The sequence below is a fragment of the Sorghum bicolor genome, chromosome 7 (genome assembly GCF_000003195.3).
Source record: "Sorghum bicolor cultivar BTx623 chromosome 7, Sorghum_bicolor_NCBIv3, whole genome shotgun sequence".
Classification (NCBI taxonomy): domain Eukaryota; kingdom Viridiplantae; phylum Streptophyta; class Magnoliopsida; order Poales; family Poaceae; genus Sorghum; species Sorghum bicolor.
Genome location: NC_012876.2, coordinates 31,982,370 through 32,054,458, shown reverse-complemented (window position 1 = coordinate 32,054,458; position 72,089 = coordinate 31,982,370). Strand labels below are relative to the sequence as shown.

Sequence of the window (72,089 nt, the reverse complement as noted above, 5' to 3'; positions counted from 1 at the left end):
CATCTTGCATCTCATTTAGGTACGCTAGATGAACCACGTGAAGGACATGATGGTGGACCTATCGGGATGATGGAAGGACTACACAAGTGTTGTGAACTTGAATGCCGTCAAGATGGCGCAAGCTAACTTAACTGACTTGTGTCGGATTCCAGGCAAGCCTCGGAGCATTCTAAGTCTCCTACCCTCTCATTTTATAAAAGCGCAAGAGTTTAACTTTATATGATGCATTAGATGATAGGAGTTGAATGAAACCGTTGGTGCATATTTCCTACCTTGTCCACTATATGAAACTACCTGAACCCTTACTAGTATAAGGAAGACGTTCTATGCTTAGCTATGCTTAGCTCGGTAGAAGCCAGGTGATTTCCTGTCACCTGCGAGAGATAGGTGGATACCTGATCACGGTTGGCTATATTTGCTATCGTGGAAATAACCATGTGCTAATAATGAATTTGAGACCGGACGGGATGACGATAGTGAAACAACAAGGCATGGAGGTCTTGGGTGTGAATCTATCCCCGTCTGTGTCGTTTAAGGACCGATACGCTGTACGTCCTCGTGTCATGTTGAACGCATGCCTAACACTTAGTTGGCCGGATAAGTCGTTCTGACCGCGAAGCCTACGAGTGCATCTCCGGCCGGATACCCCGTTCGGTTTAAGTGCGCACCCCGGTTGGTAGCAAGGATGTGCGGGGAGTCAATGGCGTAAGACCGAGGAGTCAGGTTAGAGTCCTGACCCTGGCAGATTGGCGGTCCCTAGGGGTGCGGGGCTGTACGGACCCGAGAATTGGTCCGGAGTTGTGCTAAAGGTGATCCGAGCTGCCCTCACGTTATATGCTTGGGTGAGTGCTAGGAATACCCCTCCAGCTGGATAGGAATCGATTCGAATCGCCGTCTCTCCCAGATAGTGAGAACTTGACTCAAGCAGCGGCAACGTAGAATTCACTAAATAAACTTAATGGTTATGATGATGATGATGGCTACATGATAAACCAGATATGGTTATTAATGTGATGCTTATTAATCAAGTGGTTGCTATAGAATAGGTGCAAATCTAGCTATGGTAGCTTTATTGAACTTGATGCTAAAATATTGACTAAAAGGTTGAAAGTAAGGACTCATGATAGTAATGCTCTTTTTGGCAAAGTTATGCTATCCAACCAACTCCACTAAAAAGCCTTGCATATCCTTGAGAGTCTTTTATTTCTCTCCTGTCGGGTAAGTCTAGCTGATTACATTCGAGTACTCAGGGTTTATCCCACCATGTTGCAGGTGAAGTCTTCAGTCTGCTAAAGATGGTGGCTAACTGCCGGTGGGCTCAGTGATTCTATATAGTGTTCTCATCTACATGCTTTTGTCGGAGGATGTCACTTATGCTAGCAATGTATTTATAACTTATGTTATTGTTAGTCCCCTCAAGTGAATCTGGGCCGTCGGATCAAACCGACATTGATTGAATGGTTATCCTTTATCCTTTAGGTCGGTGGAGCATAATCCGCGAGGTTGAACGTGATTGGCCACTGTAGCAGGGCGGGCGCCCTGCCCCGAGCCCGCTCGGCCTCCCGTTCGTTCTCGTGGCTTCTGAAGTCTTCTAGATGATAGAAAATTGCACGGCACGTTAATATCTCTATGTAAACCCGACATGTGGGCCTTTCCTTCATATTTCCTGATAACCCCCTGTAGAAATAGACAAACACCAAAACTCATGGAATTCTGTCAGATAAAACCCTAAGTCTGGGTGTTGGTTGCATTTGGATCCTTTTCTTTGTTTATTTGCTGATTATATTTGGTACTTAAGGACCGTCAACAACTCCCCCAAGCTTACCTCTTGCTCGTCCCTGAGCAAGGATAGACTCAAGAGTTTCTACAGTGGTTTTATGCCTTAAAGGTACACATGCGTTTAAACAAGATCTCATCTCTAGGTTAGGGTAAATTGTTAAGATTTAAAACTTACTCATATTACCTTTCACCATGGAGCTTGCAACCGTCACTTGTGTCTTGAGCAGTTAAAAGATAGAACGGTTAAGTCAAGCACCATGTCCCTTGTTCTTTGATCAACTATAGCTCTGGAGTTTTTGCAGATTTCCAAATAAAACTCAGAGATTCCTTGTATGACTCTCTCTAGTCTCTCTTTTGTGGTATTTCTGGATCCTTACCAAGGCAGTGATGATATATGCCTTCTCTCAAAGTATGTGGTATTTGTGGTATGAGACATAATGATATTGCCTTCTCTCTCACCCTACTCTAACAAGGTTTTGATATCTAGAGCTCATAGGTGGGAGACAGCTAATACATACTTACAAGACATTTATTGCATAGTCAAACCATAGATCTAGAGAAACAAGTCAATAAGTCAAATCAAGATGTGCATGTGTGACGAATGAATGGTGTATGGTGGTAACAATGGTGGAAGTCTAATTCTACTTTTGCTCTTTTGAGGGGATACATACCTTTCTTGCACTTTGAAGATTTTTGAGAAGAATGAGATGCTCTATATTATTTTTTTCTTTCCTCTCAGGTGGGTATCTTGTACCCCTAATTCTACTGTCGGACACTTGTCTATTTTTACCTCTCGTCTCACTTTTTCTTTTCTTCGAGGTTCCGGGCACTTGCCCCTTTTTATTTCCTCGTATTTTTCTTCTTTTTCTTTTTTTTAGAGCACTCACCCTCCTGGAATAATGTAGCAAGTGGTAGTAACCAAAATATCTCGAGCATTTATTTCACAGGGAAAACAGGAATGGGATAATGTTTTTGGCTATTCTCTCCCAAATAGGAGTAGAATAGTTTTGGGTGAATCTGGAGATGGAAATGAGTGGATGTATGTGGATGCGTACTTCCGGAGTAGAAGCAGCATGTATGAGTGAACGTGCGAGTGAATCTTGATTTTAACCGCATGACAAGTTCCTAAGGGTCTACACAGCTTGACCATACTCAATGCTCATAAGCAGTAAAAAGTAAATGTATGGTTCATAGTCTAATAAGCATGTATGTATGGCTGTGGTAGGAATTTAAACTCTCATCATACAGGAACTCATCATGCAACATTTTAAAGATTTTCAAAGATAAAATTCTCTAGAATTCTAGCATCTCTAAGAACAGATAAATAGCAGCTCAACCTTCCCATATCATATCCATTAACGACTTAGACTTTAGATCAAGTACTCTTTCCACAAGTTCAAGTTTAGAGCAAATCTTAATTCATAACAGTCATGCCTAAACTTGAGAGAGATTTCAATTTTGAGAACTAGTCATGGTAGAGCAACTATTCATCATTTCCATGTGAGAGCTTATCATGAGGGTTCATAGCAAACTTTATTTATTTATTTAGCAAACTAAGCAAAGATATATATAAGCACAAAAATCTTTATTTGGGTTTTTATGATTATGCATCTTTTTATTATTTGAGTAAAGTATAAACGCGAGTAAAAACACTTAGCTGGATAAATGGGGGTGCTCTCCCCCAAGCTGGATTTTGACGTAATTTCTTTTGATGTAGCTAGCAGGTGGCGGAGGTGTATTTGAATGTCGGTAGTACCCTGACAGCGATTAGGATGTCCTCCGTCTGCTAGTCTTCTTTGATCCTTAAATTCTGTGGAGCTCAAATAGATAACAAACCTTTGTGGAACTGGTTAAGTGTTAGCATAAAATCTCTTAGCCTTTATCATATTGAGATTCCTCCTAATAAATTTTATTTATTTAGCAGGATCATGCAATTATTTCATGAGTGTAGTATTTAAAACATTTGTCAGATCAGATCGCTCAACCTAATGGAAGATAATCTATCTATATTTATGTTTTTTATATATCTTCCAAAGATTGAGTGTGCAACATTTTAGCTCATATGATTAGGAGTGTGGGATCACAAAGGTGGAAGGACTAAACATGTTGAATTAGTTGGGTTTGTTAATTTGGAGTTATAAATTATACCTCTTTGTCTCTTTATTTATGTGAACGCTAGAACCAAGGAGAAGCTTATAAAAGTGATAGTCAAGTACCTTAAGATATTACCTTATTTGAAGAGTGATGGTACAGTATCACCTTGTGGAAGCTTTCCTTTCTTAGCGGTTGTGCATCGTGTTTCTGGCACCCTCCATGGATCATCTCTTATGAGCTACGTCTTCCTTGTGTAAATTGTTAAACTTGATGTGTCTCTCTCTTTGTCTCCAATGTGAGTTTATCTCAGGACTTCCCAGGTCGATATTGAAAGTTTTTCTGTAGGGGTTAGTCCAACAAAATATCCAATATCTACTATAGCATACTATCGGCTCAAAAATCAACCTAGACACCATGTCTAATTTGATTTAGGAGGGCATTTTAATCTAAGCATATGCTTAATTTAAAATCCCTTGGAAGTAAGATCATCATTCCTAAACTAAGCACCATGCTTATTTAAGAGATAAATGAAACTACTCCTAAACCTAGACATATACTAAAGCAAATAAAGGTAGCATGAGAGCATTTATAGAGAGCTACTCAAGTGGAGATGAAGTAGTGTGATTAGCATTTAACAAATTGAGCATGTCTCAAAGGTAGGGACAATCAGCATAGCAACATGGCAAAGGATGTAAAGTACTCCCCAAAGCTTGAATTTTGCAAAATTCAAGTTTGGATGAATTTAATTCAATGTTGTATGATGATTGGTTGGACATACCTTGTGCTTGTCATTCATCCAATCTTCTTGCTCCAATCTTGGAAAAGTTAGTGACAAGAATACCCGAAGGAATATTTTCACAATTATCCTTATATGCTCAATACACAAGGTAATGTTGCAAAGAATTAAAAGCTCATGTTACGATCTGATCAGTGCTTATTTTAGGACACTAAGCTTGTCCTTGGGAAACCATCAATTTATGTCGGCGAAGTGGTTTCCCTTCCAACGCTGACCTATATCAAGATCAACTCAACGAGATCTGCAATATTTATTATAGACATATGCATCGACAACCGCCCTTTTAAAGTTTTTATAAATAGAAAGGAAGAGGGGGTTGGAGATCTCAAATGTGGTGATGTTGGAGAGACCAATAGATTGGGAAGATGTTGCATATGAGCATGGAGTAAATGAGGTGGCTATGAAATAAATTCTATGCTCATTAATGTTGTCTTCGTCTCCAATCTGAATGTTCGGAGTTTCTCCTGGATTGGTCTCACCTATGTCCTCTTCTATAGTTGGATGAATCCCATTTTCAAAGGGAGTCAAGAACTCTCCATTTGAAATTGAGCCAAAGTTAGAATCCATTAAGGCTTCTTCCTTGTCCATCCATTCTACACATTCTAGCCATTTGGAACTTGTGATCAGGAAAGGGGAGCTGATAGAATTTTCTATATGGCTTAGCTCTCCTTCACTTGATATGTCATCCTCGACTTCTTCATAAAGGAACCAGGACATTCTCTAAGAGAAACATTATTGCAAGGATTTGAATTATCCCTGCTTGAAGGTCTCTTTTGGAACCAGAAGTCTAAACCATCAGTATCTGAAAGATTTAAGGTCGGAATTCCTTCCTCCCTTGGAGAAGTTTGGGGTATTGATGGTTTAGGATCGATAGCTAAAGTTTGGAATTGAAGTGGTTGTGATCTGGCTATCGAAACTTCTTCTTCTTGTCTAGGAACTGGTTCTTTCTCTTTCTCAGGGATATAAAAGCTAGGAGACTTTCCGCTCATTAAATCAATCAAATTCCAAGCTTCACTAGCGGATAGGTGGTGGAAAGATCCTCCGGAGGCTGTATTCAATGTTTGCTTATTTTCCATACTAAGGCCCTCAAAAAAGTGAATTAGAAGAACTTCTTGTGGAATAGAAAGCTTTGGGCCAGTGAGAGTAAGGTTAATAAAGCGGTCCCATGATTTGCCAAGAGATTCTTCTTCCAGTTGTCTAAGAAATAATCTCACACCGAAGTTCCGCCACTTTAGAGATTGGAAAATATTTTAAAAGAAAACTATTATGTAACTCCTTCCAATCTCCATGAACACTCCCTACTTTGAGTTTATAACAATGTCTAGCTTTTCCTATTAAAGAGAACGAAAAGAGCTTTCATTTAAGGGTCTCATCGGACATGCCTTCTATGTGAAGGAGGTCACAGACTCTATAAAACTCTCTTAGGTGTGTGTATGGGTTTTCCTCACCTTCTCCTAAGAAAGGTTGTTTTTGAACAAATTGTATGTATTCGAGGTCTATCTCAAAACTAGATGCTATGATAGGCTTTGAAGATTTTGGTGGTTTGAGATGTGTGCCCGTAGGTCTATGAAATTCATAGATAGACATGTTTGCATTCATGATAGACCAGAAATCAAGGATTAGATAAGAAGAAAGAATAGCAGAGATGAGGCAAAGGATAAAAGGAAAATATATATTTTCTATTATTTTTTTATAAAATGATTAAGCTAGTTCGTAGTCAACTCAGCAACCGTCTCCCCGGCAACGGCGCCAAAAATGCTTGTTGACACTTGCTAACACCACTTGAATACTAGGTTGTCATCTCCAGCATGGCACTAGAGTGTACTATGGTATTTATACGCACACAGATAAATCCGCAAGCGCACGGATACCGTTGTAGCTTTTACCCGGCTAAAGGTTTTATCGTATCCACAGGGAAACGGGTGAACCAACTACGCTCTAACTTAACCAAGATAGATAGATAATTGTAAATAGGAAAGATGGTAGAATTGAATAAGAACAATATTAAAGATAAGATAACAATGGGTAATAATAGGGGAATAGAGAATTGAGCAATCTAGTATACGGGCGATGGTAGGAGAATAGAGAGGATAACTATGGTTTCTCTACTTCAAAGGCGTATGTCTATGTCTGGGACGAACCACATGATAAGAATACACCACAAAGGATGTTTATCCATAGGCCGATAAACCCTACCCGTCCTGCTAACAGGAGGTGGACTACAGGGGACCAACGTAACTGTCACCTACGCGGCCTACCACACGATCCAGCTAGACAGGGAATATCCACAAGTAATCTAGGTCTAAGCACCACGCTTACACCTATACTACAAATCTCACCTATAGCGTCCTATAGATTAAAGTACTCAAAAGAGTTATGAACCAGAACATACATGATTAGTAATTGCATAATGAATTAGAAGTAGATTACTAGAGTCATCCCATGAGCAAGCTTGATTAGAGCTTGATCATGGCGAAGTACAACCGGAGGAAGAACCGACAGGCCGGCCTCTCCTCCAATCCTCCCTCGCTCTCCATCTCGCTACTATCTAGATCTACTCTAGTTTAGAGATGAGAGGAGAGCTCTCATCTCCAAACCCTAGCTTTTGCTCTGTCTATGAATAATGAATAATGATCAAGGGTGCCTCCTCCAGGGGCCAGGGGGTCTGCTTATATAGTCCCCTCAAGTGAATCTAGGCCATCGGATCAAACCGACATTGATTGAACGGTTATCCTTGATCCTTTAGGTCGGTGGAGCATAATCCGTGAGGTTGAATGTGATTGGCCACTGTAGCAGGGCGGGCGCCCAAGGGGGGAGGGCGGGCGCCCTGCCCCGAGCCCGCTCGACCTCCCGTTTGTTCTCGTGGCTTCTGGAGTCCTCTAGATGATAGAAAATTGCGCGGCACGTTAATATCTCTATGTAAACCCGACATGTGGGCCTTTCCTTCATATTTCCTGATAACCCCCTGCAGAAATAGACAAACACCAAAACTCATAGAATTCTGTCAGATAAAACCCTAAGTCTGGGTGTTGGTTGCATTTGGATCCTTTTCTTTGTTTATTTGTTGATTATATTTGGTATTTAAGGACCGTCAACAGTGGTGTTGGCGCCCGAGCCCAAGAGGGGTCGGGCGAGGCAGAACTTGCGCCCGAGGCCAAGGGGTCGAGCGAGCCGTGGCTTGCGCCGGAGGCTAAGGGGTCGGGCGAGCCGTGGCTTGCGCCCGAGGCCAAGGGGTCGGGCGAGCCGTGGCTTGCGCCCGAGGCCAAGGGGTCGGGCGAGCCGGGGCCCGCGCCCTGAGCCCTGGTGATCGCGGATGGTTTGCCTTGTCTTTTGTGATTTTTATTATTCTGATTTGGGTATCCTTTTTATGGTACCCAACAATTATCTTTCCATTAGGTTGAGCGATCTGATCTGACAAATGTTTTAAATACTACACTCATGATCTTATTATCCATCAAATTTGTCTTGCTCACTATGCTTAAGGTTAGAGAAGAACAAATACACTTTTGGTTCTGTTGGTGTTTTCCACCAACAGGGCCCATGCACTTGATCTCTGCCTTGTCTCTATGAGAAGGTACACTTTGAGCAAAACATGGAGGAGTTTTACAACTCCTAGACTTCACCAATTGAAGGACCTGGATCTACGAGCACAAACACACTGAGCAGGATGCTGCCAACGCGACACTTTGAACTGCTGGGCAAACGAAGAATATGGGTGACACCGTATCAAGAGGTGCAGACGTCAAGGTCCACACCTGAATCAAATGACGCATCTAAAGAATGAACACGGTGAGAAGTCTTGTTCAGAAGACTTAAAACATTGAACCCTCGCGGAAAGGTAAAATTGGTAGTTATACATATTTATCCTTTCTGCATTCCCTTTTTCCTTAAATTATTTAATTTCCTTAAATAGCTTGTTAGTTAATCATGCTATCTTGAAAAGAAAATAAAAATGTTAAAAATTGTAAGCCCCATGTGAGTATGCTCGTGGTATAAAACCCATAAGTACATTCACTGTGGTGGCATAAAAATAAAATAAATATATTCATGTCCTATAGAAATGAAAATATAAAAATAAATTTATGATCCTACCAAAGAGAGTAATATCTATTAGAGGAAGCTCAACATGATAAAGGCAAAGAGATTTTATGCTAACACTTAACCAGTTCCACAAAGCTTTGTTGTCTATTTGAGCTCCACAAAATTCAAGGATCAAAAAAGACTAGCAGACAGAGGACATCCTAATCGCTGTCAGGGTGCTGCCAACATTCAAATACACCTCCGCCACCTGCTAGCTACATCAAAAGAAATTATGTCAAAATCCAGCTTGGGGAGAGCACCCCCATTTATCCAGCTAAGTGTTTATATTCGCGTTTATACTTTACTCAAACAATAAAAAAATACATAATCATAAAAACCCAAATAAAGATTTTGTGCTTATATCTTTGCTTAGTTTGCTAAATAAATAAATAAAATGTCTATGTCAAATTGAACTCCAATGATAAACTCTTACATGGATATGATGAATAGTTGCTCTGCCAAGTACCTAGTTTTTAAAAGTGAGCTCTCTCTCAAGTTTAGGCATAACTGTTATAATTTAAAGCTTGCTCTAAACCTAAACTTGTGGTAAGAGTATCTGATCAAAAGTCTAAGTTGTTAACGGATATGATATGGGAAGGTTGAGCGGCTGTTTATCTGTTCCTATAGATACTGGATTCTGGAGAATTTTATCTTTGAAAATCTTTAAAATGTTGCATGATGAGTTCCTATATGATGAGAGTTTAAAATCCTACCACAGCCATATATACATGCTTATTAGACTATGAACCATACATTTACTTTTTACTACTTATGAGCATTGAGTGTGGTCAAGCTGTGTAGACCCTTAGGAGCTTGTCATGCGGTTAAAATCAAGATTCACTTGCACGTTCACTCATACATGCTGCTTCTACTCCGGAAGTACGCATCCACATACATCCACTCATTTCCATCTCCAGGTTCACCCAAAATTATTCTACTCGTATCCGAGAGAGAATAGCCAAAAACATTATCCCATTCCTGTTTTCCCTGGGAAATAAATGCTCGAGATATTTTGGTTACTACCACTTGCTACATTATTCCAGGAGGGTGAGTGCTCTAAAAAAAGAAAAAAAGAGGAAAAATACGAGGAAATAAAAAGGGGCAAGTGCCTGGAACCTCGAAGAAAAGAAAAAAAGTGAGACGAGAGGTAAAAATGGACAAGTGTCCGACAATAGAATTAGGGGTACAAGATACCCACCTGAGAGAAAAGAAAAAGAAAATATAGAGCATCTCATTCTCCTCAAAAGCTTCAAAGTGCAAGAAAGGTCTGTATCCTCTCAAAAGAGCAAAAGTAGAATTAGACTTTCACCATTGTTTTTACCATTATCACCATCATCACCCTACACCATTTATTCGCCACACATGCACATCTTGATTTGACTTATTGACTTGTTCTTTTGGATCCATGGTTTGACTATGCAATAAATGACTTGTAAGTATGTATACTTTGTCTCCCACCTATGAGCTCCAGATATCAAGCCTAGGATGAGAGAGAAGGCAATGTCACTATGCCTCATACCACAAATACCACATACTTTGAGAGAAGGCATATACCATCACTGCCTTGGTAAGGATCCAGAAATACCACAAAAGAGAGAATTGAGAGAGTCATACAAGGAATCTCTGAGTTTTATTTTGAAAATCTACAAAAACTCCAGAGCTATAGTTGATCAAAGAACAAGAGACATGGTGCTTGACTTGACCATTCTATCTTTTAACTGCTCAAGACATAAGTGACGGTTGCAAGCCCCATGGTGAAAGGTAAAATGAGTAAGTTTAAAATCTTAACAGTTTACCCTAACCCAGAGATGAGATCTTATTTGAATGCATGTGTACCTTTAAGGCATGAAACCATTGCAGAAACTCTTGAGTCCATCCTTGCTCAGGGACGAGCAAGAGGTAAGCTTGGGGGAGTTTGTTGACGGTCCTTAAGTATCAAATTTAATCATCAAATAAATAAAGAAAAGGATCCAAATGCAAACAACACCCAGACTTAGGGTTTTATCTGACAGAATTCCACAAGTTTTGGTGTTTGTCTATTTCTACAGGGGGTTATCAGGAAATATGGAGGAAAGGCCCACATTCATTTGGAGGGGCTATATAAGCAGACCCCCTGGCCCCTAGAGGAGGCAACCCCCTTGATCCTTATTCATTATTCATAGACAGAGCAAAAGCTAGGGTTTGGAGATGAGAGCTCTCCTCTCATCTCTAAACTAGAGTAGATCTAGATAGTAGCGAGATGGAGAGCGAGGGAGGATTGGAGGAGAGGCCGGCCTGTCGATTCTTCCTCAGGTTGTACTTCGCCATGATCAAGCTCTAATCAAGCTTGCTCATGGGATGACTCTGGTAATCTACTTCTATTCCATTATGCAATTACTATCCATGTATGTTCTGGTTCAGAACTCTTTTGAGTACTTTAAATCTATAGGACCCTATAGGTTAGAGTTGTAGTATAGGTGTAAGCGTGGTGCTTAGACCTAGATTACTTGTGTATATCTCCTGTTTAGCCGGATCGTGTGGTAGGCCGCGTAGGTGACAGCTATGTTGGTCCACTGTAGTCCACCTCCCGTTAGCAGGACTGGTAGGGTTTATCAGCCTATGGATAAGCATCCTTTGTGGTGTAATCTTATCACGCGGTTCGTCCTAGATATAGACATACCCCTTTGAAGTAGAGAAACCATAGTTATCCTCTCTATTCTCCTACCATCGCCCATATATTAGATTGCTCTACTCTCTATTCCCATATTATCACCCATTGTTATCTTACCTTTAATATTTTTCTTATTCAATTCTACCATCTTTCCTATTTACACCTACCTATCTATCTAGGTTAAGTTAGAGCGTAGATCAGTTCTCTCGTTTCCCTGTGGATACGATAAAACCTTTAACCGGATAAAAGCTACAACGGTATCCGTGCGCTTGCGGATTTATCTGTGTGCGTATAAATACCATAGTACACTCTAGTGCCATGCTAGGGATGACAACCTAGTATTCAAGTGGTATTAGCAAGTGTCAACAGTAAACACCAACAATCACCCTATAGGATAACCCTTATCTTTAATGTTCCAAGTTCTTGCTATTACGACTCTGATCATTTATTGTATTTAAAGGATACATGTGGCTATGCAAAAATATAAGAGAAGAAAAGGGAGTAAAAGATGGACAAGTGTCCCAATAATTAAAACAATGGGTACTAGATGCCCGACTCTCTATTAAAAAGAGAGAGAGAGATAGTCCATGTCTTTCCTGAAAAGTTTCAACAGAGAGCTATTCCCAAAGAAATAGAAATTAGCCACAAATACCATAAATACACCTATCCACCATATTCCATACACATGCACATCTTGGTTTGATTGTATGCCTCGATTCTCTATGGATCCATTAGTTGACTTTACAATACATGCATTGCAAGTATGCTTATCCTTGTTATTAGCACTCCTATAAGCTCTACCGTATACCTTTAGCTGTAAGAGGTATAACATCATTAATGCCTCAAGAGAGAACCATAAATACCACATACATTGAGAGATTTGAGGGTGTCATACAACTAAGCTCTGAGTTTTATTCTGAAAACTTATAAAAAAACTCTGGACTAACGGTTCTCCAAAGAATTTGAAACATAGTGCTTGACCTGATTGTTCTGCCTTCTGATTGCTCAAGATGCATGCAAAAGCTGTAAAGCCCCATGGTTAAAGGTAAAACAGGTAAGTTTGAAAATTAGAGCAGTTATTAACTAATTCGGAGGAAAATCTTTGTTTGGGAGCATGTGTACTTGGAAGAAATGAAAACATTATAGCAACTCTTGTCATATACTGCTTAGGCTCGGTTTGCTAAGGGACTGGCAAAAGCTAAGCTTAGGGGAATTGTTGATGGTCGATTATGTCAACTTTTATTATAACTTTAAACCTGAAGGAGAACATGAATACACACTAGTATAGGGTTTAAACTAATAATTTCCATGAGTTTTATATATTCTGTATTTTCTATAGTGAATTTCAGGAAAGCTGAAAAAGACAGACTCTAGTGCAAAATAAACAATAAACGTATTCGCCATGGGAAATGTCGCAAGAAGACTCAAGAAGGATTAAGAAACCACCCGAAGCAATAGGGGGCCTAGCGGCTGCCAAGTGGGGCTGGCCGGCCCCACCCTAGCGCCGATCGACGCCCCCCTTTAGGGTTTCAGCCCCCTCTTCTAGAAGCTTCCTCCACCGCCTTTGAGGAGTCATCTGGGCCCTTGGTTAAGTCGGTTTGATCCTACGACGCACGCGCATCCCACCAGACTATAAATACATGGGTAGACCCGCCTGGAGAGAGCCACTTCCTTATTCATCAAGGCCTCAAGCCATCAAGCATCAAGCGCCTTCAAGTTCATCAAGAGCCTTCTAGTTTATAGTTCTAGTTAGTTAGATCAGAAGTAGAGGAGATCTAGTTTTTCATCGGGATCTGGAGCCCCTGGCGTCGGTCTGGAGTGCAAGGGTTCGTTAATAGATCTAGTTCTTACTTTATAATATTCAATTGTATATTAGGGAGACTTTAATCTTAATAGATTCATATATTCTTAATTGCATTAGTCATTGTATACTTTGATTATATGTCTAGGATAGTTGGCTTGATCTTATTGAATTCATGTAATTGCTCATATATAGCGTTTACCTAATCGATCATTGGGTAGATGATAGACAATATGTAGACGTGGTGTCTAGATATCTTGTTTGTCTATGAGTACACCCTGATGTGCCGGGCCGTGTAGTAGTCCGCGTAGGTGATAGCTGCGTTGGTTCCTCTGTAGTCCACCCCCGTACATAGGGCAAGCATGGGCGTGGTCGTGAAGGAGGTGACCCTTGTGTCTTAAAACCCTCATTAGTTGATGCCTCTTTACATGTAATTATGATATAGGGTTGACTTAACGATGATTTCTAGATGTAATTGCACTAATTAGAGTTATTCATTGGTGTAGTTATAGAATTACCTTAGATTCAACTCCCTAGTTTATCCATTAGCTAACTGTTATTATGACTAGTAGATACTTTGATGATTATTTTTAATTATGATACTTGATGATTATGCTATCATTATTATTTATCTATATTTATCTTGTGACCTCTGTTATGAGTAGATTATACGACTTGGGTAATATCATTTATTCATCCTATATAGTTTCTTATCAATATAATAGATTATGGTTTAACACTTAGCCTTCCCAGTGGTATAAATATAAATCGACAACCTGGATACTTCCCTAGGTAAAATGCTACAACGGTATAATTATCTATCCACTTGCAGAACCCATTTAGTTTATAATTATATTCATATATTTTATTCTCTTTTAGTTGCAGTAGAACATATGAATCTATATTAAATTCCTAGCAATGTAATTAGGGATGACAACCTACTTCGTGCTTAGGAATGCTAGAGTGGTTTGTTGCTATTTGACAAGTTAATGATATACCATGCATTTCTGGTGTTGTTGCTAGGGGTAGGGTTAATCTCTATTTTTAGTGATGACGGTAGTAAATGTCAACAGGGCAATTGGTCAAAACCCATCTGTCTAGATACTATTGAAGGACAGTAGAACTCATAAGAAGTTAGGGGTTTTTCTCTGCCATGCCTGATCTCAGTAGGTAGAAGACTTGGCCTTACCAGATGACTCAAGATTTTGAATTCCTCAGCATAGCTATAAATATTCTGGAATCTGAATGAAGCTGGGAGTTCAAATTCTAGAATGTCTGAATATACAAACCATTCCAGAGTTGCTTCTGGAAAGTCTTTGTAGAAAAGCTTGAAGAAGTCAGTAATCGATGCATCAATGGTTATTACCGATGTTGCCTCGCCAAAGGACATACATCGGCGAAATTTCTGGCTTTTGGGAAGATGTTCCTCTTGTTCTTCTGGATATTCCAAGGAAGAGAAAGACAGGTTGATCAGCTCTGGAGTCACTAACTTGTGCAAATGTGAGTTGAACCATAGCTGCAGCACCCACCAGGGGCCTGTAATTGTTGGAACAGTTTCATTCTCCATCAAATGCTGAGAAACTTTGTTCAGTAGATTGTATAAAGCTCCAAGAAGAATCTTGCCGAGTGGGATTTCAGAATTACCTGCTATCTTTTCTACCAAAGTCAGATAATTGGAAGTTGGAGAATAGGCTTGACCACAAAAGACATATTTGTCAAGCCACATGTTTAGAAAAGCCATGTGCTCTCTATCAAATACAGATTTGCCATCAGCCTTGTGATTGATGATGTATTGAAACCAACCTCTGGTCTTTGTGCTATCTAGTTTAGCAGTGGGTTTCACCAGCAGACTGAAAGGGTTGATGTGTCCTATGATGTTAAGGCCTGTCAGCATGTGAACATCGGCTAATGTTGGAGACATTGGGCCTTGCCTGAAGAGAAAAGCATTGTAAGTATTGGAGCAAAAGAAGCAGGCAGCTTTGAGCATCAGTTCATTCTTTCTGATACCAGAGAGGGATAAGGAGATGCATTGGTCTAAATTTCTAGTTGTCCAGTCTACTCTCTTCTTGGCTGCTGCCTTGATTAGCCAGTTCCTCTAGCCTGGAATGATTGAGGGCTAGTTCCTTAAAGAAGTTCTTTTGTCCCAAAGGCCTGGGTGCATGTTGGACTCCTTGAAAGGAACTTTGTTAGTCTCGGCAACAATAACCCTACTAGGATCTGGATCACCCATCAGGCCTAGGAAATTCTTGTGTACATTGTCCTCAAGTGGGATGAAGACTTAGTTTTGGAGATTCTAGAGACAAGGAAATCAAAAATTGAGAAAGAGATGACAGAGCAGGAGAATTCAGAGAAACAAAAGAAGAAAGCGTACTGCTGGGATATTGTCGATGGACGCCATCAGAGCAAGAATCACCGAGTTGTAAGGATTCGGTGTGTTGGGGTTTAATTGTGTAGACACTCGGTGGATTGTGCGGGTTTTGAATTTTCGATTGAAGATGTTTGGAGGGAAACCCTAGCTTTTAAGGCCGATGAACGAAGAAGATAGAGGAGGAAACAGAGTAATCAATATGTCTGTATCGGTTTTGAGTGGCAATTTTGGTAGTTTTATCCCAAAATAGAGGGCATGTGTTAATCCCAAATTTTGGTGAGCCAGGAAACTACCAGTGGTCCTGCTTTTTAGAAGGAGAGACAGCTGGATGAGTGGATTGACTAAATTAGAAGCGTAACAAAATTAGTCAATCAGAAGGGTGTCGAACGAGGTAAGATGAAAGAAGACGTGTCAGGTTCAATTAGAAAGGAAAAGTTAGAGTCCAGGTTACCTTTTTGAGGAAAGAGTCGTAGTAGGACATGAGACTACGACTCTAGACTATAAATATTAGGAACCCGATCCTTACAAGATACACAATCATAATATAACTCTTTTGACTCCGGCCACCAACCTTAGGAGTATGAGTAGAAGTAGATCTCGATGAGATCTTCAATAAATCGAGCTACATCGGTTGAATTCGACCTTCGGTTTGCTTATAAGTATTGTCATGGTTTATGTTTAGTTTGTTATGGCTGCATCATTCGACCTCATGTCAAGCTTGAGTATGAACTAGTTATCAATTTGAACTATATTTGTAAGGTTGCATTGCTCAATCTCTTATGAATTATGGTTTCTATTAAATTGGCAATTTAATAGATTCATCAAGTTATCAATATTGTTCAAAGCTTAATGCTTTATTTATCATAATATTCTGCCCGATCAAGAATTAATGAGTTGGCTTAAGCTTCAAATCTAAACGCTTATCTTAAACCTTAATAAATAACAATTATTAAGTGGTTATAAGATAGCTAACTTGTTGATCTTGATCGTTACATGTTGTGCATTCGAGATATTTATTTTGTTATGATTAATTTGGTTTTAATAACTAAATCCGATTATAACAATATAGATAGATCTTGTTCGTGCCTCATGGACCCTGTATTGGCTAAAATAGCCGATCCAGTTAAGTTTAACGAATAGCGCACGTGCATGGATCTATATGCATTAAATGAACTAGTAATCTGTGTTGGATTTATTGAAGCCTGCTGGCCGTTAGACCAGGTAAATATAAATTATAAAAAAAATTACGAAAGTAATTTGCTGAAACCACAGACCATTAGACCAGTTTTAGTAAATTATTGTTTATTTTATTTAATGGATAAAAGGATAATGCATATGAGCTATCTTTTATCATTATACATAGTGTATCGGCTAAATAACTGATTTGGTAATTTATACCCATAAAATGCAATTGCTCAATACAATCGATAATGCTTATCTTTTTGCATCGTTTTAAGGAGTTGACTTTCTAGTTAAATTTCTTCATTCAACAGCTTCTTAAGGCCATATATCTCGGAAATAACCGACAGGTTCCATAATTTGACATTTGGATTTCTACCTTGTCAATTTTCAGGTCAAATTGACTGGCACGCCCTAGAATCAGTTCACCAAGCTCGTGTGTTTGTGGCTCAGAAGATCTAGGACTCTAGCTCCACTCCCTCTGAGAGCCCCTAAGATTGTTGGTGTGAGAAACCAATTTTTACAGCAACACATTTTTTTGTTAAAGTTGACGGTTAAAAATTAGCACTTAACTACCGTCAACAGTGGCTGGCTCATGATAGGGCGGCGAGGAAAAACCAGATCCTCCATTGAGGTGAATCCCACAACGCTCTGTTGGGCTGCTGTGTGTAGCAGGGAGTGAGGAGGCGGTGGCGCTGTTCCTATGCGATGAGCCGACGGGAGGAAGAGGAGCTGATGAGGACATGGCCGCCATACATATGACTATGCTTAGAGAATTACATGGAGCACAAGTGGATTAGCAAGGACATCCAATGGAGAAGAAGGCTTAAAGCTTATACGGTTTGAGTCACCAAGGTGGAGGCCTAAATCAAGTTCGAGTCCACCTTGGAATCTAGGAGTAGTCTGTAGTAAAATGGACGTCTATGACACATCTAGGCTTCATTTTTGATGATACACATATAGATGGAAAGGTAATTTGATAACCTAACTAATGGATTTGGTTTCATGTCAAAATTCATCCGAAGTCAACGGGAATCGTTAAAACAAGTTAGTGTCCAGAATCTTAAAGGGTGCTGTGTCACTGTTTTTGGTTCGTTGGGCTGTGTATCGTCATTAAGCCTATTAGGGGGCACGTCCAGGGAGAGTGACGACCCCAACACCTTATAATCAGTAGCTGCCGCCCTTGTTAGGGTCTGAGTTTTGCTTAGATTATTTTGTTTACAACAGTTTCGTTGTCTTCGGTTTGTGAGACCTCAACTTTGTGAGATTAGTTATTCATTTGTAAATTCGGTTGCATTCTTTCTTGTTCTTACTTGTGTTCTTTGTTTCACAAGCAAGGATTAGCCTTCATGGCGAGGTTGACCATGCAACGCCGGTCGATAACCTGAGGAGACGTGGTGCTAAGGTTGCAGGGTTTGGGTCTTTGTGATCTGAAGCCGAATCAATGTGTTGCTCTCCGAACAAATCGTTGTTTATGTTGAACCTGACGGAAGAACAAAAACCCCATCTCCATTATTTAGGCCTCCACCTTGGTGACTCTTTTCTTTTTGACAAGGACACCTTGGTGACTCAAATCGTGTAAGCTTTAGGCCTCCTTCTCCATTTAGATGCTCTTACTGATCCACTTGGCCTCCATGTAATTCTCTAAGCATTCATATGTATGGCGGCCATGTCCTCATTAGGAGCGGACGGGAAAGGGATGAGGGAGCATTGGTCCACACGCGGGGGAACGTGCAGGCATGCGCTTGGGGAAGCGAGATAGTGACCATGCGCGCGGGTATCTAGGTCCACCACGTGGGGATCGTACACGTGGAGAGCAAGCAAGCCCCATCGCACGCACTGTGGACGATAGGAGTTCAAACGTTTTAGTTGTAGAGAAATGGATAACAACTTCAGTTAGCGGATTTTGGTTCATGTGCCTGTTAAGGTTTTGTTGGGCCTGATAAGTGGCTGGGGTGGGTTCATGGCTTCATTTGCGGATCCGTTATTGGTGTGGGGGTGACAGAAGCAAGCCTAGCCATTGGATGCACATCTGGCGTTGCCTGAAAAATATTAGATTTCAGGGACCTAAAATATAACGTCTCCCTAAATTTTTTGTTTGGTGAAATGAAATGTTAGAGCCTGTTTGGTTCCCCTTGCTAAATTTTAGCTAACTAAAATTATTTTAGCTACTCCTAGGTGACTAATGGAACTAAACTATTTTAGCTCCTTTTAGTCAATGTGTTTGGAACTTTAGCTACTAAAATAATTAAAGTTTAGCAAGCTAAAATTTGAACCAAACAGGCTTCCCGTCGTTCTAATCAAACCCCAACCCCACCACACTGCAGTCGCAAAAAAAAAAAGGCCCACCACACTGCTCTTCTCTCTCCTCCCCAGTCCCTACACAGCACAGCACCCCTCGTTCCCTTGCCCTCGCCCGTTTCCTCGCGAATCTCCCTTGCTCTCGCACGCGACACGCACGCCCGCGCGCGTGAAGGTACGCGGAAGCAAGGGAGAGGATTCTCCGAAGCGGCGGGCGAGGCGGCGGCAGCGACGTAGAGGGAGATGGCTGCGGGCGGTAGGGTTTCAATCCCGGCAGGGGCGCGGCGAACGGTCGCGGACATCAAGGAGATCGCTGGCGGCCACACAGACGAGGAGGTCTACGCCATGCTCCGCGAGTGCAACATGGATCCCAACGAGACCGCTCAGAGGCTCCTCCTCGAAGGTTCGCTGTCTCTCCTGCCCATCCCATGCCCCGCCCATCTAGATTTCGTCGTTTGATCCAATTTCCTGGTCCATGCGGCTGGCGCGAGATGGGCGTTGGGCGTGCAAGGTTAAGTCCGCGGGTGCTTTTCGATTCGCTCTAGGCTTTCCTTGGTTCAGTTCGTGGGAGGGTACGGACAGGGTTGCGTGACTGTATGGGTTGGCATTTTAGGGTTTTGGAAATTCAGCTTGGCTGCTTGAGGGAAGCATCTGTGCACCATTTTACGTGTGCTGTTCTGTATTCATGATGGAAAATGGAAAATGCCAATCAAGTAGCATTTTTTCACGAGGAAACTTTACATCGGCATTTCTCCTTGAAGAAACATTGCATAGTTATGTCGGAATTTAACAGTGTCATTTATCTAATACAATCTCCCTTTTTTGCACTGTCTTTATTAGCACTTTAGCTTCTGATATATTTAATAAAGGTTTAAAATTATCGAGGTCAATGCTACTATTTCCAGCGAAGCAATTAGTATTCTGATATTTAAAGTCTTGTGGAAATTCATGCTATTTGTTATTTTTTCTTATGGTTTAGCTTGGTGTTTCGATATGTCTAATGATGATAATATTCTCTCACTGTCTGCCTAAATGGCGCCATCCAGTGGTACAAGGCGTCAAATCCAATTTTTTTGTTTGAGGATAGACAATCTGTCTGTCTGTTGCCATTTTTCATCCATTGCTATTATGAAACTTGAAGTTTGTATTTTCTTACCCTTCTTTACCTCTAATGATCTGATAAACTGAAGGGGTCATTAGTTTAAGAGATGGGATAGTCCATCATCTTCTTACTCCTTACATTTTAGCATGGTTTGTGCAATGGATTTGGTTATTGCATCATCACCACATTCCTCAGAAGAAAACACTTAGTATAAGCATGAAACATGGAGTAATTCAACCAAATCTCATGGATTGACACATGGTGCACCATTTTATCTAGGGTGGGGTGGTTCCTCAAACAAATACCTCTAAAAGTGGTGGGAGTTGAGAAAAAAAATGGTTTTGTTTCCCTTGTATGGCCTTGTACAATGCAGTTCCTAAGAGATATTGAAGGCTTTGTTTGCCTTTATTTCTTATAAATCACTTCTTGTCTGCTGCCTTTCGGATGCGCAAACAAGAAATAAACTCTTACGATAATTATACTTATAGTATGGCATTAAAATTAGTAGGCTCCTTAGTCTACACAAAAAATTAACATTAACTTTGTTGATATCACTTTTTCGTTCCCTTGCATCATCGTTGCATAATGTGCACGCGAAGTACTTGAGTCCAGATTTTTTAATCAAGTAGTCTACAAATGGTTCCGATGGACATTTGAACATATGCTTGGTTTTCAATTGCTATATGTTTTCACTAGTATATTAATGCAAGTGGAAATAGTTGCTATGGGAGACAATACTGGTCTACGTCCACGTTAGTATCCTTGTACTTTGTTTTATGCTTTGTTTTGTCTCTGCATGTGTTTATGTGATTATTCATGTATTGTAACCTCAGTGACTCAACTTAGAATTGCTTTTTCAATTTAAATTTCAGATACCTTTCATGAGGTGAAAAGGAAGCGTGACAAGAAAAAGGAGGTAGGGTGATCTTTCCACCTATCCCTGTTCTTGTCTCTTTCAAAGTATATTCATCACTAGTCACGATTTATGGGCAAGTAATTGGAGCTAATAATGTTATTCAGAATGAATTACTTTATTGCTTGAGGCTTGGTTTAATAATGACAATTGGTCTATCATTCTTTGGGACTGCATATGTATTATTCTTATAATCTCCAAAAATCCGTGTAATTTGTTTGTGATTGCATCATTTTATTTTGAGGTCACATACTCACATGGGCTTTCTTTGGTATTGCATATGTATTATGATTTTTCATTATTTGGTTGGGCCACATTCAGATAATTTGGTATAGGCCATTTTCTTTCCTGATCTATAATGGAGAACGGAATATTGCTGGCCTGATTTGGAACATGTTGCTAACTTTAGGCAACTGCTTTTGCCCAACAGTTTGAGAAATAAGCATAACACATCAACTTGAAATGTACCTGTTTGAATGGCGGGTGCTGTATTCAATTTCAAAATATAATGTGTTTGAAGGGTGAATCGCTAAAGTATTACTGAAAACAACACTCAGGATTAAATAGTATTACGTATTACATAACTGTTAATGTCTGACCTTATGTTTCAATTTTTTCAGTAGGAAATATATTCTGAAGCATATAAATCACATCAGCACATTGCACTAATTTTCTCATATTTGACTTTTACAACACTGTGACTGTAGTTATTCTGATTACTCATTTGAAAAATTGGTAGACAATCTGAAACAGTAAGTTAGATAATGTTGAGAACATGTGAATGGAGGCCCTGGGCAGTACCGATTTAGAGTAGGCTTCAGCATGAATTTCACAGCAATCCAAGATTCTGAAAAGCGGTATTAAGCGGCCGCTTAATCACTCTGAAGCGCTACAAAGGAGCTCGCCACTTTGCTTCGGGCCTTATGAGCTCCCTAAGCGTTACCGGTGCTTCGGCGGGTGCAGACGTGCACGGAAGCTGCCAGTCCTCTCTCACCCTCCACCAAATCCGGCACCGCCTGGGTCATCTGCGGCGGCCATGGCTGATCTAGAAGGTGCCATGCCAGAGATCGATCTAAGGGAGCAGTAGCAAGAGGTTGGAAAGGAACGGAAGGTTAGCGAGAGCATTGTGAGGGAGGGAGATGTGGCGGCGCTGCACCTGCTTGAGGGAGGCAGATGTAGTGGCGCTGCACCTGCTGAGGGAGATGCAGCGGTGCTGCACCGTGTGAGAGAAGCAGAGGAGCCAGTCCCAGGTGGCGTGCATGGAGGGATGTGTATATGGCCATACAGGAGAAGGAATGACCTGAGAGGGATGTGTATACAGGAGGTCACTCATGGGCTGCCTAGTGGGCTGGGCCAACCTCTTCTCTTTTCATTGCCCTTTTTTCTGGTTTTTCTTTTTCTTTTTTCCTTTTTTTACTCTAACCTTCGTGAGACCGTGTCTTGATTGCTACAGTACAAAATGTAAGTTACACTTAGATATGCTTAAGCACACATAAGCTCTAAGCGACGGTTCACCGCTCGCTTAGCGCTTAATGCTTTTTTTGACCTTGCAGCAATCCCCTTCTAAATAATCATCAAGGTGCATATTAGCTTACTGCTAGTGCTATTTCATCAAGGAACACATAAACATGGATGATGTAATGTAACCTTCTTTGGTTCAGTAATGTTTTGGTTCGGTATTACGAAACTATCAATGAAAACATTGGCTATATTGTGGTTGAAAGGTACTTTATTTCTTAAATTGATTGCAACTCAATTTATCATTTTCCACAGGGTAGTAAAGAGCCATCTGATTCTCGGTGGAGACCTGCCATGCAGGGACGAGGTGGAAAGAGTGGTCGAGGGAACTATTCTTCACGCACTTTGTCCAGCTCTAATGGTATTTTTTACAGCATTTTGTCAACTTAAGATTTTGCTGGATGCTATTTAAAAGACAGTTGGAGTTTTGCATTTGCATAGACTACATGCTACCTTGTTACACTATGAAGATTATAAGTAAGTGTTCATATGTATGCCATGGGCAGCCAACAGGCTGCCAGGGCCGACGGGCTGATAGTTCGGCCTAGTTATCTTTATAAGTTTAATTATCTTTGTATTTGCAATTTATATTAGGCCTTGTTTAGTTCCCAAAATATTTTGAAATTTTTTTCACATTCTCCATCACATCAAATCTTGCGGCACATGCATGGAGCACTAAATATGGATAAAAGAAATAACTAATTACATAGTTTATCTGTAATTTGCGAGACGAATCTTTTGAGTCTAGTTAGTCCATAATTGGATAATATTTATCAAATACAAACGAAAACACTACTGTTCATATTTTGCAAAATTTTTTGGAAGTAAACAAGGCCTTAGTCCTAGATAGTTTTTTTTTTTCTCGAAAACGCAGGAGAGCTGCGCTTAATTCTATTAAGAAGAAATAAGAGGGCTAGAGAGCCCTACAACACACACAAAACACAAACCCCACACTTAGAGATTACACTCGCGCCCGCAAAACAGACAGGAAACGACCAAAAGGACTAGCACTAAGCTAACCACCAAGGAGAGGGGCTGTCAAGGAGGACAGACCCTTAGCTCCTGCTAGACTCCACAACCGGCGCTCTTCTCCAGCAAGGATGAGTGCACCCCAAGGCTTGGGATAATGCCATAAAAAACGCAACGGTTCCGATGGTTCCAAAGAGTCCACGCCCCAAGCACAATGAGAGAGTTGAGACCTTTTTGTATCAATCCGCTTGTTGCTCCACTAGCTTGATCCCACCAGCTATCAAAAGAAACATCAGAAGGTTGTGGTGACAAGGAGTGGAGGCTGACCTGCCTTAAAAGATAATACCAGAATTGCCTAGCAAAGACACAAGAGACTAGAAGGTGGTTGATAGTCTCCTCTTCCTGGTCACAAAAAGGGCACTTCTCAGGATGAGGCAGCCCACGTCGCGCAAGGCGATCCGCAGTCCAGCACCGATTATGGGCCACCAACCATAGGAAAAAACTGCATTTGGGCGGTGCCCAGGATTTCCAAATCCTCTCATAAGGTCCAAACTAAGTAGATCCCAGGAAGAAACCCTCATAAGCAGACTTGACAGAGTATTGCCTACTATTTGATAGCCGCCAAATGTGGACATCTTCGACGTTAGGCTCTAATTCGAAGTTGTACAACACTTCCCAAAGATGGAGGAAGTCCACTATAACACCAACTGTGCAGGCTCCCCGGACAGTACGTCGTTTCACCCTTCTCAATGGGATGGCTTCTAATAATCGAGGGGCAAGGTCAGCAATAGACTGTCCATGGATCCAACGATCAGTCCAGAACAATGTGTGATTCCCATTACCAACTTCAGTTACAACAGCCACCGAGAAGAAGGCATTGATTTGGTCTGGGATCTGAATAGGGAGGGAAGCCCAGGGGCGGTGAGGTTCAGTTTTTTTCAGCCAAGCCCACCTCATCCTTAGTGCCCAACCAAGATGTTTGAGATCAGAAATTCCAAGTCCACCAAAGCTCAGGAGGGCGGGTGACCTTTTCCCAGGCCACAAGACAATGTCCCCCACGTGCATCTTTGCGGCCCCTCCAAAGAAAGCTTCTCCGAATCTTGTCCACAGCTTTAATAGCCCATGGTGGGAAATCAATTGCCATAGCCAAATAAATAAGCATGGCAGTGAGAACAAACTGCACCTGAATTCTTCGTCCAGCCCGCGTCATGAGATCTGCTTTCCATCCAGGTAGCTGATCAGCAAATTTATCTATAATAGGTTGGATTTGTTCCTTAGTTAACTTCTTGAGGGAGAGAGGCAGCCCCAAATATTTGCAAGGAAAATCCATCACAGCACAAGGGAGAAGTTCCTGTATCGATGCCATTTCTGTATCCCCACACCTGATTGGTAGCACATTGCTTTTCAGAAAATTGGTTTTGAGGCCTGAAGCTTCACCAAAAAGTTGGAGGATGCTCATTGTGATATTTATGTCCAAAGCCTCCGGGCGGAGAAAAAGAATCACATCGTCCGCATAGAGGGAAATACGATGTTGGAGAGCTCGAGATGAAAGTGGCTGCAACAAACCATCAGCAGCTGCCTTGGCTACCATATGTCCCAACACATCCATAATTAGAATAAAAAGCATGGGCGATAACGGGTCACCTTGTCTTAATCCACGTTGGTGAGAAATACGATCCCCAGGTATACCATTCAAAATCACTTGAGTAGAAGAGGAGGAGAGCAGCCCACTGATTATGTCTCTCCAAATTTGGCCAAAGCCTAAGTGCTGCAAGACCTCTAGCAAAAAGGGCCAAGAAACTGAGTCAAAGGCCTTGGAAATATCTAATTTGAGAAGGATTCTAGGCTGCTTCTGCTGATTGAGAAATCTTGCCGTTTGCTGAACAAGCATGAAATTGTCCTGTATGAAGTGGCCCTTTATAAATGCACTTTGATTAGGTGACACCATCTGCTGCAGCCGGCATGCAAGCCGGTTCGCCAACAATTTTGATCAGTTTAGCAAAACTATGAACCAGGCTGATAGGCCGAAAATCCCTTGGCTGCTTTGCCTCCTCTTTCTTAGGTAGAAGGATGATGTAGGCTGCATTAAGCATTTCAAAACCTGCAAATTTTCTACTCCACACCGCAGAAACTGCCGTCATAATTTCATTTTTTATAATTGGCCAGCAGACCTTGTAAAACCGACCAGTAAACCCATCTGGACCGGGCGCTTTATCCGGAGGCAGCTGCTTGATTGTGTTCCACACCTCTTCCTCAGTAAAAGCGAGTTCAAGGTCAGCTAGATCATGGGGGACAATTCCAAGCTCATCAAGATTGATTGAGTGCTCTCTGTCCAGGGCTGTTCCAAGTAAATTATCATAGAAATCATCTACCAATCTTGCTTTGTCATCATGTTTGGTGAAGATCTGATCTCCTGAAACAAGCTTGCCAATGAAATTCTTCCTCTTACGGTGACGGGCATGGAGTTGAAAGAGTTTTGTGTTGGCATCCCCACCACGTATCCAGTCAATTCTGGAGCGAAGACGGGTAATAGTCTGCTTGAGAGAAGCAAGAGCAAGGCTGTGCTTCTTAAGATTGTTTTTTAGCCAATTTTCCTTTGGTGAGAGGGTGCGACTATCTTGGGCAATCTCAAACTGATGGAGGATTTCACGGGCAAGAGCCAGCTGTGAGTTAACATGACCAACTGTTTTATCATTCCAACTCTGTAAAGCTTTTGCAGCTGCTTTGAATTTGAGGTCCAAGGTGAGAAAAGGACAAGGACCAGTCTGCACTGAAGTCCAAGCGTCTGCAATGGTGTCCTGAAACCCCTGAAGCTTAGGCCAAAAAGATTCGAAATGGAAGCGTCTACGGCCTGATTTATTATCCTGAAGCCCAAGCAAAAGAGGGCAATGATCTGAATCTTCTGAAGCCATGCTTTGCAGTAAACAATTTGGGAAAAGGTCCTCCCAGTCCACTGAACAAAACACCCTGTCTAGCCTTGCCAATGTAGGATTCCTTTGCTGATTTGACCAGGTATATTTCCGACCATGCAGGGGAATTTCCTTGATAGCTAGGTCATTGATTAGACGCCTGAAACGACCCATCATTGCCCGATTGTAGTTATCATTATTTTTATCTTCATCTTTGTAAATCAGGTTGAAATCACCAGCTAGGACCCATGGTCCAGGGCAGCTTCCCCTGATATCCCTAAGCTCCTGAAGAAACTGAATTTTTTCATCCATGCCCTGAGGACCATACACACAGGTTAACCACCAGGAAACCCCATGACTTGGGCAGAACTGAATGGTCAAGCTGTTTGTATTCACATGGCAAGCACCTGCAATACCAAGGTAACGACGCCAAGCGACAAGAATTCCACCACTAGCACCTACGGAAGGAAGCTCGGCAAGCTCTGAAAAATCTGTCCCTAAAGCAGATAGGAGCACTCTTCTGGAGGACGTAGAGATTTTTGTTTCCTGGATGCACACAATATCTGACCGGGAGGCTTCCACCAGAGTACGAAGAGAATCTTGCCTTGCTGTAGAATTGAGGCCCCTTACATTCCAAATTAAATTTTTGGCTGGATCCATTACATGATTTAAAAAACCGACCAAAAACACAGACTGGAGCAGATTATGCAACCACCACATCCTCTCCACCTTGGACACCATCCTCACAGAACTCAGGGATGGACCAATTGAACAGAGCAGCCAACCCAATCAGTTGGATATCAGAAAGTGAGTTCTTAAAAACCTTACTGTACTCTTCTTCAGCCTGCTGATTGACGCCCTCCTGCTCAATAATGATTTCAAGTGAGCGCATGACCTTCTTCTTCGATCGACCTACCATGTCCGTCATCCAGAGCTCAGGTCCAGCACCCGCAAGGCGACGACTGCGCCGCGGGATCTCACCTGGTGGCAGAGTTTTTGTGCGACGTTTGTTGATGGCGGGGACAGGCAGCAGACCTGCTGTCTGACGTGAGAGCTTGCTGATGAAGGCGTCGTGGTTCGAAGGCGTCACAGCTAGGGGCGGAGCTGAGGCTGCCACGCCCCCGGCTGGGATGCACGGGATTTGGGGATATCTTCAGGTTCCTGCTCTGTTGCCAACCCTGTCGTGGTAGCCTTTGGATGAGCAGCCTTGTGCGAGCGATAGCGACGACGAGAGTAGACTTGTAGTGGCTTCGCAAAGCGCTTGCTTAACCCCAGCGACCTTGGGGGATTCCCTTCTGTAGCTAAAGTTGAGGTGGGATGCGGCTGCAAGCATGGTGAGGCTGGCAAGACTAGGGGATTCCCCTCCGTTGCCTCTCCATGGCATCCTTCATTGGCCAAGCTTGAGGTGCGATGAGACAGCGAGTATGGTGAGGCCGGCAAGACTAGGGTATTCCCCTCCGTAGCCACACCACGTCCCTTGGCAGAAGTGCCAACGATTGGGCCATGAGTCACTGCAGGTCCAGAACCAGCCCCAAGTGTCTCTGTAGTTCCAGAACCAGCCCCATCAATCGGCCAAAACGATAGCATCTGATGGGCTAGGCTGATTAAGACCAGAATTCAAATCGGTCCAGGAATCCTTCTTTATCTTGCCAAGGGAGGCCAACCCGTTGTCAACCTCAAACCTCACGAGCATGGGCGAGATAACCGAAAGGCCAGCCTCGACTGGACCCTTTTCCTTAAGATCCATCGACCCGTTTGCAGGAAAAGCCGCCGCCGAAACGAGCATGCGTGGAGTTTCCTGGGCATCAACTCCCGGTTTCGGCACAGTCATTGTAGAGGATAGCGTCATGTGTTTTGCACACGAAGCACGTGGGCCCATCCGTTCATGAACTGACCGGCGCTGCGAACCCATCTCCGCTGCACCATTGGCCGCCGTCCTATAGAGTTAGGCCGCATCAATGGAGAGCGTAGCCGGCGTCGGCGCCTAGCAGAAGCATCCTCATCACTGCCGTCCCCAGAAGATGGAGGGGAAGGAGGAGGGCTAGGAGCAGTTCCATGTGGACCAAAAACTGTTGAAGAGCGGATGCTGATCGGGTACGCCAACAGCCGCTTCACCGGAGGATCTTCCACGACGGCGACCGGTGGCTCAGCGACCCAAAGGTCCTTATTTGTCGGAATTGCAGAGGGATCCAAGCACCAGGCTGAACATTTGAAGGCATTCAGGTCCACTAAATTCACAGTATCAGGATGAACTTGTTGAATCCAAGCGTGAGGGCTCAAGAGTTGCTCCACTGTAGATATTTCCCGTAGATATTTCCCAGACATGAGCAGGGATGCCATAGAGCTCCAAGTCGACCAAACAAGGAAGCACCCTTCCTGCTGCACCTGTTTGACAAGTCCAGCGTTGGCAAAGCAGACTAAGCCCCTACGAGCGAAGCGGTTGCCTCAGCCCCAGCAGACTCTCGACCAAAGCAGTGTTAGGGAAAACCAGCAAGTAACTTGAAGAGGAGGCACGACGGAGGACTAGAGAGGCAGCATCAAGGTCAAGCCTGGACGAAATCACAACTGCCACTTCATCTGCACTGACCAAGGGATTGGACCCGATCACCGTGACGATCACTGCATGAGCCAAGTCATCTTCAGCCCTGGCAATGCGGTCACTCCAGTCAATGATGCATGAGAAGGGTCTCGTAGCTTCTGGGGCGGCCTCCGAAATGGTAGTAGAAACAACCACTGGAGAACGCTCAGCCGCCGGAGGGGAGCCACCAAGATCCTGATTTGGTCATTGACGGTAACGCGGCCTCCTCCGCTGGCGCCTCGTGTCCTGTCTGGATTCAGGGCGCTGCCCATCAAGATCGCCACTTGCCACTTTTGTTGATTCTGGCCACCGCCCTTCAAGAAAGCCACTCAGCACACCCACCGGAGAAAGCCGTTGTGGGGGAGCAGCTTCTGCAGGGGTAATCCGCCGCCAAACCAGAAGCCTGGCCTGTGGACGTTGCGCTGTGCCGTCGCCGCTCACCAAATCCACCGGATGAGACCGTCGTGGGGGGGGGGGGGGGCAGTTTCAGCAGTCTGCATAGGCTTCGAGCAAATCCGCCTCCAGACACGTTGTGGGCGCTGCACTGCTCCGCCGCCTGCCGAACCCGCCGGAGGGGGCTATTGCAGGGCAGCAGGACGGTGAGGCCCCGAGTGAACCCTGCCACCACCACCAGCCACGCTCGGGCACTTGTAGGAGCGATGACCCAAAGCATGGCAATTGAAGCAGCGGGTTTTCTGGCGGCACAAGGCAGCAGAGTGCGAGGTGGAGAAGCAGCGCCTTGTGCCACCGCCGACGCCGGGCACTTCGCGATTCGAACTTCTGCCAGCCATCCGAATCTGTTCGACAGGCAACGCGCGGTCCAAAGGAACCGCGACGTCTGGGAGCCAGACGGAGGAGGACGAACTTGGTACCGTTGCAGGCCGCCGCCGCCGTTGTGCACCCAGCCATCACAGCGGGCACATCACCAGCAACAGTCGAACCAGCCGCCCCCGAGACGTCGGGAGAGACCGACTTCAGGACGACCTCAGGACGACGTCGCGAAAGGAAGGCGAGCTACAATCGCTCCAGCGCTTCTGCTTGGAGCGGCCACGAGCAGAGGAGGGGGATCCCGACGCCTTTGAGGAGGAGGAGGTGGTGTCTGCCGGGATCGGGATCACCGGCGTGGGGCTGGGGGAAGGCGAGACGTCGGGAGGGGAGGGGGCGGGAGACATCCTCAATTAGTCCCAGATAGGTTATTTAGCAAAAGAGGTGAAGTAGAAGAGACATAAATATCTATAGACTCTATTGATATAATCAAGCAATGAATTATGAAGAAATAATTCTAGTCTCCCTCAATCTCCCAAGCTCTTGGCAAAGCATAAGGCCTAGTTATCCCAAAATACCCCCTCAATCTCTCAAGCTCTTGACAAAGCATAAGATCCTCTCAAGCCTAGTTATCTATCCAAAATACCCATCCCCATAACATCTGGTATCCATAGTCAGCCGATCCTCTCCATCTCCACCGAACTGCAACTCTCCGTTACCGCCCACCCCACCTCCAGCCACCGCGCTGCCACCACCAACTGCTATTTCGCCCTTCCGCCACCACCTCCAGCCACCACGCCGCCGCCCCGCAGTCAACACCGTGGAAGACGGTCCCCACAAGATCCGGGACGCTCGCCCCAATCGGCGCCCGTCGATCCTGGGTCGCCCCCCCACGGGCGCGCTCCCCCGCGGTCCCTACGGGCCCTCGGCCGCCGTTCCACCACCCGGCGCCGCCACCCCGTCGTGTTCAGCCGCCGCACCACCATCACGCGCCGCCGCCATGGGAGACACCATCGACCTGAACGCGTCCCTGGAGGCGCTCTTCCCATGGGATCCAGGACGCTGACGGCACCTTCCTCGACCACTATCACTGCAGCTCGAGGACGAGCTGGTCCTCAAGGGAGGGGGAGATGTCATGGGCAGCCAACAGGCTGCCAGGACCGACGGGTGATAGTTCGGCCCAATTATCTTTATAAGTTTAATTATCTTTGTATTTGCAATTTATATTAGTCCCAGATAGGTTATTTAGCAAAAGAGGTGAAGTAGAAGGGACATAAATATCTATAGACTCTATTGATATAATCAAGCAATGAATTATGAAGAAACAATTCTAGTCTCCCTCAATCTCTCAAGCTCTTGGCAAAGCATAAGGTCTAGTTATCCCAAAATACCCCCTCAATCTCTCAAGCTCTTGGCAAAGCATAAGGCCTAGTTATCTATCCAAAATATCCATCCCCATAACAATGTACATATTTTGATGTTGAAAATCCTGATCACAAGTTAGAGCTGGTTTTGGCACACTTTTTGAGAAAACAACCTTCCAAAAGGTTGTTACCTGACCATCCATGTTAATTTTTAACATAGAGTAAACTCAAGACACAATTTAATCCTCTTAAATGGTTACACAAAACCAATGCATTACTTTTTATCTCATTGAAGATTCTGCTGGACGAAGTGCTATTTCTGGAAAGGAGAATGGAATAAGTCTGATCACGGGAAAAGGTAGTGGTTCTACTCCAATAATCAATGCGAATATGGATGTCAAAGCTTCCACTTCCATGCCAAGGTATCCAGAGTCTTTATAAAATTCATCTTCAGTTCTTTTGCCCTTGAAAGCCATCACTAAATGTCACCGAGTTTATTTGTTCCTGAGGTGCGATCTTTATATTTGTTGTCAGTATTTTGTAGCAAAAAGATGCATACCTCTGCTCATGCATTTCCTATTCGACGAATGAAAGTATAAGGTGTTTACTAGTGCTCACAACGACAGTATGACCAGTCTCAGAGAGCTAGTTTAAGTTAAGTAGATTTATTTCTAAAGTTTGATGTTAGGCAGCTCTTATGGCCATCAAGCGTTCCCAAAAAAAGGTTTCTTATTCATTTTCAAATGTGAGCTTTTTAGGCAATGCCCGATGGTATCTAATGATCTTGAACAGATTGGAATGATTTTTCTCAAGGAATGTGTCTTGACTTTTGATTTCATGTGCCTTAACTTTTGATGTAAGGTGCATGTGCTACTTAGACGGGTTGTAGACACGCAATGGCTCTGGTCTAAATAGGTGCCTTTCGTCACTAGTTTAACTAGAAAATTTTGCGCGCCTTGCGCGCACTACCGGCATGGCTGTTTAGTATTTTGTGAAAAGGAAAAAGAAGTTTCACAAGATATCAATTCGTTAGCAAAAGATGAATCATAGATATCCGCTATTGTGCACTGAGAATTAAAATCATGATAAGCATTAAGCACCAGTCTAGGCAACAACAGATACAAGAAACACATAGTATCAATTTTTTGATATGAAACTGGAATCAGGAAAAATATAATTTATTTCCATTGATAATTTATTTCCATGCCGTCCTTCACTGGACGATCTGACACCTAGTGTTATGTGGGGACGACATTACAGCCGCCAGCCTTGGACACAGGACACGAGGAGCAGCCAGGGCGGCATCCCAGGTCGCGCATGGCCAAGAGCAGCTCGAGGCCCAGGTGGCTGAAGGGGTCTAAGTCATTAAGGCAATTAAGTAGAAGTTGTAGAGTTTGTTAGCTGGCTAGAGTTATGACTAGCAGCAGTATCAATGGAGCAAGGCTCCTATATGTACCCGTTGAACGAAGAGAAATGAATTAAGCAAGAAGTTATCCCTAACCTTCTCCTCTCTGCTCTCTAATCTCACCTCCCTGCTGTTCGGCTGCCAGGCAAAGCCCTGGCACCATTACCTTCTCCATGCTATGAACTGAGAAACCAAGGGCCACCATCTCTGGATACCCAGGCCCTTGACACCTAGGAAACAAGCAAAAAATCACACGGGTAAGCGACGTGCTTGTGAGAAAGCGAATGGGAGGGAGATTGGTGACAACGATTATCATGTCATAAGAGAATGCACAACTATGGTACTCATTAAGAACTATAAGGCACAAAGCTATATATAGTTTTTCCCAATTACACTCTAGTCAGGCATGGTGGATCTAATCGATTTCATAATTGGATAAAAGGTAAAAAATTTCATGCGAAGCAAACCCATTTAGACATAAAACCTGGCTCTCTACTGCACTCTATCCAACACGATATGTCACATGCTGACTTACAGGTACAAAATAGTATGATGCGCAGAGCATAATTTTAAGTAATAAATAAATAGTATGACATGCAGAGCATATTTTTGTATCTGCATATGTACAGTGTTTTCAAGACGTCCGATTAATCGCGACTAATCGTCCTGGACGGTTGGAGGTACTCGACCAGGGCCTCTGACTTGGCCAGAACGACCAGGAAACTGGTCGTCCGATTAGTCGTCGTCCAATCGCGATTAATCGTCCGTCCAGGTTGTCTGGCGTCCAGTCAGGAGATGGTCCAGTCAGTAGATGAGCTGCATCTCAGAGTTTGAGCCTAGCTAGCTGCCTTATATTTTGGCCCAAGCCCATTAGGGTTTATGTTGTCTACCCCTCACTCATCTCAGCACAACACATTCATTCCTCTCCTCTCCTCCCGTCCAGCAGCAGCAGCCACCTCCATTGCTGCCCTCCTCTCCTCTCCACTCCTCTCCTCCCTTCTCTCTCCCAGCTCCTCCTCCTCCTCCTCCTCTCCTATCCTCCCTTCCGTCTCCCAGCTGCTCCTCCCTCCCTTCCTCCCTTCCAGCTGGCCCCCCTCTCTTCCTTGCAGCTGCTGCTGCAAGCGTGCAGCTGTGCAAGGGAGGAAAGGGCTCTGCAGCTTTATTTTTCTATAATTTCAGTTTGGCAGCAGCAGCCAGCAAGACAAGAAAGGGCTCTGCAGCAGCCAGGTAAGTGGCCAGCTGACCTATCTAGACTCTAGAGCCTAGAACATATATATATATATATATGGTATAATGTGTATTGTATATAGCTACATAATATATGTGGTATATATCAGTCCCCATATGTGTAGGGGACGACCAGGACGTCCAGGGGACTCGTCCAGGTTCGATTAATCGTCCTGGACGACGACTAATCGTCCTGGACGACCTGGACGGTCCCCCGGTGTCCAGACACGACCAGCCGTCTTGAAAACATTGCATATGTACCATGTTCCTATACTAATACTCAATTATGAAGCACCTTAGCATTCTACACAACAGGATTTCCTCAAGTTAGCAACCAAGGGCAAGCTAATGTTTACTCTGGTGCCAATCATGCAATCCTGGGCCTGTAGGAATATCTACCTTCTACAACAGAGACAGTTTGGTATCTGAATTCCAGGTGATCCCATCTGTCAGGCAATATTGACAAGCTTGACTCTAAATAAAGGGTCTGCTTGTGTTAAGCATCAACTGGTTATTTTTGCTATGAGAAGCATGCAAGCAGACGACACTATCGATGCCAAATTATAGTACTAATGAAGACTCTTATGTCTTATCACTAAGTACAGCTCACATTTACTGATTAGGGCCTGTTTGGCAACTTAGTAAATTTTTGCAAATGAAAATTTTAGCATCTGTAATCCCTTGTGCTTGGAATCTCTTATAACTATTTCTGCTTGTGGTCTGCTGTTTGGATAGAAACTAACTCTGCAGCTCAGCCTTGTGATACGATGGACATTGGACATCATGGGTTGGATACAAAGAAAAATGAAGAACAATGCAAGGATCATGTGATTGTGGTTTGCTGGTGCTGTCTGATTGCCAAATCATGGCCTGCTGCTACTTGTTGAACCATATCGTTGACCGGGAAAACCATGCTGCTGGCCTAAAAGGGGAAAAACAAAGAACACAAAACACAAAACAAGGCAGTCGGAGGAAGATGAGTTGCAACAGCTGCCCTGCTAATGGACATGCTCGTCACCGGCAGTTCGACATCGACGGACCGGCAGCCTTGCTCAAGGTTATTTAGGCAGTAAGGTGAGGTGTGGTGAGTGGTGACCCACCCCCTTCTAGACGGCTAGACGAATAAGGTGCGCAGCGAGGCGACGCCATACTCATACTCTCACCTACATTAGAGCAGGACAAACATACATTGATTAATATGCGCCTTTTTGCTGCCAATTTTATACTCTATGCAAGCAGCCACCACCCACTAGCGAGAGCAGTTTATACCCCTATCCAATCCAAGCACAATCAACATATCACATCACAGGAGTATATTATCCAAGTCCAAGATCCAAAGCATAATCAAATAGGCAATATAATCCAGACTTCTGAACAGAGGAAGGACAGAACAGGAAAAGCAGAGGAGGGAAGAAGAGGTACCCGTGAGCCGACGTTAAAGGGTGATGGGCCTGGCCTCCGCCAAGGAAGCGAGCAGCGGAAGGAGACGTGGAGCAGTCCTCGATGGGGCACAGGTCGGAGGCGCAGATCAGCGAGCGAGGAAGCGGCGTGAGGTTGGATGTAGAAGACACGAGCGGACGGACCGGAGGTCGGAAGGCCGTAGAGCAGAAGGGGCGGGAGCGGCTGGATGGGATGTGGCGCGTTCCAGGTGCTACCGCCGCCATCTCGCTCATCTCTTTTCCTCCCGTATCTCAATTGGCGAGCTGCAGGGTGCGGCGCATCTCCGCGAAAAGTATAGGCGCACAATTTCCCCTGCGCGCGCACCTCCCTCTTGTTGTCCCGCACGATTTCACCTATGCGCGCAGCTACCTTTTGTTTTTTTTCCACGCGTGCATCGCTCCGCGCGCACTTCTCACTGTGCCCGCAGCTGCTTTTTGCTCTTGCGGCGTCTGTCCAACGCCTTGGTGATGCCTTTGCGTGTGAGGCAATGCCATATGCAGGAAGGTCACAGCGGGCACGACACCTCGATTAGAAAATTGCCCAGACGCCTAGGCGATGACTAGGTTATGCCTTAATAACCTTGGCCTTGCTGTCACTAAGCTTTGCTGCCGCCGCCTCAATGTGCAGGATCGATTGCTTGGCAAGCTCAGCAGCCTCCTCGTCGTCCTGACCCTGGGGTATCGCCTCGCCATTAGACATGTTGAATTAAAGTTATAATGCGCCAACAGCGCTGATTCGGTGCAACACCCATGACACAGACCCAGCCCTGCCACCACAGCCTTGTCTCCCCCTGCACAGGTTCGATGTAGATAAGATCCTGGTCAGCATTAATGTTGATCGAAGTCGCAGGGGCAGGGAGGACACATTGAGTCTGTAACTGCATGGATGTGTGAACTGAGGAGGGGAATCGAGATGTAGAGGGTGGAGAGGGAGAGAAGGAATCACAATTAATTGAGTGGAGGAAGGGCGAGCTTGCCGGCAGAGATGAGAAGAGTCGGAGAGGTGAATGAGAACAATTGAGGATGGAGCCTGACTTCTGTCTTATTTTTATTGTGGAACGATGAGTCAATTATTTTTATCCGGATGTAAAGGTTAAATACCAGTCTGGATCTATTTATTTTACAGGTCATCCCAGCAGTGTTTCTAGGAACCTGGAAAATTCGTGGGCTGCTATTTTGCACTAGTTTTTGGACACAAAACCAGACTTCCAAACAGGGCCTTACTATGCAAAAGGTTGCCTTCTGACATGAATCTGTTTCATGAAAATGAAAAAAAAACAAATAATACTCACAAGCAAGAATAATCGACAAGCCAATCCTAACAAAAAGCAAAGCACACTTTTGCATGAGAAATTGTTATTGCCTTATTAACAGCTAATCTGTATAGTTTAAAAGAATAGTTTAGTTGCTCCACCATGATTGAATGTGAACAATAACACAAAAATATGTCTCCCGCATGTAGATCTGGATGTGCTTTTCAAACTGCAAAAACAATGAATACCTTGGAGGTAGATTGGAGAGATGAGATGGCGCTAGTAGAGAGACGTAGAGGTGACACTGTCAGAGTATGTTAGGGGCCTTGAAGGTAGATTGCCAATATAAAGATAACTGAACTTATAAAGGTAACTGGGCTGGGCTATCAGCCCATTAATCATACTTCTGCCATAACATCTCTCCTCGCTTGGACAAACATCTCGTCCTCGAGCTGCAAGTCGGGATAGAGGACTAGGAGAACTGCTGCAGCGGCTCCCATGTAGCATCAGCGAAAACCAGGGCCTTTTGGAGCCGCCTGGAGGGCCTCCTTGGCACCGTCGTCATCCATTACAACGTCAATGAGGAAATCATCAACTTCAAGGAAGAAAAGCCGCTGGCATTGGTGGCCGCGCACGTACGGCTCATCGCAGTTGAAGCACAGCCCCTGACAAAGACGCTCGAGCATCTCGACCGGTGTCAGGCGGCGAAACGGTGCCAGCGCCGGAGCCTGCTGTGGGGCCGGAGCCTGCTGTGGGGCCGGAGCCTGCTGTGGGGCAGGCAGTGGAGGTATGGCTGTGGCTGGGTCAGGAGGATGCGCCTGTGCAGCCGATGCAGGTAGTGCCAATGGTTGGTGTTGAGGAGGCGAAGTGGTCTGCTGGACAGGGACCAGCAAGGTAGCCGCAACACGATGCTCAAATGCCCGAGCCAAGTACATGACCGTCTGTGTGGTTCTCGCAACTCAACGTCGACCTTGATGTGCTCCGGTAAGCTGCCCACAAAGAGTTCCGTCTTCTATGGAGTAGACGGATTGCGGGCATGACACAACAACGCATTGAAGTGATCAGAGTAGTCATGAACCGTCGACACGAAGGGCAGGCGGGCTAGCTCAGATAGTCGGGTGCCACGAACTATTGGCCCAAAATGAAGATTGCAGAGCTCCTTGAAGTGTTCCCAGGTAGGCATGCCCTCGTCCTGCTCGAGGGCGTAGTACCATGTCTGGGCCGCACCCCGGAGATGGTAGGAGGCAAGCCAGGTACGGTCAGACGCCAAGGTGTGCTGGCTCCGGAAAAACTGGTCGCACTGGTTGAGCCAATTTAGTGGGTCGACGGAGCCATCATACGTCTGGAACTCAAGCTTGTAGAACCGCGGCGGGGGCGGTGCAGGAGCAGCAGCATGTGTTGCACTCCCTGAAGCGTCCCCGTATGCCGAGGCTGGTGGCGCCATGTACGCTGACGCTGTTGGTACCGAAGGCTGTAGTCTGCCGCCGTGGAACAGGGGCCCGTCAACACCACCGTACAGGGTGCCCGAAGGAAGAACGCCCCCCGTGTGCTGGCCTCGCCCCAGTAGAGGGCAGCGGCGGACGTAGGGTTGGGCGCCCACCGTTGTGTAGATGGGCGCCGACGAGTCGACGAGCCAGGCTAGGAGCGGCGAAGGTGATGCTGGGAACTTGATTTGGTGGATCGGCAGCTGAGGCGGCGTTGTCATCTGAACCAAGCCCGAGGGCATGGCGTCGCTGGGCATCCCATAGGGGTAGGTGATGAGCGGCACCGACGTGGTCGACGGCAGCGGCGGAGGCGGAGGGGGCAGGGGCACAAGCTGTGGGGGCTGGATGACTAGCTGGCCCTAGATGAGCGCCCGCAGCGTGTCCTGCACCTCCTTCATGCAGTGGCTGAGGTCGACGATGGCGCCTGTCATCTCCTCTGGGGTGAATACCGGTCGCGGCGCGCTGGTGGACGCCAGCGGCAGGGACGGCTGCGCCACTAGGGCCCTGACATGGCCGACGACGCTGTGGTGTTGGAGGAGGTCGCCGGAATCGCCGGCGTGGAAGAGGTGGTGGTGGCGGCAGCGGCAGCGGAGGTGTCCATGACCGGCAAGGTCTCTGATACCAGATTGATAGGATTTTGGATCCTACCAGGCTTGTTGCGCAGATTGTAGGGATGGGAAGGAGGCGGACGGGATCGATCGCGACGTTGGGGTGCCGTGCTTGCTGGCTGGTCGCGCACAAGAGAGAGAGAGGCGGCGGCTAGGGTTAGGCTGAAAGTCTCCCGGCTCCCTAAAGGAAGCCGAGCAAATATGATTGCTCTTGCTTGTATTATATCAATAGAGTTTACAGACATTTATGTCCCTTCTACTTCACCTATTTTGCTAAATAACCTATCTGGGACTAATATAAATTGCCAATACAAAGATAACTGAACTTATAAAGATAATTGGGCTAGGCTATCAGCCCATTAATCATACTTCGGCCATAACACTTGCTTAGGGGTCAAGTAAGTCTTGCTTGTAAGTCAAGTAAACCTCTCTATATAAAGAGAGGAGATGTATCAATCTAATCAAGCAAAAATTAAGAAGGAAAACCCTTCCCTCTTGCCTGGCCGTGGGAACATTCATAAGAGACAATTCATTCACCTCTAATGTCTCCAGCATTGTCATCAGGCAATTGTGGATTCGGCGGTGTATGATAATCTGCTCCTCCTCCAGTCTTTTGCTGCAGCAGAGTTTGGACCATTTCGGTCAGCTCTTGCTTGCTCCTGATGAGGTATGGCAGTAGGCCATCACGTCCTTGTACTAGACTACTAGTTGTACATTAGATGTGGCAATAGGCCACTAGTAGTAGTGGCATACATCAGCCATACAGTAGTTAGTAAGGCTGATCTCAGCCATGTCCTAGTGGACATTGTAGTAGGTGTTCTCACCTCTAGTAGACTTGTATATACCAATCAGAGGCAATGGAGAAAAGCAGTCCTGGGTGCCCCACACATTCAGAGTTTTCAGACTTGTGCAAGTGCTGTGCTCGTGTGCCCTGCTCTCTAACCCTTCTTCTACCTTAGCCAAGTATGTGTGGGTGTTGGTGAGCTGATTGCTCACCTGTGCTGGTGGATCGGGCTTGGGTCAGTGGCATCAGATTTGAAAGTTTGGGAGAGAGAACAGAGATAATAAATACATAAATAAAGAAAAAATTAACAAGCTAATGGCTCACCCAGGACACTTTGTGGGTGGGGCATCGAGACACGTTCTCTTGAAATTAACTGTATTAACATTCCTATAGGAAATAAACAGTTTGAGAACATTCCTATAGGGCTATAGGAGATGATAAACTTTAATTTCAAGATGCCTGCTTGTTTTGGTTTTCTGGATTCCTTTGTCTTATAAGGTTCACTGATTAGCGAAATTGGTGGTTCTTTGTCTACATTAGGTTTCAGAAAGAGGAAATTGCTGTGAATAATAATCACTATCAATTTATGCTTTATTTTTTTTACTGGAAAGGCGATTTTTTTCCTGTCTCATAGGATCTGTGCTGAATAGATCTGTTTATTACACAGTAGCATTCACTTTTGTCTGCCATAATGCTATATATTGCTTTGGTGCTCTCTCTTTTTATTATGCTTACATCATGAAACTTCATTATTTCACTAACAGTTTGTTGAGTGGTCTTCGCAACGGTCCATATCAACCAGTTGATTCTCCTGCTGTGCTGGTGACAAGTTCTAGTGCTGTTGGTGATAAGTCTGGTTCAACAGCCTTGGCTGATCTTACAGGTGGTCTTCCGTTCGAAGATGTAGTCACTACTATAGGTCCAAATTTACTGCAACCATTGAGACCAGCACCACTGTCAGATCCTGTGGTTGTATCTTTTCTCGACTCTCACAGCCTTGGTGACGTTGGTGCTTCCAGACAAACTATTGGAATCAAGAAGACATCAGTTGAACATAAGGTGGGGCGTGATCTACCAACAAACAAAGGTATATGCTAGAATTCACCTAGGTTATTTCACTGTAGTTTAAGTGAACTTGGTATTGGTTACAAACTTTTTCCCGCTTATGCACTGTTAGGCTCCTCTGAACAATCTGTGCCATCTTCATTTGGACGATCCTCTGCTAGTAGACCATCTTCCAGCTACAACAGTCGTTCACAACAATCCCAAAAAGGTCTTTACCATGCTCCCTACCTTATTGGACAATGTTATCTCTCTGTAGTACATGTTGAAATGTCCCTTTGTTCCTCTGCATATAATACTATGCTTGATTGTCACTTCCTATCCTGCCTGTAGTAGGTGTAGTCATGTGGCTTGGTTTCAAACCTGCCCCCCTTCTTTTCTTCTCTCTTGTTTGGGGTGGGGCCTGGGGGCAGGTTATGCTGAGCTGCATGTGCTTGTGCTTGTGCTTAATAATAACGTAGTGTTTCAAAATAACCTATAATTTATACCTTTAGTCTTTGATAGTCTAACCTGGCATTAAGTGACAACTTAACAGAGTTGGTGTTTATTTCCTAAACCTTGCTTGCTACTACTAAGGTAGATAAGTATCTGTTTTGATGTTTGGAGTAGTATCTGTGCTTGTGCTTAATGAGTGAACTTTTCATTTGCTATTTGAGTCTGAAAACTACTGCTGTAAATGCTGCACTGTTTTTAATTAACCATATCCATTTTTATGCTGACATCTGTTATCTTAATTTCTTTTTTTTTATTGATTATTGTTTTTAATCATCTGTCATTTAGTTATTCCAAGTAAAGAATGGAAACCTAAACTGACTTGCTCGGCTGCTTCTCAAGCAACCGGGGATGTTACCATACATGATAATGCACCTTTGGCTGCTGACGTTATTCCCCAATCAGCTCCAGTATCAAATTCAGCTGGTACAGAGGATCCGTTGAAGGTGGACAAATATTTCAGTGATCTACAGTTATCAGATAAGCTACATGTGATAATTCCAGATCACCTTCAAGTTTCTGAATCTGAAAAGTATGGTCTAAGCTTTGGAAGCTTTGACGTCAGTTTTCAGCAAACTATGGGCTCTTCAGATCCTGAATGTGTGAAGAGCTCTTTACCGAAATTCGATTCATCTCATGAATTGAATGGCAGTATTGATAAGCCTCAATCAATGCAAAGGTTAGTTTTAACTCTCTTTATATTGATTTTTGGAGACTATCCTTTTGATGCTCTTTTATGCTGTTATTGGGTAATTTTTGGCAGCATCTTCAGACTGTATCTTGTTTCTTGTACTTTGATGATTCATTTATAAAGTACTACAACACACTATTATACTCCGTTCCAAATTATAAGTTGCTTTGACTTTTTTGGTACATCAAATTTGCTATGTATCTAAACTATTGTTATGTAGCAAATTCGTTGTATCAAAAAAGTCAAAGCAACTAATAATTTGGAACGGAGGGAGTAGTTGCTAATGTGCTGCTGCATCTCCTGATTGTACGTAGCTTGCAACTTGCTTTGTTTGGTGCCACCATTTGATTTAGTTCCTGAGACTGTTATTGATTTACATCTTTTCATATCAAGAAAACCTATCTACTTACTCCGCAATAATGATGTTTGAAGACCATGGGCACATTGTTTTTTCACCCGCACTAACATGGTAACCTTCATATGTTAACTTGTACTTTGATTGTATTTCATTCCATGTCCAGCTCTTTTTTTTGTGTGACTTGTCCAGCTCATGTTGTGCAAGCTGAAGCAAAGGGTTGCATTAATTAGTTCTAGAATACTCAATTCTTAAGCAGTTAAGAATGGTCCTGTGTGCATCTTTTTAGTGTTAATGATGTCCTGGTGTTTATTAGGTATATCTACCTGACTACCTGTGTATTGATGCTATATACACACGTCAGTTCCCAGCACACTGCATTCTACTAGACTGTTAATTTCTTTGTGTATCTATCTGTCTTAGCATTCATATGTTTTGTTGGATTCTCATTGTTTTCTTGTAATTTACTGAGGAACATGTTTAATTTTTTATTGTTTCCAGGACATATTATCTCTTAGATTTTATGTCTATGTCAATTTCTCTGCAAAGCTCTCTCTCACAAACATTTCTTTTGTTGAATTGATGTTTTCTTATAGTTTACTGGAGATTTTGTTTGATGTCTATCAAGTGGTGCCTAGGGTATCCAAAATATGTTCTGATGTTAAACATAAATCTAGTCCATAATGTATTTGTTCTTATTTTTTCTTCTTTTTATTTCTCACTGAAATTCAGAGATCAGAATTCAACTTCTACTGTCCAAGAGGAAGCTGGCCTTGTTCCTCAACCTTCTGCAAAGGTAGAAAATTGTGCACCCTCAGCAGTGGGGATTTCATCTATTGCCCCTATGGAACCAAAAGAATGTGAGGACTATTCAGCCACTTCAGGGGATCCCCAATCTACAGCAATTTATAGCGCACCATTTTATTTGACATATGGATTGGCACCACAATCACATGTGTATCAGATTGAAAAGTCTGAATCTCATTCTCAGGCATGTGCTGTTTCTCTTAACCTAGATGCCAGTAAAATTCCTCTGCTTTCACATTTTAAGTTTTGTTTTATGGGAAATTTTTTTGATAGCACCATCCTTTTTTTTCTCAAACACGCAGGAGAGCTGCGTATTATTGCATTAAGAAGAAAAGACCAGAGTAAAGAACACTTACAAACCCACACAACATGTGCCCAGAAGCACAAAACTGTACACCATCTTGATTGCACCACAGCATAACACTTCCTTTTTTTTTACACACAACAATTCACATGCTAAGTGAAGATTGTACCAAATTCTAAGACGTTTTGGCTTTTTCAGATATATTGTTTTTGCTATGCATCTAGACATAGTGTATATGTTATGACCGGCGTCCAGCATACTAGGCGCCGGCAGCAGCAGCTAGGTGGCTAGAGGGCGCCCAGGATAGAGGCGCCATGTTTAGATGGGCTAAAAGCCCAGTTATCTTTATTATCTTTACTATTTGCAAATTACCCCTGATAGGTTATTTATTTCTTAAGGCTTCGTTTGGCAGTAAGGGGCCAGAACTCACGTGGTAAATGCCCCACGTGGGGATTGGGTGATTCCCTGTCCTCCACCCGATCTCCGTCCACCTGGTGGTTCTAATCCCTTTAATCCCATTGATCATTTGGAGGCATAATGATTAGCTTTGGATTGGCTCGTTACCTCCATGCAAAAGCAAGTATCGTGGAAAGGACCAAAAGCGTATTTGAGACTAGACTATATGCATGTCGTTACATCTCTCCAATATTAGAATAGTCTAGAAATTTAAAAATAAAAATGACATCTCTCCATACTCCTAGAACAAAATTCCAAAAAATTATAGTCACCAAGAAAAGACTAAATTGGAGAGATTTGAACAAAGCAATATTGAATTCGCTGGCAAGCAAACAAGACTAAACACGACTCAATTGTATGGAATGTATATTGCTAAGGATTCAATATGTATGTCTGCATTGCAAATTTGTCCATGAGAACATTGATCTTTGTTGTGCCCCCTTATGTTCCAGAAGGATCTTTCATTCCTTTGCTCCTTATACCTATTCCAAAAGGAAAGCATTAAAGATAAGTAGGTTATATGTATGAAATTCAGTAGTTACTACATATTGCACTTGTGAATACCAATAGGTTCTGAACTAAACATGGCAAAGAGTCATACTTCAATCCTACGGCTATAGATATGCACAAAGTAATACATGTTAAGGGGCAAAAATCTAAAAATTAGCACAACAAGATAATCAAACCAATGTCTACCTCCTATTGGATATAAAATATATTATGCTGCAAGATAAAAAATAAATGTCAAGCAGTCGGTGTATGACATGCATGCATTACTTGACACTACAACTAAACAGAGAGATGATATAAGAGCAGAACATGTTGATAGAGTAATACATTAGGAAAAAAATGTAGAAACTGAACTTTAAAGAATGTGAGGCAACTGATTATTCAAAGCAACCCATGAGCTGACATTTAGTTATCCAAAGGTACATAATAATTCTGAAGAAGTTGACAACTGTGAACACAAGTCTTGAATGGAAGATCCTACTGAATTAGAAAAGAAATAAGCTGTATGTACAGTTGTACACTAATCATAAAAATCTTTTCAGTTTTATATTTCTTCACTATACAGATTAGCAAGAGTGCAAATTAGCAAATCCTTGTATGCTTCACTGATAAATTTTACTTCCGAATTCTACTGTTATATTAGGGAAAAATCATAGGCATAGAAAGTAAAGGGGCACAACTATAAGAGAGTATTACCTGAAGAGCCTTCTTCAATGTCTTCAGTTCAGTGGTAGTAGGAGCTTCAGTGGTTTCCCAGTTGCAACGCTGCTGCCAAAAAGTATATGTCAACTGCAAGCTAGGTTATGTGAAAAATCAGTTTTTTAATGCTTATCACTGTACATAGTGCATTTTCAGCTATTAAAACTATCAGGAATTCAGAGGAAAAGTATTCATATCGCCAAAAAAATATTATAGAAAATAGAAGAACTGTGTTAGAATTAGGGTTTCATTACATGGGCCTTTTAGGGATACATGGGCCTCATGGGCCTAGCCACATAGGCCTGCATTACACATACTCTAACACCCCCCCGCAGTCTAAACTACCAGCGCAGCTGAGTTTGTAGACTGAACATGAAAAGGACAGCACACGAGCCCCCCCACAGACGCAACTAGCCACTGGTGATGTTGAGGCTGGAGCGGATCTCAGTGAAGGTCGAGGACGGGAGACCTTTGGTGAAGATGTCAGCGAACTGGGAGGTGGTCGGGACGTGGAGGACCCTAACATCGCCGATGGCGACCCGGTCTCGGACGAAGTGTAGATCGATCTCCACATGCTTGGTCCTCTGGTGCTGAACCGGGTTTGTGGAGAGGTACACCGCACTGACATTGTCGCAGTAGACCAGTGCGCTCCGGGAGAGGACTGTGGAGCTCGGCGAGGAGCTGCCGGAGCCAGGAAGCCTCAGCCACGCCGTTGGCCACAGCGCGGTACTCCGCCTCGGCACTGGAGCGGGAGACGACCGGCTGGTGCTTGGACGACCAAGACACCAGGTTGCCGCCTAGGAAGACGGCGTAGCCAGAGGTGGAGCGACGGGTGTCCGGACACCCGGTCCAGTCGGCGTCAGTGTAGACGATGAGCTCGGTGGAGGACGACCGTCGGTGAAGGAGGAGACCGAAGTCGACGGTGCCGCGGAGGTAGCGTAGGATCCGCTTGAGAGCGGTGAGGTGCGGCTCCAGGGGATCATGCATATGGAGACAGATCTGCTGAACTGCATAGGTGATATCCGGCCGGGTGAAGGTGAGGTACAGTGCCCCGGCAAGACTCCGATAGGCAGTGGGTGACAGGGTTAGCCTAGTGTTAGCCTAGTTACCTTTACTTTGCTGTAATTGTTTTAATTTACCTAATAGGTTCTTTGGCAGCCAAGTTGAATATGGTGCCTTGTGAACCAAGTTGCTGGTGGACAGCATCTCTAGTTTGTTAGAGTTTGTCAGGGACATGTTGGGGTGCTGTCTGCCCTCTAGGCTATATATGCAGCAGCTCCCTCACCCTTGTATTGTGTGAGTTCTGGATTTGCAATTTCAATACAATCCAAGCGGCCTCTCTGGCCAAGCTGCCCTCTGGCAGTTTAATTCTTGTGTTTGCAATCCAGATCATGCCAACAATTGGTATCAAGAGCGAGCTTTAGAGATCCTAGGGGCCATGTCTACCTCAAGCCAGAGAGCTAGAGTAGCACTAGCTGCAGCCGCGGGCGCCTACCTAGAGGCTGGCGTCGTGGTGAACCCAGGAGGCGATCGCGCCAGGCGCTTGGCAGCGGCAGAGGCCGCAGCCGCGCAGGCAGCACAGGCGGCGTGGGAGGCAGCAGCAGCAGCTCAGGAGGCGGCCGCCACGGCCGCGGCTCTCCGCGCGGAGGTGGACCGGGAGCCGCGCGCGTACGGGCGGAGGAGCCCTGATCCGCGCCGCGGGAGCCCGTCGCGGAGCCCTGAGAGGCATCGCCGGGCTCAATCCCCGTCGCCCGCTCACCGTCGAGGACGCGGAGGCCGTCGCGGATCTCCGGTGGTCCAGACGGTGTACAAGGATGGCGGCGCGGGGACTCCATGGCCGATGCTGACGAAGTCAAACTACCATGAGTGGAGCACGCTCATGCGACTCAAGATGCAGGCCCGCCAGCTCTGGGACGCCGTCGAGTATGGCGATCTCCCGTACCATGACGATCGCCGCGCGCTGGAGGCCATCATCGCGGGAGTTCCGCAGGATATGCAGGTGTCGCTCGCGGACAAGCTCACCGCCAAGGACGCCTCGGACTCCATCGCCGCGGCGCGCATCGGCGTCGACCGCGTCCGCCGCGCCACGCTACAACGACTACGCAAAGAGTGGGAGAACCTCTCCTTCCACCCAGGGGAGCACATCGAGGACTTCGCCCTCCGCCTCGCCACGCTGAAGCAGCAGATGATCCTCCACGGCGAGAGGAACATGGACGAGGAGCGAGCGGTGGAGAAGCTTCTTCGTGCTACGCCCAGGAAGTACGCGCAGCTCAAGGTCGCCATCGAGACCCTGCTCGACTTCCAGGACCTCACCATCGAGGAAGTCATCGGGAGGCTGAAGACGGTGGACGACCTCGACGACGATCCTGCGCACGAGCCCGTGTCCGTCGGCGGCAAGCTTATGCTCACAGAGGAGCAGTGGCTGGCGTGCCAGAAGAAGAAGGACGCGGGTGGCGCGAGCGGCTCTGCTTCCTCCAGCGGCGAAGCACGTTGACGGCTGCGTGGCGGATGGAAGCAGAAGGGCAAGACCGCCAAGGGAGGAGAACGTGACGGTGGCGGGCAAGGAGCGAAGGCAGGAGGCGCCGGCGGCGACCATAAGCCCAACCGCGACGACCTCTGCCTCAACTGCCGTCGCCCCGGTCACTGGGCAAAGGACTGCCCCGAGCCTCGGCGCGAGCGTGGCGGAGCAGCCCACGTCGCACAGGCCGATGATGGCGAGGCGGCCCTCTTCCTCGCCCACGGCTTCCTCGAGCTGGACGCGGACCGTGGTTTCTGCTCCAAGGCCGACGTCGACATCAGCGAGCCTAGAGCACGCGCGTTCCTCAACAACGGCGGCGAAGATATGCTCAACGGCTGGTACCTCGACAGCGGCGCCACCCACCACATGACCGGACGTCGCGAGCTGTTCTCCGACCTCGACACATCGGTGCGCGGTACGGTGCGGTTCGGCGACGCGTCAAGGGTGGAGATTCAAGGCGTCGGCTCCATCGTGTTCCAGGCGAAGAACGGAGAACATCGCGTGCTGCAGGGCGTCTACTTCATCCCGGCGCTGCGCAACTCCATCATGAGCCTGGGCCAGTTGGATGAAGGAGGGTCCAAGGTGGAGATCAACCATGGCGTGCTGCGCATCTGGGATCCACGCCGGCGTCTTCTGGTCAAGGTGAACCGCGGACCCAACCGCCTCTACGTCCTCCACCTCGACGCCGCGCAGCCGGTCTGCCTCGCCACAAGGAAGGACGACACCGACTGGCTTTGGCACGAGCGGTTCGGCCAGCTCAACTTCGAGGCACTGCACCAGCTCGGCCATCACTCCATGGCGTGCGGACTCCCTCTCATCAAGCATGCAGAGCAGGTCTGCGACACGTGCCTCGTCACCAAGCAGCGCTGGCGGCCGTTTCCACAGAAGGCCCGGTACCGCGCCGGGGACCCGCTGGAGCTCGTCCACGCCGATCTGTGCGGCCCGGTGACGCCAGCAACTCCTGGTGGGCGCCGGTACTTCCTCCTGATGGTTGATGATGCTTCGCGCTTCATGTGGGTCGCCCTCCTCTCCACCAAGGATGCTGCAGCAGATGTTGTGAAGATGATCAAGGCGGAAGCAGAGAAGGAGAGCGGACACGCGCTGAAGGTTCTGCGCACCGACAACGGCGGGGAGTTCACCGTCGCCGAGTTCGCGGACTACTGCGCCGGTGGGGCCGGAGTCAGAGACGCAGACCCGGGACCCACGCCGGGAGCACGTCGATGGTAGACACGCACCGGCTGGGCGAAGCGTGCCGGTGGGGCTGGAGTCGGAGGTGCCGACCCGGGACCCGTGTCGGTGCAGGGGCCGGGCCGAAAGGTGACCTCTCGGGACCCGGGCAGGGTAGAGGCCCCGAGGTGTCACGGGCGACAGGTGACGTAGCAGTACCTGCAGGAAACACCGGCAAAGGTGGCTCGACCACCGGGTCGGTAGGAAACACAGAGGAGAGGTCAAGCTCCGAAGTGGAAGCGGAAGTGGGAGTGGTGGAAAAGGGAAAGACAGACTCATCGAACACCACATGGCGAGAGATGAGAACTTGACGAGAGGTAAGGTCGTAGCATCGGTACCCCTTGTGATCCGGAGAGTACCCAATGAAGACACAGAGAGTCGAACAGGGAGCCAGCTTGTGAGGAGCGCTGGCGGTGGTGTTCGGGTAACACGCACCCCTAAAGACTTGAAGGTGATCGTAGCGAGGGGGGTCCCGAAAAGAGCGTGGTGTGGTGTGGGAGTTGGGCAAGCAGCGGAAGGAAGACAGTTAAGGAGGTACGTGGAGGTGTGCAAGCTCTCGGCCCAGAAGCGGGCAGGAAGCGAGGCCTGAAGGAGAAGAGTACGCACGGTGTCGTTGGTGGTGCGAATCATGCGCTCAGCCTTGCCGTTTTGAGAGGAGGTATACGGGCAAGACATGCGCAACTGGACACCGTGAGAGAGAAAGAAGGCACGGGAGGTGGAGTTATCGAACTCCCGACCATTGTCACACTGGACAGCCTTGATGGTGAGGTCGAACTGTGTGGACACCCAAGCGAAAAAGTGGACAAGCGTGGGAAAAGCATCAGACTTCGCACGTAAAGGAAAAGTCCAGGAATAATGCGAATAATCATCAACCACCACAAGATAGTACTTGTATCCAGAAATATTGATGACAGATGTCCATAAGTCGCAATGTACAAGGTCAAAAATATGAGCCGCATGAGAAGAACTATAAAAAGGAAGAAGAACATGACGGCCTAGTTGGCACGCATGACACAAATGCTCATCATGAGCCCGAATACATCGAATATCGGAACTACGAATTCGGTCTCGAATACGATTGGAAAATATCCGTACCATTTTCATCCCTATTCACCATTATGCCCTTATGCCCTTGATAGTTCTAGATGAACAAGTGTGTGGCCTGTAACCCCTATTGTTAACGATGCCGTTGGCCAAGGAATGGGTTACCCAGTCCCCGTACCCGTAAGTCACCCACCCTGTTTTATCCATCCCCAAAACTAGTGGATAATGCCCAACGGGTATAGATAATCCAATGGGTAAGCACTGACAGACTATACATCACCCTGGTCGCAAGTTGCAACCGTTGCTCGTATCATGGTCTCGCTGGACAGTCTGCCCCGCGTTGCTCTCACACCATCATTGCAAAGCAGCCTGTGCGCAGCACCCTGTTGCGGATGTCAACGTGGGTGTCCACAGCCATGTTGAAGACCTGCTGCTCCCATCACCTGTTGCGCAAGCACGCCACGGCAGCCATTGATTTGACAGTGATAAACACTCGGTGCGAGTATAGGCATACGTCTGTATAGGAGTATGGCCTTGAAGATAAAGACGAAGACGAAGCAAGCTGCAGGAACCAGTACCGCATCATCAAGGAGTGACGGGCAAGTGATCGGTGGAGATCAGCATCTGGCGTAGGGCGTCTTTTGGCAGAATGTAGCGGCAGCCCGGCAAGGTATGTGGTGCCTTGTGACGACGTCGTTGCTTCCGCGCTGCTGCATTGCCGGTGCACGCACGCTGGCCATCACCTTCCTCCGCTGGGCGCTGGCCTGCTGGGTCCCTCGGTGCTCTGTCGTGCCAGGGACTCAACGAGCTGTGGCGCCGGCACTGGTGGTGCATGGTGCGGCAACTAGTGCCTGGCCCGCATGTCCGCGGTGATGGCGCCGCCGGCGCTGGTGGCGTGCGGCGCTGCAGCTAGTGCCTGCCCCGCACGTCCGCGGTGATGGTACTGCTGGCGAGGACAACTAGGAGATACTTGAGACAGATACGGGGAATCGGGGATGGGAGTAGGAGACAACATTGGCAGAATTTTTTTTTGATCACTACAACGGGTCAGTGGTTAATTGAATAATGCCCGCTGAACCCTACAGAAATAACTTAGGTTGTGGGCCAACTAAATATTTGTTTATTGGTACTTATAACAAGGAGCCACAATATATGTTGCCCATGGTATGTTCCTTCTACAGGCCTGAGGCCTTGTTTAGTTCCCAAAATTTTTTGGGTTGGAGTACTAGCACTTTCGTTTTTGTTTGACAAACAATGTCCAATCATGGAGTAACTAGACTCAAAAGATTCATCTCGTGATTTATAGATAAACTGTGCAATTATTTTTTGTTTTTAATCTATATTTAATACTCCATGCATGTGCCGCAAGATTCGATATGACGGGGAATCTTGAAAAGTTTTTTGCTTTTTGGGTGAACTAAACAAGGCCTGATTTTTGCTCTGTAAAACTGTGTACAGTCAAAACAGGCAGTTGATTTTTCTACAAAGTCGTACCATCCTGCAACTGATGCTGATGAACGGCTGACCCCTTCTCTTGCTGCTCAAGCTGCCCACACATACGGGAATATCCCAGTTGTTGCTGCACAAACTGGCCAGGATCAAGAGGTTTGTATCAACACTCTACTTTGCATCGTTTCATTTGTCTGGTGTTCTTAGAAACTTAGCCTATTTGTCTGTAATTTAATACCAAAAGTAAAGTTTTAGCATGCCATAGAAAGACAAATTTAGGTGGCTGCAAGTTCAATACAATTGTCACACATGCAGATTTTTAGTTCAAAATATATTTGGGTTAGCTACATGTGTTTTTTTTATAAAAACAGTACAATCACTTGGTCTCTCTTCATTCAGATTTGATGCCATCATAGTTCTCTGATCTTTTAGTGTTAATGAAATATTACAAAACATCCGATCTATACTATTCATTGCCACATTGGCTCCATCTAAGTTTATATTATTCGTTATGAAAATATCATCCTTACCTTATATATCTGGTAATTACTGCAGGGGAACAACTCACCTGTGATTATTTCATCTGTTTCTGCTTCGGTTGCTACCCCTGCTGCTGGAGTTCTGTCGGCTTCAGTTGCTATCCCTCAACAGCCTGTTCCTGTATTTTGCCAGCCTTTTGGTGTTCATATACCACATCTCCAGACGAATTGTGTCCCGTACAATCATTACATTTCACCATTTTTTATTCCACCCCCTACTCTTCACCCTTTTATGGGTAATGCTACATTTGCTCAGCCACCTTCAACAGGGGCCATGTACCCAACTCCTGGAAGCGCAGGAGTTCTACCACCTGTCAAATACTCTGTTCCTTCATTCAAGCCTGGTGCTAACACTGGGAGCCAGGCATCTATTGGTGTTCCTGGTGGCCATGGAACATATGGTTCTAGTCCATCAGTTTACACTAATAATGCACCTGTGTCATCTGGAAATCTAACAGAAAATGACAATGTTACTTCATCTCAGTTCAAGGAAAATAGCATCTATATTGCTGGGCTCCAGGTATGATTTTGTTAACTTGTTTATAAGTATGCTGTCTTGAGACATCAGTTTTAATGTATTTTTGAGATAATTTTCTTGTCCAGTGTTAGAATCCTATATGAAATTTGTTTACAGAGATTCTATATAAAGAACAGTTAGCGTTGTTTATGGTTCATTTTATCTTGATGCTTTTTGGAAACATAAATCTTGCTGAATTTAAAATCTAGCATCAATGTGGGCGATGGGGTGAAGCTCTACTATCCATCGTGGCTAGTGGCAAATGTTTCTAGACCAGATCAAAACTGAACTTAGTCAATTTTGACTTCAAAACTGTACACTTGACAAAAGTGTCTGAAATTTTGTGTATACAGTTCATGGTGCAGATTGTGGCATAATGTTTGTTTTGCTAAAGTGGAACTACCATTTTTGGCTATAGTAGTAAAACAACATACTTCAAGAATAGGAAATAATTGAATAAAGCTGCATAATATTAGGGCTAGGAAGCCTTGTAATGTCAACATACTGAAAGTGTTTTCAGTGGTACCTTGCCCGCATGTCTGATTCTGTGGATCTAGTTTAAGAATAGGAAATAATTGAATAAAGCTGCATAATATTAGGGCTAGGAAGCCTTGTAATGTCAACATACTGAAAGCGTTTTCAGTGGTACCTTGCCCTCTTGTCTGATTCTGTGGATCTAGTTTGAATATAGGATAACATGAAAAAAATAAATAAAATTCATAGCTGTGCCTATCTAATCATTTCCATCTCCGTACCTTAATTATTTTTTATCCACTTAACATTTTGAACTTCAATACTTAGTTAACAGATGTAGTTGGCACATGGTGGCATGCATCATTGTTCATTGTGTGTTTTGTGGTGCTTAATTGAAGTAAATTTTGTGCTGTGCCCACTATCTGCTAATTTACAGATTTCCCAAGACTTGTCTGCTAGCTTACCAACCTGTGTACAAAACTACATTACTCTAGCTTCTCATGGTCATATGGCCTTTTCACAGTTCTTTTGCTTGTTTACTTACCCTTTTTGTCAAATTTGGTAACCTCTGATTGTTAACCAGACCGATGGCTTGACTCTGTGGGTTCCTACACCTCGACGTGATATTTCTGCTCTTCAGGTCAATTCCTTCTATGGTATGCCCCCTCAAGGACAGCAGGTAACATATGCACCTCAGGCTGGTCATGGTCCTTATGGAGGGATCTACCACCCAGCACATTCTGTGACAGGAGCTGCTGTTCATCCGCTGCTCCAGCCATCTCACAGCATGGCTGGAGCTGTTGAAATAGTTGGGGCACCTGGTGTTTACCAGCACCCCCAAGCTCAGATAAATTGGGGAAGTTACTGATAGGTCATGATATATTGTTTCTTTGACTTTGAGTGTCCATAACGACACATTTGGCAGAGAGGTTCAAGTTTCAACATAGGTGAACTTGATCAGGAGTGTATATATGTTCTCACCATGGCTGACCTGCAAGGGAGGGTTATCGCTTCCAGAAGCTTACAGATTGTTGTGGTTGTGGTTCTATTTGTAGCAGATAATGTCCATGAAGTTGGTTGAGTTAATCTGCTCAGATTCCTTATTATGGGCTCTCTAATACAATTTTAGCCTCTTGTGCCCCTCCATCTGAAACTTGTGCAAGGAGCGTGAATTTTGCTACCTTGTCTGATAGAGGTTATAGAATACTTGAAATCTGTGAAATTGAGCAAGTGGATTTTGTTCTTTCCGCTGCTTACATGTAAATTAAATTTTGGTAGGATGTGTAACAGCTGTTGTATTTCGTCTCAGTTGTGGACTTGCAGCTAATAAGATTAAAAGTGTTTTGAAGGACTTACTGAGCACGTTTCGTTCCTGTAGGCTGTAGCACTCGTTATTGCTATTTTAGGGTTCCTGTGGGCTCTTATTGTTTGGGGTTAAAGGAACAAATATTTGTTAGTGCCCCTTGGATTATGAGAAAAATGAGAAAAAATGGCATGTAGCCTACGCGTTGATGTTAAGTTTTCATAGATTTCAGTCTATGGAAAAACTTTGGATCAATGTTTGGAGGCTTTATTTGCATGAGCTTATCTGCTGAATCAGCTAGCTATTTAGCACTGTTTTTCTCTTACAATAAATTAATGAATAATACTTTTAGTCATAGCATTTTAGCCAAGCGAATCGCAAAGGTGCCAGGAAACCTGGTGCTAAATTGGGAAGTGTCATTTCTTGGTTCGAGAGGGCATTGTTCTCGGACACTTGTGGAACCAGGTGAGATGGAGCTGTTCCATCCTAGTTTGCAGGGTGTTTGTGTTTGGTTCATTAACATAGGAGTAGAGCTATCCCAACCAAGAATATTCTTTTGACATGCTCCATCAGCTCGCTCCAAAAAATTAGTGGAACAAGTTCGCTCCATTTGGATGGAGTTGACGTCACCTTTCTCGCATGCAGACGCTGGGAGTTCGCAAAGCGCTGATGGCATCCGGATCCATCGAGCAGTGAGCGGACGAAGGCTGAGCAGTTGGTACGAAGTATCTATGGTCGAAATGGAGCCGCGAGCAGACGAGGGAGGTGAGTGGCCGAGATAGGTTGGCGGCCAGGTTGGTTGGCTGGGACGGAGCTGTTGTGTTCGGGATGGAGTGACGAGTGGATGGGGACGGAGCTGTTGCGGCTAAACGTGGGAGTGGGCTGAGATCCACACCAAACCCACATCTGTCTGGATATGCTTTTTTCTATTAATTAGCCCATCCCAATCCAATTCCATGTGTATGTAAACCAGCCTGCCCCCAACCATATTGATATTTCAGCCCACACTGTACTAAATTATTGGCCAAACTATGGTTTAAACCCACTCCCACCCACGGTTCATGTTGTAGGTTGCTCAGCCTCAGAACATGCTGTCCTCATCATTTTTTGCTGCAATGTACACTCATGCCTGATGTAGGGCCTGGACAATGCGCGTTTTTTATTCAAACAGGGTGACAGAAAATACCTAGAAGGGGCTAGCAACGGTACACAGAAGTATGCATTGCAATCAACAAGTTATAGAAGAGTAACATGTCGTGATTTTAGATAGAGCAAACATCGCATATTTCAGAGGCATGTCTTTCAGCAATCAGCACATCTACGTGCTACAGTAAATCATGTACAGTCTCTTTGCAACTAAATTTTGGAAGAAACCTTAAGGAACCAACTAATACTACAAAATATAGTGACACACTATCACGACCACTATAATCATAGGTCCTTCAAAATGTCATATTTTATTCCTCTGATAATGGAAACTTAAGTATTGGCTGGATTCACATTTGATTCCACTGTAACAAATGTTCCTAAAAACATAAACGTAAGCAACTGTCACATTCAGCCATTGCAAACACACACACACATACATATCAGGCTACACATGCATGTCACCGAGAATGCATGAACAAAGCTCAACTGCAGGACTTCTAAAGGACTGCAGGTGCTAAAACACTATAGCTATTACAAAGTGAAGGCTAAATACAGGTGTTTCTAAAGTACATGTGATTCTAAAAGACTACATTAATCACTGATGACACCTCACAAATGAAAGCTAAATATGGCATTTGCTCTTCCCCTGAAAACAATAAAAAGTATAGAGGGGCGCCTGGGCAAGCTCCTAGTTGAAGCAAACAAGCAGAGTAAGGTTCTGCTGCTACCTACAACTTGTACATACCTACAGCTAGTATGTACCTACACCCCATAGCACAACTTGTATAGTAGACACAGAAAATGGTTTGGACACACTAAGTACTAGTAGAAACATACCTAGTACTGGTTCCATATCTTCATCTACCGAATGAAAGTTTGTTCAATTTTACTAGAAATAAGAGAACATCACAATATACAATATGCAACCACTAATGAAATCCTATGTACAAGAATTTACTAAACTAGTCAAAATGTACCTAGTAGTGCTAACCCTCTTCAGGTTCCGAATCTTGATCTAACAAATGAAATTTTGTTCAGTTAGTAGAAAAAACAAAAAAATAGAACATTTATTTAAAGAAGAGGCTTTCTACCTTCATCAGCGAGGTCTTTAGTCATTAATAGCCAATCTTTGCTACAAACAAGCGCCTGAAGCATTTCCGGTGCTAGTGAGCTTCTACGTTCTCCAAGAATTCTACCTCCTAAACTAAAAGCAGATTCCGATGAAACTGTGCTAAGGAAAATAGCAAGGAAGTCTCGAACCATACTAGACAATACAGGAAACTTGTCTGATGTGCACTTCCACCATGCTAGGATATCAAAATCCTCAACATTATCCGGATGAAGTGGTTCTTCGAAATATGTATCGATTTTAGCTTTTGGTGCTTGTGCAATTCTTCGGCGTGTTGCGTATTGAGCAAAGTCCACTTCGATCTTCCTTTTTCCAAAATCGGTGTCCCCATATTGGTAGAGGCTTGATTAGCACGTGTCATCATGTCCACACTACTTGTTCTTGCATATCGTTGCTCATACAATGTGAAGTACTTTCTCATCCATTCTATGACATATCTCACATACATATCAACCTTACTTTTTATCACTGAACACCCTCTCAAAGAAGAAACTCAAGAAGTCAGCCTTCCTTCTTGGATCCAAGATAGTGGCTATGACTAAGAAAACACTAAATGCAATTTCTTTCTTCTTTCTCTTGCAGTAAACTATATTATGAAGATCATCTTCAGCGGGAGTCCAATATTTTTGTCCGGTTGCATCAAATGGTCTCTCCTATTCAGAGTGCTTCCATAAAAGGGCGATTCATTTAGGATAATTTCATTAGTTTAGGAGACGGCAAGGCTCCTTCACCAACAAAAGCAACCTCAAATTCTTCTTAAGCTTGATATATCCAAGGTCTTTGACTCTGTGTCCTGGCCCTTCCTTCTGGAGGTTATGCAACAACTTGGTTTTGGACAGACATGGAGAGACATCATTAGTGGGCTGCTCGCCACGTCATCCACCCAAGTGCTTGTTAATGGGGTGCCCGGTGATTATATCCAACACTAGCGTGGATTAAGGCAAGATGATACCCTGTTTCCAATGCTCTTCATCTTGGTTATGGATGTTTTGGGGCACATGATTACTAAAGCTGCCAACGAAGGCCTACTGCTGCCCCTGTCAACAAGAACTTTGCAGCACCATATCTCTATCTATGCTAATGATGTGGCTCTCTTTCTCCGTCCGGAGACTTGTGATATTTCCATAATTATGGATATCTTAAAGTTGTTTTGAGAGGCTTCTGGGCTGAAGACAAATCTATAGAAAAGTAATGTGCTGCCAATCAGGTGCGAGGAGTCGGAACTTGCTACCATACAGAACTTGCTGCCCCACCCTCTCTCTGATTTCCCATGCAAATACTTGGGTGTGCCTCTCTCTCTAAGGAAACTAACCAAACAACAAGTGCAGCCCAGCATCAACCGCATTGCGGATCAACTTCCTGGCTGGAAGGCTGACCTAATGACAAGGGCTGGAAGAAGAGTACAAGTGCAAGCAGTTCTCACTGGAATGACAGTTTACATGGCTATGGCCTTTGACTTCCCCCCATGGGCTCTCAAAGCTGTAGACAAAATTAGATGTGGTTTTCTTTGGAGAGGTCGTAAAGATGCTAAAGGAGGACACTGCCTTATGGCTTGGCTCAAAGTTTGCCGCCCACTAGAGCTTGGAGGCCTTGAAATTTCAGAACTCAAAACTCTTGGCTAGTCCCTCCGTATGAGATGGGTTTGGTTACAGAAAACTGAGCCCCACCGTCCATGGGCTACTCTCCCAATACAAGTACCTGACCAAGTAAGAGCCTTCTTCTCTATGGCTGTTGTCTCTGAAATTGGTGATGGTGCAAACACCATTTTCTAGTCTGATTGATGGCTGCATGGGCAACGTATTGCTGACCTTGCACCTTGCTTCTATGCGGCTGTTCCCAAAAGGTGGGTCAAACGGAGCACGGTACGGGATGCCCTCACTGCCCAAACTTGGATTTCTGACATCCAGGGAGCGTGCACAGTTGGAGTAATGGTGGAATTGCTCCAATTATGTGATATTTTGATCAATTTTCAGCTACAGCTTGAGGTTGAGGATAGGCATATATGGAGGCTCTCTTCTAATGGAAAATACTCAGCTAAGTTTCCTTATGATGGATTCTTTTTGGGGTCTACTCTCTTTGGGCCATGGGAAAGAATCTGGAAATCTTAGCACCACCCAAGTGTCACTTCTTCATGTGGTTGGTAGTGCACAACAGGTGCTGGACGGCTGATCGCCTGGCGCATCGTGGGTTACCCCATCGTGAGTATTGTCTTCTTTGTGACCAAGAAGAGGAGACTATTGACCATCTCCTTGTCAGTTGTGTCTTTGCAAGAGAATTCTGATTCCTTCTATTCCGACAGTTCGGTCTCCAAACCATATCCCCTCAACCTATAGAGCTTTCCTTCCATGCTTGGTTGGAAAATGCCATCAACAACATCGAGGATGGACTGTTGAAGCAAGGAGTGAATTCACTTATTATTCTTGGAGCCTGGACAATTTGGAATCATCGCAATAGTTGTGTTTTTGATGGAGCAACCCCTAACTTAGCTCAAGCGCTAATCTTAGCCAGAAATGAATGCCGCTTGTGGTCTATGGCAGGGGCTCAGGGGCTATCCTTCTTGGCTGCCCTCCTCCCCGGTAGTTAGAGTGTTTGGCTTAGTTGTGGTCATGTTATGTAATGGAGTCTCCGGTGCGATAGTAACCCTTGAGACTGGTGGTATGCGTGTGTCTGTGTGTGTGTTTGCGTGTGTGTTTGTGTGTGTGAGTGTTGTATGGGCTCTTGCCCTTTACTCTCTTCTTAATATAATGAAGCGCAGCTCTCCTGCGTTTTCGAGAAAAAAATTTCTCAAACTTCCAATGCATGGACTTAGCCAACTTTGTGAGAAGATCAGTACTTTGCCAGGCCGGGTCCTTCAAAGCACCAGTGGCAAAAATCGATGTGATGTAGGCTTCTTGTGAGCTGAGACAACAAGAGTAAGTTCTTCAAATGCTTTGAGAAATTCACAAACTACTACAACCTTTTTCCATTCTTGCTCGGTAGGGGGAGCTTCATGATATTTGGGAGCATAAGAATTAAGGACAGCTTTGTATTTCAATGCTTCCCTAAGCATTTTGAAGGTTGAATTCCATCTGGTTGGGATGTCAAGATAGATGCCGGATTTTGAAGACAAACCCATCCCATTTGCTAGTGAATTGAACACTTTAAGTCGGGAGGGAGATGAATCAATATGCTTGAGCAGCTCACGAAGCTTGTTAATTGTTGTATGAATTACTGACATGCCATCTTGAACCAAGATGTTAAGAATATGAGCCGAACATCTAACATGTAGATGCTCACCTTCAAATAGTAACTGATCTTCATGATTTGTGACCAGCTCTTCACATGTCGTAGTGTTATTGCTTGCATTATCTAATGTCAAAGTAAACAATTTATCCCTTATACCTCATTCTGTCAAGCACCTCACTATTTCTTCTTTAATTACAAAACTTGAGTGAGGATACTCTAGTACTTTAAACCAAATGATCTTTTTCTTCATCTTAAATTCTGCATCAACGTAGTGCGCTGTTACTGCCATGTATCCTAAGTTCTGCGATGCCGTCCAAATATCTGATGTCAGGCAAACACGAGAATCCAAATGCTGAGGTTCAGTATGAAGCTCTATCTTCAGGTCCTTAAATTTTTTGAAGCAATCACTACAGATTGTTTGTCGACCCTTGACTTTGAAAGTTGGTTGCATTGTCTCAATCCAGGGCTGCAGGTAAGAGTCTTCAAACTGTAGAAACGGGACCTCAGCATGAATGATATACTTGATCATCGCTTTACGACAGAGTTGGGCATCAAATACAAAATTTGTATCGACTGGTTCCGTGCTCATGCTTGCTTGGAATCTCTTTCTGATAGCACTGTCAATTGTTGGACAAGCATTGGCAACATGGCCTCTAAGGCTACTAATGCCAGACTTTGTAACCAATTTCAGTTTGCAGTACTTGCAAATAGCTCCCAGCTCACCATCCACATGAACCAAATCTTTCTCAAAGTGCTCCTTAACAGTGGATCGGGTACGACGTGGCGTCAAAGATGTATGACCTTCTTCTCTCTCATGAGTTCCAGAGCCCTCTAATGCATTGGATGGCATGTTTTGACCTGAAGAAACAGAGAAATAGTGAGCCACATCCAAGTTTTATATCATAACTAAAACGATGTACCCATCTATTGCTTGGTGCTCAATAAATAAATAAATAAATAAATAAATTGTACTCCCATGCATCCTATACATATATTAGACAACATATGGATAAAAGAATCACAATGTGGAAAATCTTTTCATGATCAGGGTAGATAAATGTGTACCCAGCACATCCCTCTCTAAGCCATTAGTAAATGTTCTGAAAGCTGCTTACTACATATTTTTTTCAATGCCCAAATGGAGCTAGCACTGTTTTTAATGCCCAAGCACATACCAAGAAGATCATGCTCCATCATGACAGATAGCAGATCAAGTGCCTCCAGCACCCCAGCGAAGATCCTTGTCAAGTGCCTTGTCTAGCGCCAAAATCAGTGAGCTTTATGACCTAAACAAAAAAACACATTAGTGAGCTTTATTTGTCAACAAGCAGGCAGAAGGATGGATCAAAGAGAACAAACTAGTTTCATCTAAGTTAATCAACCTAAGAAAGAACCTATACAGATAAAGTGTATACAGCTAGTTCATCTATCAGTGTACAGATAAAGTGAAGCTGCTCTACTGTACCTATACAACTAGTTCCCTTCATGGGTCACATTGTCCTCATGGACAGCTAGCAAATTCAGTAGTGGGAAATAAGGTCAAAATTTCACACATAATAAACCAATTTTGCCCATACTACTACTAAAAAGATCATTTTTGCCCATATACACGAGTCAATGTGGACGATCCTATCGCAGTTAGCACACTACTTCCTGTATCCTCCAAGTAACCTAAACTCAAGTGTCTGAAGTGGAAAATCAGTAGTGGGAATTAAGGGTCTGTTAAAAACTCTATGCTGAAGCACCTAAACTCAAGTGCTGTTGTGTTATGTCCTGAAAATAAACATGTCCCAAAAATAAACAGTAAAATCCAATACTCCTGTTGTTGTTTTTGTAAAAAGAAATAGTGTTCAAGGGTCTATTAAAAACTCGAATGCTGTGAGAGACAGTTGTCAAATGATGATCATCATTACACATAGGCATAATAAGAAAAAGAAAAATAGAGTGGCTGTTAGCCTGTTACTAGAACAGAGCACTAAAGGTGCTTGTTACTAGAATATAGAGTGGCTGCAAGCAGACATCAGTGCACTACTAATTTCATTGGAGAACTCTCTATAATCATTAATACACAAACAAAGAAGGTTCACTGAATTCCACACAAAAAAACAATGGTGTCCTCGGGATCTAAATCTAATATATGAATCCTGAAAGGATCAAGATGCCCAAGAGGGGGGGGGGGTGAATTGGGCTTCTCTAAAAATTTAAGCAACCTACAAGCTCCAATTCAACCCCTTGTGCCTAAGTGTGTTCTAGAGAGCTACTAGATAAAAGTTTTGCAACCTAGTTTCAATCCTATTCTAGTATGGCAATTCTAGGAATGCAAAGTACTAGAAGTAAATGCTAGAATGCAAAAGGATGAGAGCAAGAAGAACGCGACAACGTTTTGCCGAGGTATCGGAGAGTCGCCACTCTCCACTAGTCCTCGTTGGAGCACTCGCGCAAGGGCCTTGCTCCCCTTGGTCCGCGCAAGGACCAAGTGCTCTCTATGGGCTGATTCCTCGACACTCCATCGCGGTGAATCGCCCAAAACCGCTCACAAACTTGACACAAGCCACCCACAAGAACTCCGGGCGGTGTTTGTTCCTCCTATCACCACCGAACCATCTAGGTGATGGCGATCACCAAGAGTAACAAGCAAAGAACTCTCACTTGACCCAAACAAGGCTCTAGAGAGTGGTGGATGCACACTTGAACTCTTGAAACTCACTAGAGAAGGATTCACTCGAGAAATCTCTCAATTCTCAACCCTCTCTAGGCTCTTGCTTCTCTCTTGCAGCACTAGGTGTTTCTCAGCTGATTAAATGGCAAGAGACCTCCTATGGACGAGGTTGAGGAGTATAAATACTCCCCATCAAGTCCAAGGGCCGGCCACCCGAATTCCTCAGAAAACGAGTGCATCAGACGTGCTCAATGTTGCACCAGGCGCGCTCCACAGAGCGTCTGGTACCCCATTAACGGCTAGTTGTACTTGCAACTGCCACACACCGAACACACAACATAGGGTCCGGTGCCCCACCGAGACCGCGTTCGGTGAGGCGGCAAGTTGCAGCCTCTCTAGGTACAGGACCGGACGCACCCCAGCAGGTCCAGTGCATGCGTCCAGTGCCTAACCCTAGGCACCTGGAAGTGCTGACCCCAGTCAGCACTCACCAGACACACCAACACAACGTCCGATGCCTGCATCTGGTGCTGTCTGAGCACCTAAACTTCGTCAAATCGTGAACTTTCCAAAACAAAGTTTGGTTCTCTCGATCTAAGGACTCTCTCAGAGCTGCCTAGTGCTAGGGTTACGAAGTGTGCACCACACCTAACCTAAAGCCTTGCCTAGGTCAAGCTACCCACTCAATGCCCCCTTAATAGTACGGTTAAAGGAAAAACAATGTCCTAAACTACTCTAAGTGCCCTCCAACACCATATAGCACTTAGACCTAGTCTTGTCTTGATGATGTCCAACAATCCTTTGAAAACCGAAAAAATTTCCACTATTAAGTCGGCATGAACGTCCTAGTCCATTGATCATCATTACCATGACCCAATACAAATGACTTTGCCTCTACAAAACACACGTTAGTCATAGTAATCAACATTGTCATTAGTCACTGAAACTCATTAGGGTCCTATATTCTTTCAATCTCCCCCTTTTTGGTGATTGATGACAACAACCTTGAGTATGTTTGAAGTGAGGTTTTCAAATGACTTGGTTTATATAAGCATGTGGCAATAAGATCAAAAGGGATTAGCCATGCTTATATCAACCAAGCCTAACATCCTGCATCCAAAAAAGTGAGATGTGTACATCAGGATACAAAAAACACATGGCTCATAAGATATTAGAGTAAAAACATGGAGTTAAAACCTTCATCTCCTTCGATAGAGTTAAAACCTCTTCCTTCTGGCCTTAGATATGTATTTTTGCACAACAACCCAAAAACTCTAGTAATTATCAGTGACAAGCTTTCCGATTATGAAACACAACAACTTGTCACTATTCTTGAAAGGCATAGATCAGCATTTGGCTACTCTCTCGAAGATCTCACGGGCATTAGTCCCATTCTCTACACTCATCGTATCCCTATTGATCCCAATTTTACACCTTCAAGGGAACCACAGCGGAGACTTAACAATGCTATGCGAGAGGTTGTTAAGAAAGAGGTCCTCAAACTCTATAATGATGGGATTATTTACCCTGTGCCACATAGTGAGTGGGTTAGCCCTGTCCAAGTAGTGCCAAAGAAAGGAGGAATGACAGTCGTTAGGAATGAGAAGAATGAACTCACCCCTCAACGAATTGTCACTGGGTGGCGTGTGTGTATTGACTATCGAAAACTCAACAAGGCTACAAAGAAAGATCACTTTCCGTTACCCTTCATTGATGAAATGTTGGAACGGCTTGCAAACCACTCTTTCTTTTGTTTCCTTGATGGTTATTCTGGATACCACCAAATCCCAATCCACCCAGATGACCAAGAAAAGACTACCTTTACATGCCCGTATGGAACTTATGTATACCGACGAATGTCTTTCGGATTGTGCAATGTTCCAGCTTCTTTTCAACGGTGCATGTTGTCTATTTTCTCGGACATGATTGAGAAGATCATGTTGGTTTTCATGGGTGATTTTACCATCTATGGCAAAACCTTCGATCGTTGTTTGGAGAATTTAGATAGAGTCTTGCAGCGATGTGAAGAAAAGCACTTAATCCTGAACTGGGAGAAATGCCATTTTATGGTTCAGGAAGGAATAGTGCTAGGACATAAAGTGTCCGAACATGGTATAGAGGTGGACAAAGCAAAGATTGAAGTTATTGAAAAACTTCCACCTCCCACGAATGTGAAAGGAATCCGTAGCTTTTTGGGACATGTAGGGTTCTATAGACGCTTTATCAAGAACTTCTCTCAAATTGCTAGACCCCTAACTAGTCTCCTAGCTAAGGACGCACCTTTCATCTTTAGTGATGAATGTCATGAATCTTTTCAAACTCTTAAGAAAGCACTCATCTCAGCCCCGATTATCCAACCACCTGATTGGAATCTTCCTTTTGGGATCATGTGTGATGCTAGCGATTTTGCGGTTGGTGCCGTTTTAGGACAAACCAAGGATAAAAAGCATTATGCCATATCCTACGCTAGCAAAACCTTGTCTGGACCACAGCTCAATTACACTACAACTGAAAAAGAGCTTTTGGCTGTTGTCTTTGCTATAGACAAGTTTAGATCTTACTTTGTGGGGGCAAAGATAATCATCTATTCAGACTATGCTGCTCTCAAGTACCTCCTCACTAAGAAAGATGCTAAGCCTCGTCTAATTCGATGGATTCTTCTACTTTAAGACTTTGACATAGAAATCCGAGATAGGAAGGGAGTAGATAATTCGGTAGCCGACCACTTGTCTAGGCTTCAATATAAGGAAACACATGATGAGCTTCCCATAAATGACTACCTAAGGGATGACACCTGTTGACGGTCCTTAAGTACCAAATTTAATCATCAAATAAATAAAGAAAAGGATCCAAATGCAACCAACACCCAGACTTAGGGTTTTATCTGACAGAATTCCACGAGGTTTGGTGTTTGTCTATTTCTGTAGGGGGTTATCAGGAAATATGGGGGTTATCATGAAATATGGAGGAAAGGCCCACACGTTGGGATTACATAGAGATATTAACGTGCTGCACAATTTTCTATCATCTAGAAGACTCGAGAAGCCACAGGAACGAACGGGAGGCCGAACGGGCCCGGGGGCAGGGCGCCCGCCCTCCCCCCTTGGGCGCCCGCCCTGGTACAAGCATCAATCACCGAATGGAGTACACCATTACAAAGATCTCATCGAGCTGATCGAAATGCATATATTATTTGCTATATTTAGAGTTCGGAATCAAGAGATATTAATAAAAGAAGGACTCCACATAAAAAGAGCTGCGGGATTAATTGGGCCCAAATCAGATTTTGGTCCATTAAGGCCTATGTGCATTTTAATGAGATATGGTGGAAAGTTTAGTACCACATCGCCTGCTGAACTAAAAACGCACAAAGGAGGAGGACTATATAAGCAAGGCCCCTGGCCCTGGAGGACAATAAGTTCATCATAGAGTTGAGAGGAACCCTCGAAGGAATACCTCTCCTCTAAATAAATATTTATTTTAGGCTTAGCATCCAATGTGAGTAGAATTAGATCTTCTAGTTTCTACTAGATTGAGAGAGATAGAGTGGAGGTGTAGATCGGAGGAAGCCCGGCCTGTCGGTGTGTACTCCGAGGTTGTACTTGCGGGATCAAGTCTCCTAACCCGAGGCTTGCTCCTAGGATTCTTTCGGTAATTCGACTTCTAAATTCTAGTAAGTTCTTGTTTTATTGTTCTTTGGTTTATGAGTTTACTTTAATCTCTTCCGGTTGAGTTTAGAGTAATCATTGCTAGCGTAAACGTGGTGTTTGGGCTAGGGTACTCATAGATATCCCCTGACTAGCTGGACCGTGGTAGTAGCGAGGAACGTAACATTTCCAAGTTACCTTTGCAGACCATATCTCGTTAGCAGGACGGGTAGATTTATAGGTGCGGGTCGAACATCCTTTGTGGTGTCTAGATTCCGTAAGCTTCCCCAATAGAACAGTAGATCATCCTTACCAAAGTTAGAACGAGACTACGGTTGCAGTCTTCTCTATACATCGCTCACATCGAGAAACATTCTTTGTAGCCTAAAGGGTAGTAACAATAGATTTGGTTAGTCAGATGCACCCTTTCTTCCAGTGGTTAAAATATAAATACGATACGCTGGATAACCTCCCGGGTGAAATTCTCACCGATATCCTTGCGCTTGCGGATCATTTTCTGATTGCGTTACCAAATATCAACAAGCATTTCTGGCGCCGTTGCCGGGGAGAAAGACGGTTTGCTGAGATAACTTTAAATCTTGCTATTATCTTGTATTATACTTTTATTCTTTTATCTTTTTATTTTTTTCATCTTTATGGATAACTCAAATTCCATACCTATTATTAAATTCTTTGCACCTTCGGAGACCAGCCATAGACCATGGGAGTCAACAAGTCTTGCCCCTAATTATGATCTGTGTCCGGAGCTAATTGCAATAGGTCAAAGCCAACCCTTTTCTATAGCCGAGGTCCTATCTTTTAATCAAGAAGATAATGGACTTTTAGCTACACCTAGGGAAGCTTTTAATTTTTCTATAAAATCTGGTTTAAACCTAGCCCTACAAGACCATGTTTTTTCTCGATATTTTCACATTGGTCTTAATCATATAACCTTTGGAAGAGTCTTTCCTTCTTTATCTATTAGAGGAAGGTATGTCTTCATTCGTGGACATCCTTCTTGCACTAGTCTTCATAAAAAATTCCTAGAGATAGAGAAGGAATCATCTCCCAGACAAGGAAAGGAAGTTTCAATAGCCGATTTCCAAACATTTCAATCCCATGATTCGGCTATCCATCCCATCCTTGAGCTTAATAATTTCTACTATGCTCTTTCTCTTGAACCTCCCGATAATCCTATGAATCTCTCTAGACATCCCATGCATAAGAGTCACCAAGAACACAAGAAGGATCGAGAAGAGCAACATCAATGGCTAGAGGGCATTAAAAATCAATGTGCTATCACCATTGAATGGATAGATAAAACAAACTTGAGAGACAATCCTAGAGGAATTTTAAGCATTCATGAAGAATCATCCTTGGAGTTTGAGAATGAGAGAAACAACAGTGAGCATGGAAGTTATTTCATAAATACCTCACCTAGTCCTTGCTCATATAAAACATCTTCCCAATCTATTGGTCTCTCCAACATCACCACATTTAAGATCTCCAGCCCCCTCTTCCTTTCTATTTATAAAAACTTTAAAAGAGCGGTTGTCGATGCATATGTCTATAATAAATATTGCAGATCTCGTTGAGTTGATTGATGGTTTCCCAAGGACAAGCTTAGTGTCCTAAAACAAGCACTTATCAGATCATAACATGAACTTCTAATTATTTGCAACATTGCCTTGTGTATTGAGCATATAAAGATAATTGTAGAAGTATTCCTTCCGGTATTCTTGCCACTAACCTTTCCAGGATTGGAGCAAGAAGATCGGATGAATGACAAGCACAAGGTATGTCCAACCAACCATCACACAACATTGAATTAAATTCATCCAAACTTGAATTTTGCAAAATTCAAGCTTGGGGGAGTACTTTACATAAAAACATCTTTTGCCATGTTGCTATGTTGGTTATCCCTACCTTTGAGACATGCTTGATTTGTTAAATACTAGTCACACTACTTCTCCACTTATGTAGATCTCTATAAAAGCCATCATGTTACCTATGTTTATCCTAGTAAGTGTTAGTTTGGAAGTACTATACATACTTCTATTGGCTTTTAAATTAAGCATGGTGCTTAGGTTAAATAGCCTTCCTTAATCTGATTAGACATGGAGTCTAGTTTGGTTACTGAACTAAAAACTGCTTGAGTAGGCATTGGTATATTTTGTCGTACTAACCCCTGCAGGAAAACTTTCAATATCAACCTGGGAAGTCCTGAGATACAAACTCACATTGGGGATAAAGGAGACACATGAAGTTTAACGATTTGCACAAGGAAGACATAGCTCATTCATCGTAGAGAGATGATCCATGGAACGAGACAAAGAATGCCACAAACACGATGCACAACCGCTAAGAAAGGAGAGCTTCTACAAGGTGATACTGTACCATCACTCTTCAAGTAAGGTAACATCTTAAGGTACTTGACTATCGCTTTTATAAGCTCCTCCTTGGTTCTGATGTTCACATAAAATAAAGAGACAAACATGTATGATTTGTAACTCCAAACTCAATTAATTCAACATGTTTAGTCCTTCAAGCTTTGTTCTTAGTACTACCTTCGTGATCCCACACTCCTAATCATATAAGCTAAAATGTTGCACATTCAATATTTGGAAGATATAAACAAAACATAAATATAGATAGATTACCTTTCCATAAGGTTGAGCAATCTGATCTGACAAATGTTTTAAATGCTACACTCATAATCTTATTATCCATAACTTTGTCTTGCTCACTACGTTTAAGGTTTGAGAAGAACAAATACACTTTTGGTTTTGTTGGTGTTTTCCACCAACAGGGCCCATGCACTTGATCTCTGCCTTGTCTTTATGAGCAGGTACACTTCGAGCAAAACTTGAAGGATTTTAACTCCCAGACTCTAGCAAGTGAAGGGCTTGGATCTACGAGCACAAACACACTGGAGATACTAGACACTTAGGCAATCACTGCCCTGAGATGCTTGAGGTCGTAAACTACATCAACAACAACAACTACTACTACTACAACCGCCCTCAACAAAATCAAGGTTGGAATCAACAGAGGCCTAACTATTCAGAGAGGCGATCCAGGACGCCCCATCATCCCGATCTCCATCAGCATGATGGACTTCCCAGAAGCACTCTGCGACTTTGGCTCCAGCGTTAACATTATGCCCAGTGCTTCCAAGATTAGTCTCTACATGAAGGGGAGGAAAGACGTTTTCCTTCAAGAACAAGACTACACAAATCTCAGAGCAATCCCGACATGAACCAAGGAAGAGGACCAACCGGAGGAACAAGAATAAGCAAATGTGGACCGAGTTAGCTAAGATGGTCACTGCTGTTCAAGGAGGTCAATATCATCGACTTAAGTCACCGTTTCTGACCAAAAAGGATGACCCAGCTCCAGATGGTAGATCAGACATTTCGAAAGGTTGAAGGTTATTGACATGGGAGAAGACAAGTATGATCCACCCATCATCCTTGAGAGACTGTTCCTCAGCACCGTTAAAGCAATCATCTACATTGGAACCGGAGAAGTCCACATGCACTTCCCCTCTAAGAAGGTACGCTGCAATTTTACTGACCCTAGCTATTTAGTTGAAGACTCTAAGCAGGTCAGGATAAGAAGAAGACAACGCAACCGCAACCAGAGGAGGCAAATCATCAAGGACGGATGGGCAGACTACAAAGGAGAAGTGGCAAGGTCTGAAGACATACAGCTTGAACAAAACTGTCCTGAGGAGATCGTAGTACCGAGTCAGGAAGAGAAGATAGCACCGAGTCAGGAAGAGAAGATAGTTATACACGAAGTGGAGGCGCCACCAGAATCACCGACTACGCCATCCAGCGAATCCCCGGATGACTGAGAAAACGGAGAGTCCCGTTCGGAGGACTTAAAAACACCGAACGCCTTGCCAAGAGGTAAACTTGGTAGTTATCTATTTCCTTTTAATTATTTAAGATAGTTTGCTTAGTTAATCAGGTTCATATCATCTTGAAAATAAAATAAAAATGTTAAAAATAGTAAGCCCCATGTGAGTATGCTCATGGCATAAAACCCATGAGTACATTCACTGTGGTGGCATAAAAATAAAACAAATATATGCCTGTCCTATAAAAGTGAGAATATAAAAATCAATTTATGATCCTACCAAAGAGAGTAATATTTATTAGAGGAAGGTCAAACATGATAAAGGCAAAGAGAATTTATGCTAACACTTAACTAGTTCCACAAAGCTTTGTTGTCTATTTGAGCTCCACAGAATTCAAGGATCAAAGAAGACTAGCAGACAGAGGACATCCTAATCGCTGTCAGGGTTCTGCCGACATTTAAATACACCTCCGACACCTGCTAGCTACATCAGAAGAAATTACGTCAAAATCCAGCTTGGGGGAGAGCACCCCCATTTATCCAGCTAAGTGTTTCTACTCGCGTTTATACTTTACTCAAATAATAAAAAGATGCATAATCATAAAAAACCCAAATAAAGATTTTGTGCTTTTATATATCTTTGCTTAGTTTGCTAAATAAATAAATAAATAAAGTTTGCTATGAACCCTTATGATAAGCTCTCACATGGAAATGATGAATAGTTGCTCTGCCATGACTAGTTCTTAAAATTGAAATCTCTCTCAAGTTTAGACATAACAGTTATAATTTAAACCTGCTCTAAACCTGAACTTGTGGGAAGAGTACTTGATCTAAAGTTTAAGTCGTTAACGGATATGATATGGGAAGGTTGAGCTGCTGTTTATCTGTTCCTAGACATGCTAGAATTCTGGAGAATTTTATCTTTGAAAATTTTTAAAATAACACATGATGAGTTCCTGTATGATGAGAGTTTAAAATCCTACCACAGCCATATATACATGCTTGCTAGACTTTGAGCCACACATTTACTTTTTACTGCTTATGAGCATTGAGTGTGATCAAGGTGTGTAGACCCTTAGGAGCTTGTCATGTGGTTAAAATCAAGATTCACTTGCACGTTCACTCACACATGCTGCTTCTACTCCGGAAGTACGCATCCACATATATCCACTCATTTCCATCTCCAAGATTTACCCAAAAGTATTCTACTCCTAATCCGGGAGAGAATAGCCAAAAACATTATCCTATCCCTGTTATTCCCTGTGGAATAAATGCTCGAGTTATCTTGGTTACTACCACTTGCTATATTATTTCAGGAGATGAGTGCTCTAAAAAAAAGAAGAAAAGGAGGAAAAATACGAGGAAATAAAAAGGGGCAAGTGCCCGGAACCTCGAAGAAAAGAAAAAGTGAGACGAGAGGTAAAAATGGACAAGTGTCCGACAGTAGAATTAGGGGTACAAGATACCCACCCGAGAGAAAAAAAGAAAAAAGAAAAATATAGAGCATCTCATTATCCTCAAAAAGCTTCAAAGTGCAAGAGAGGTATGTATCCCCTAACAAGAGCAAAAGTAGAATTAGACTTTCACCATTGTTATCACCATCATCACCATACACCATTCACTCACCACACATGCATATCTTGATTTGACTTATTGACTTGTTTCTCTGGATCCATGGTTTGACTATGCGATAAATGTCTTGTAAGTATGTATTATCTGTCTCCCACCCATGAGCTCCAAATATCAAAACTTTATTAGAGTAGGGTGAGAGAGAAGGCAATATTACTATGCCTCATACCAAAAATACCACATACTTTGAGAGAAGGCATATACCATTACTGCCTTCGAAAGGATTCAGAAATACCACAAAAGAGAGATCTGAGAGAGTCATACAAGGAATCTGTGAGTTTTATTTGAAAATCTGCAAAAAAACTCCAGAGCTATAGCTGATCAAGAATAAGAGACATGGCGTTTGACTAGACCGTTCTATCTTTTAACTGCTCAAGACACAAGTGACGGTTGCAAGCCCCGTAGTGAAAGGTAAAATGAGTAAGTTTTAAGTCTTAACAATTTACTCTAAACTCAGAGATGAGATCTTACTTTTAAGGCATGAAACCACTACAGAAACTCTTGAGTTCATCCTTGCTCAGGGACGAGCAAGAGGTAAGCTTGGGGGAGTTGTTGACGGCCCTTAAGTACCAAACTTAATCATCAAATAAATAAAGAAAATGATCCAAATGCAACCAACACCCAGACTTAGGGTTTTATCTGACAGAATTCCACGAGTTTTGGTGTTTGTCTATTTCTGCAGGGGGTTATTAGGAAATATGGAGGAAAGACACACATGTCGGGATTACATAGAGATATTAACGTGCCGCATAATTTTCTATCATCTAGAAGACTCCAGAAACCACAGGAACGAACGGGAGGCCGAACGGGCCCGGGGGCAAGGCGCCCGCCCTCCCCCCTTGGGCGCCCGCCCTGGTACAAGCACCAATCATAGAATGGAGTACACCATTACAAAGATCTCGTCGAGCTGATCGAAATGCATATATTATTTGCTATATTTGGAGTTCGGAATCAAGAGATATTAATAAAAGAAG

At 44.1% G+C, this 72,089-nt stretch overlaps 1 protein-coding gene across 4 annotated transcripts; it reads left to right on the top strand.

Moving 5' to 3' along the window:
* Positions 19,076-53,865, top strand: LOC8069853 (GBF-interacting protein 1-like). Of its 4 annotated transcripts, none has more exons than XM_021465149.1 (11): positions 19,076-19,451; positions 21,023-21,066; positions 22,837-22,942; positions 31,462-31,588; positions 40,131-40,453; positions 40,544-40,639; positions 41,209-41,599; positions 42,699-42,957; positions 50,990-51,136; positions 51,536-52,039; positions 53,151-53,865. In XM_021465149.1, the coding sequence occupies exons 1-11, from the start codon at positions 19,292-19,294 to the stop codon at positions 53,376-53,378; spliced, it is 2,385 nt and encodes a 794-aa protein (XP_021320824.1). In that variant the 5' UTR covers positions 19,076-19,291; the 3' UTR covers positions 53,379-53,865. The 4 variants fall into 4 exon arrangements, with proteins under 4 accessions (XP_021320824.1, XP_021320822.1, XP_021320825.1 ...); XM_021465147.1 differs by having other exon boundaries at positions 53,094-53,865; XM_021465150.1 differs by having other exon boundaries at positions 41,326-41,599; positions 53,094-53,818.

Coding starts and splice junctions, on each gene's coding strand:
- LOC8069853 (XM_021465147.1), top strand. CDS start 19,292: ATGGCTGCGGGCGGTAGGGTTTCAATCCCGGCAGGGGCGCGGCGAACG. Junction 21,067..22,836: donor AGCGTGACAAGAAAAAGGAG/GTAGGGTGATCT, acceptor CATTTTCCACAG/GGTAGTAAAGAGCCATCTGA. Junction 42,958..50,989: donor AGTCTGAATCTCATTCTCAG/GCATGTGCTGTT, acceptor AACTGTGTACAG/TCAAAACAGGCAGTTGATTT.